This window comes from Salvia splendens, chromosome 5, assembly GCF_004379255.2.
Source record: "Salvia splendens isolate huo1 chromosome 5, SspV2, whole genome shotgun sequence".
Lineage (NCBI taxonomy): Eukaryota > Viridiplantae > Streptophyta > Magnoliopsida > Lamiales > Lamiaceae > Salvia > Salvia splendens.
This window is the reverse complement of record NC_056036.1, coordinates 17,562,542-17,623,489: the sequence shown is the minus strand read 5'-3', so window position 1 is coordinate 17,623,489 and position 60,948 is coordinate 17,562,542. Positions and strand designations below refer to the sequence as shown.

Below are 60,948 nucleotides of genomic sequence, written 5' to 3'. Positions count from 1 at the left end.
CTTTTCAATAACAGATTGATGACTCAGCTCCGTCCTTGCGTCTCATGTATCAGCACGTGTCCTCTTCTAGAACGTCGTCCTTGCTAACAGAATGATGCGCACCATCCAGCTCATTAGCCTCACGTGTCCTTCCTCTGGAAGCCAGTGGTCCCCTCCTTAACTGCTTGATTACTCCCTTGATCAACTCCCCCGATTTTTTTGGCCTTTTTCACCTGTTGTTCTTGCTTGATCAATTTGGTCCAGTTGCCTTGGTCAAGCGGCATTCCTGCACAATTAACATTTGCTTTTGCGCGATAAACCAATCAAATAGTGTATTTTTTACCCCTAAACCGATGCATGAAATAGGTCTTATCAAACTGCTCACACTTAAAACATACTTGTCCCCAAGTATAAAGAAAAAGAAAAGAAAAAGATAAGGCAAATTTCATGCATGGTTTACTCATTTCAAGAAAGTAAAAGAAGACGACAAGAGAAAAATAGACTCAAAATAAGAACACATATTCACATAGATGCATTAGATCGAGGTCTAATGCATTTATGTGAATATGTGAATAATGCATCGGATGACATTAGACTTGCATGGTCAAAATGATGGAGGTCAGATCTTAGAAGTTTCAGATGATTTTTCTGTTTTGCATTCTGAGTTTTTAATATATTCTTGTATATGCAGATGTATTGGAAGGGAATGCTGAGGAGTTCCCAGTGTCATCCGATGAGCCTTATTGTCGTCAAGAGGGTAAGCAGTGATAACTAATGAAGAGTGCGAGCTATTAAGCGCAGCATAATCTCACCGACAAGCTGTAACATTTTAGGGGAGAGTGCTCCACCAGATAGGCAAGTCTCCCCTGAAAAGCTGTACCGTGCAGCTTTATCCAATTACATTATACTAGGAAGCATCACCCTGTCTCTTCATATTTTGATCAGAGAAAGCAGCAGAGGCCAAAGCTGCGGAAGAGGCTAAGGAGAAAGGCCGAAGCAGAAGTTGCAGCTGCACGCCAAGCTCTGCAGCAGGTAGAATAAGAGTTTCCCTTATAATGGCTCGGAACATACGTACTTGAGTCATCCTATTGCCCACTTTAACGCGTTCCTGACAGATGGAGAAGACCATCGATATTAATGAAACTAGCCAGTTCATGGAGGACCTGGAGATGTTTAGAGCCGGTCCAGACGAGCAGTTACAGAGCTTTATAGACGAAGCAAGCCCAGAATCGGAATGTGGACCGGGTTGCATGGTAAGATTTGATGCCTACTTTTTCTGTTGGTCTCCGGTATCGAATGCAAGGCATTTTTTCATTGTATTTTTTTTCTCCTTATTATTGTCATTTCCAGTTTGTAGTTTTAGGGACAATAGCAAGAATGTATGTAAATACTATATTCCAGTTTTCTGTTTGTTTTTTTTTTTTGTCGCATATGTTTTAGCCAGTGTTGTCAAAAACGCGCCCGGGGCGCGCTCGGGGCGCGGGTCGCCATGATCGAGCCCGGCTTCGCCCCAACATGGGTGAGCCGAGCGAGATACGTGGGGCGCCGTCGGGGCGCGCTCTGGGCGGTCGGGGCGGCTGGAGCGAGAGACGGATCGGGGGCTTACCTGTTGCCGTCCGCCCTGGTTCGCGGTTGGCTGCAATTTTTTTGCTTTTACAGAGAAAAAAGAAGAGGGATGTGAGGGGAGGGGAGAGAGAGATAGATAGTGACTACATTGGGAAATGAAATTACTTTGTACTCCATCAATTATTGTTTATTTCTATTGTTACCCCATCAATTATTGTTTATTTCTATTGTTATTATTTATATAAGTAACATATTTTTATTAATTCCTTATATTTATAATTTAATTTTAGGTTTATATAAAGCTAATTTAGTAATCTTTAGAACATTACAATCTCTATTTATGGAGCTTTTCATTTTACCTAATTTTATTTTATGAATTAAATGAAGAGAAATAAAATAATAATTATATGTTTATTTGATAATTTGTTTTATGAATTAAATGAAGAGATTTAAAATAACAATTATGTTTATTTAAATGAAGAGAAATAAAATAATAATTTATTATTTTTTCCAATCTTTCATCTTTTTCCAAAATGACTCTATTATAAAATCCATTAATTAAATATTATAATAAGTAAATTGATTATAATTCCTCCAATAATTCTTTTCTACCCAATGTCAAAATTGAACTTTAAAAATATTTTTTACCTGTTATGTAAATATACTATTTATATTATAGTGAATTATCTTTAATCATTATTATTACTAATATATAAATAATAAATAATTTTGCGCCCCGATTCGTGGGTCCCTCGCCCCATCGCCCCGCGACCCGGGGTCCAGCCTCATCGCCCCGGACCGACCCGCGACCCTAACAACACTGGTTTTAGCTGTAATCATTTGGAAGGGACTACTAATCCTATTTTATGATGTATTTTCTTTTAACAGAGGAATTGGCAACTGCTACAAAGTGCCCAAATGTTTGAACTAATTGATTTTACTATCTAAATATCTACACACAGCTACTAAGCTGTCTGACATTTGTATTAGGTTATTCTATAGTTAACAATAGCTTATGAATGAAGGAGAGAGATATCATAGTTACAAATTTTGTACTAATCATTTACGAAATAAATTGTAAAAGAAATGTATTCATAATCCAAATTCTTGAGATGCTATTTGGGTACAGAAATAATTTATTAAGGTACCCCAGTACACAGCAATAAACCACCCAAACCAATTCTGTTCCGCTCTCTATACATTTGACACAATGTTTCCTCATCACTCTGAAGATTAAGGTACTCATCCATGTCAAATTTGGACACACAAATATTGCCAGTTTTTGTTGGATATACCTCTTCTCTTTTATCCATTGGAGAACTATGAACAAGGCCTGGGCTCCAACTATCATGACTGCTCATGGAATAGCTACTTGCATCGTGCAATTGGCCCGAGTCCTGAATCAAACACCGATTTTCATCAGAATCTACGATGATTTCCAGTTTCCACCAAGGTGCGAGAAGGTGTGATTCCATATAAAGGAGGGATATATGCTCCAAATCAATCAAAGTTTATAGACAGGCATGTCTTAAATTTTCAGGATAATGTATCGTGCAATGCAAATAATCAACTGGCACTGTTAATATCCAATGTCGAAGGGATCGTTTATGTATCTGAGAACATTGCAGTGACAGATTTTATACTGCACACCTTTAATGAGTCGGCTAGTGGAGCAGATTTGTACAATTTTATGTGGATTGAAGTTTAAATGTCAGATGAAAACTGGTTCAAATCTTCTTAGAATACAAGATGCAGAATACCCGTAGAAAATGGAGTATTAGAAATGAGAGTAATAAGCTAACCTTTACGGAGTCCCTCTGTACAGTTCGTGGAGTCATAGGAGTTTGTACCTTGGTCTTCCCACCTGGTGAACCATCATGGCTCGTCTCCCACTGCAACCAGGGCAAAATAACACCATCCATTTCACCAGGGCGAGAAGTAGATCCTGCTGGTGTGCTACAAGTTTCGGCCTCTCCTATCCTAAATTCTCTTCCCTTCACCAGACCTCGTAAAGTTGAGCTTCCGTCGCTTCTTTCCCCATCAAATGATGATAAATCCGTATCTTCAATATTGGAGATGAAGTCCTCAAAGTACCTTTCTGCATCCTTAATCAGTCTTTCTGACATTCCACTTCTATCACTGCTTCTCTTTAGAACACCAAACAAAATGTCAGTGATATGAGATTATACTGTATTATATCGCTTCTAGGTTGACATTAAAACTTTGATTAAAACCTTTCTGGCTTGTGGCAGCTTCTCTGTCACAGCTGAAGCTCTTGAATTAGGAAGTTCTTCATAAGTTTCAGAGACCTCTACACCACATTGCTCCTCAAGCAACATTTCAGTAAGAAGATTCTTTTTTCGCTTTTCCAACTACAATGTACAAAAGACGATTCCATATCACAAGACTGACAGAAAATATCCATGGGGATTCATACTATATTAGAAAGTACATACTCCCCTAACATAGTATACTTCAACACATGTCCACTGGCCCATTGAAACATTATATGCTCATTAAATTGGGTTAAATTAGGAAACTGCTCATTATATAGTTTGTTTTATTATGAAATTTCTAATCACGGTGTAAAATTTATTTTGCATATATGATTGATAGTATGAAACTACATGCCACTGATCAACCAACCAGGCGAACAGTAATGGTGCCCACATTAGACTTCACTATGGAAACAGAATAACTCGCGCCTTGTGGGAAGAACTGGCAATTCATGAATTCATCTTAGTTTGTGCCAACGCAACACAAAATGAAAATATTAAAGAATATAAAAGGTTTGAACTTCTAAAATAACAATAAATAAAAATATGATGTTTTTATATATATTATCATGTCACTATCAGGCTATTATTAGTTAAAGGCGTATTCTGTACCTATTAATCCTTTTCTTGTTTAACTAGTTGACACAAAATTTGACAAGATGATACTTGATCATTTTTTATTGTGTCCGACACAAACACAATAAGCCTTAATAATAACATTTATTTCAATGCCAGGTCAACAATCACCAGGTCTTGCAGGCCGTGCGCAACAAGCAAGTCATAATCTACTACCAATTTGATCTTATGATACCACATATACTAATGCCCCAGTCAACACACTAGATTAAAATTGATGCTAACCAGAGACACAGCTTATGCCTAGTCCCAAGTTTTAATCAATTATCTAACAAAGATAACTAAAGCAGAAGAGTACCTGCTCCAATTTGTGAGCATATTTCTCTCTGATAGTGAAGGAATCCTGACGAGTCTTGGAATTTTCTGATAGCGAGCAGTCATTAGACTCATTACTAACTGCAGCTGTCTGATTTCTTCCCATTGCCTGTGCAGAGACCAAATAGTTCAATAGATAAAACAACACTGGGTACTAAAACTAGAAAGAACAAAGTTTGAGAAAACTAGTTTGTTTCAATCAACTTGATTTAGTTCAGTTCGGATTTCTTGAACAGCATATCTTAGTTCTTTCCGCATTGCTTCATATAATTCACCGTTTGCAACTTCCTCAGACGGATGGTCAGCCTTTGCACAGAAGAATGAATAAGGATAAGGAATTTCTACAGACTGCGACCTCAGTAATACATAATTTATACTACACAAGAGCTGGGATTAGAGAGAGAGAGAGAGAGACTGTGTGAGTGTGTGAAAAAAAAAGTGTAAATTAACCTTCTTCGGAGCATGAACTGCTCGGATTATCTTCTCAAATCCATTTCTCCCAAAATGAGTATCCTTTGATTCATCATCAGTTAAGGCAGAAGACTGGCTCTGAGAAGTTCAGACGTAAAGGCATCACAGAGTATTTTGAATTTATTATATACTTTTTTTGAGAATATAGCCTAATAACTAAACGCACACTCACTGAGGCTTAAACCACCTCTACCTTGTGCAGTTGTGCCTTTAACAAGTACTATTGTGGTGGACATTGGCATTTAAAATTTCTAAAAACATGCAAAATGCCATCAAGATTATTACTTGTATCATACATGAAAAACAACAACAAAATGCTATTACTGGGCAAGAAAGACAGATCTTACAGAGTAACCATCAGGTATCAGGGAGAGATCTATCTGACTTCTAGATCTTCCTAGCCGGTGGTAGCTTGAAGATGTGGTTTTCGATGCCAGCGGTAAACGAGTATTCCCACCATTAGGAGCTATCATAGTAGCACGATTGCTTGAATCACTCTGTAAATCAAATGTATGTAGCAGTTAATAAATAACCGCACATGTCGCTCCTACCCTTAGATCCTATACAATACTAGTATAGAGTAGACTTTAATTCTACATTATTACGTGCACCTTCCCTTGTACAAGCCCCCGCATTCACATAAAAATTGGAAATAGGGCTATAAGGCCTTCCACTATGGAGCTACCTAACTCTCCATCCACATGTGTGCTACATTAACAACTTCCTCACTTTTAAAAACCTCCAAACTTCCCTCACTGTAGTGCTACCCCACTCTTAGTGGAGGACCTAACAGCCAACCTATCAATCAGTTTTTGGCTTGTAAAAGATCAACACATACACAGTCAGAACAACTAAGAAGTCAACTAGGGCCTTAGATGTTTTAGGCCTGAGATCAGCAAATATAGAATCATAAGGAAAACACAGAGAAAAAAACGAACATAGACACTGATACAATAGATAGTTCAACATTGGTGTTAATGAACTCATTACAGAATCAAGATCATAAGGTTTGTTCCATTGCGCTAAAATATCTTTTGCTCAATATGACAATTCAAATATGCTATGAAGCCATGCTATAAACGGTGCAGCACGAATCACATCTTATAATCAAGTAGCACACAAACCGTTAGATAAACGAATAAAACTACATGCAAATAACCCTTTCACCTTTAGCTCATCAAATATATCATTAAAGATAACTACTAGTACTAATTTATTTTACAAAATTAGAAACATTCAATGATCATATTTAACCACATCGCATATTTTTGTGGACGACAACATTTTTTACTTTCACATGCCAAAAAAATCAGTATTTGCATTTAAACGTACTAAAGAAGAAAGCAGCCACACCTCGGAGTCGCTAATCTGATACCTCGCCACCGACAACGACCTGCGCCGCCGCGTCCCCGCATCGGAATCCTTGTCCCCGGTAGGAACAGCCTTCCCAATACCCCTCGCCACCGATAACGACCTCCGCCGCCGCGTTCCCGCATCGTCCTTATCCGTTGCAGGAGCATCATTCCCACGGTTCCTAGCCACCGATACGGACCTCCTCCGCCGCGAACTCGCGTCGGACGCGGCGGAGCTAATCGAAACACCGTCGCCTCGGCTCCTCGACACAGACCTCCCCCTTCTCCTCGACGACGCCGTATCGCTCGCCCACCGCCCAATCTCCCCAAATCGCCCTCCTCCGTCGCTCTCAGTCTTCGACGAGGAAGAGAAGAAGTCGAGCGCGAGATCGTCGAAGCTGATATCGGGGAACGGCGCCGTGGTGGTGCCCCTGGTGGTGTTGACGAATTTCCCCCTGGGCACGTTTTTTATGTAGTCCGGGTCCGGCGCGGTGGGGCGGCGGAGAGAGCGGTGGGCGGAATCCTGGGAAGTGGAGGCGCCGATTGAAGCTCGGTTGGTGGTTGATTTGAAGGCCGAGGTGGCCATGTGTTGTTAGGTAAGTATGTGGATTAAATGAATAGTATTTGAATTAGGTGTGGAGTCGAAGGTTGCTGCATAGCTGAGAAGACTCTGGCAAATTGGTTTTATGATGAGAGAGACAGTTAATGTGAGGAGGAAGAAGGAAGGAAGGATTGGCGGACAGATCCAAAAATGAGGAAATGTTTGAAATTGAAAATCAGGTAACATTAACAATATCCGGTCGGTCAGCCCATTTAATTGACAGATTTAATGATTTCAATTTCATTTTCTAATAATAGATTCATCTATTTTGTTTGAATGATTGACCGAATTTCATTGCACCATGTGTTGCAACGTACAGTTGGTTCATAAAAAATATAAATAAAAAAAATACGTCTGATTAAGTTCACACTCCACAGAGCAACTCACTGAACAAAACGTATCCTAGTAAAATAGTATTAAATATGGAACATATAGTCCACAATATAACAAAACAAAAATAAATAGTAAAAGTTTATAATATCCCACAAATACATGCATGCATGCCACAATGCACACATTTTTAATGAAGATATCAAGGGATAGAACCACTGAACTCCAACACTAAACTCCAAACCTTAGATCTTGGTGCGAACCACAAAGGAACACTAACTAAGCAATCGGCCAGAAACTCTCCAAACAAATTGACTCTTCAACCTATCAAGGTCAGAACCCCCAAGGAGTTTCAACCATTACCAATATGAGCTTAATGGGCAACCTAGGAAGTTATAACTGCTAAGAGCATTGTTGACACTACTCACAGAAAAAAGAGGAAGAAGCAGAACGTCCATAAAAGATGATTGGAGAAGACTCACAAAGAGCGCAAGAGAAGAGAATGATGTGGAAAACCCTGAATAAAGTGGGCCAAATTCCACGAAAGTACGTCATAGGGAGAAGTTATACGCCATTTGTACCCGGAAAAAAAACATTTCCAGTAATAGGAAAGACGCATGACACTCTCGCGTGTATCCATATTTACGCTCATGCGTGTTTTAATTAAACACGCGATTTGCTCATGCGTGTTTGAATTTATACACGCGATAAGCTGATGCGTGTTTGAATGAATGAAATTACGAGGCTTCTGCCCTCTTCCTCACTCCCAGTTTCTGCCCTCTTCCTCACTCCCAGCGCTCCCCCTCTCTGCATGGTGATAAGCTGCGAAATCGTCATCTAGCCGATGAAAATCGAAGTGAATCCGACATATAGTTGCTCCCATTCCTCTTTTAAGTGTTGTTAGGTAAGATTTTACCCTTAATTTCGATTTTAGTTGGTTATTATAGATTTTGGGTTCATGATTTGAAATTTTTGGTTGAATTATTGAATTAGTCAATTATTGAAATTGGTGTCCAATTTTTGTTGAATTATTGAAATTGGTGGCGAATGTTTGTTAAAATATTGAAATTGGTGTCGAATTTTTGTTGAAATATTGAAATTGGTTTCGAATGTTTGGTGTTGCGATGAATTTGTGATGAATTTGGTGTTGAATTGTGATGAAAGACATGTTGGGATGAATTTGGTGTTGAAATTGGGTTGAATTTGGTGTTGAAATTTGTGATGAATTTGTTGTTGAAATTGGTGTTGAATTGTGATGAAAGACATGTTGGGATGAATTTAGTGTTGAAATTGGGATGAATTTGGTGTTGAAATTTGTGATGAATTTGTTGTTGAAATTGGGATGAATTTGTGATGAATTTGGCGTGGGCAGGCGAGGAAACAACTCCTTTCAATATTCGGCGCTTTGATGGCCATTTTTTGGGAAATAGATAATCATCACAGACGCGTGATTGATTATGTCTGCAGATTTGGTTTTGGTGGGTTTTTTATTATGGGCTCTACGTGTAGATGGAGTACCCTTTACAAGAAATGGGTATTGTGAATCTGGGTGGAAGAGTTTATGTGATGAACTGTTGGGCTTCTATCCCCTTCAAAGCGAGATGAAGGAAAACGGTATCTTGGCATCGGCTCTAATACATAGGATGTCGATTGAACCGTTAGAAGATGGTCTGGAAGATGAGGCCTACATTCAACGGGCACGTATGATTGTGCTTGTGCTATTGGGAGGGTTGATATTACCCGACGGATCAGGGTGTAAGATACCTCTGATGTGGTTGACCTAACTTCGAGATGTAGAGGCTGCCTCTATGATTAGTTGGGCGAGTGCTGCACTTGCTACATTATATCATAATCTTTGTGAGGCGTCCATGGGCAAAAGGATAGACATTGGAGGTCCGACCGTACTCCTACAGCTGTGGGTGTGGGAGAGGATGCCCACTTTGAGACCTGATTTTGTGATGGCGCGTATACATACAAACAACACTCCATGTGCATTAATGTAAGTTTGTTGTTTTCTCTCTTTTGTGTATTTAATGACAACATATTAAATTGGAAACTTATCTCATTGTAGGTGGACTGGCTCATATATGATAAACAAGGCCCCCAAACATTCTGTTCGACATTATCGTGAACAGTTATCATTACTCCAAAATAGCCAGGTATAATGAATAATGTTTTGATATATATTTGTGTAATATGATATAAATTTGTGTAATAGTTTAATGTAAACTTGTTATTGTAGTTTATTTGGATGCCATATGTGGACCGTCAATTGCCAGACTCCTGCCTCGAGATAAACAACAGTTGGAGATCTGTGACGTACATGGTTTGTTGGGCTATTGTCGAAGCACATGAGCCTGAGCGCGTTGTGAGACAATTTGGAGGCACTCCGTGCATTCCGGAATTGCGTGATTGGGGTTTCAATGAAACTCATTTCAAAACAAATCGTCGTGGAAAAGCTAAGACGAACTGGGCTATGCAGAACAAGGCTTACATTCAACATTGGGAGAGAAGGTCGGAGTTCGTGTCTAATCATTACATGAAGCCTCTTGAAGACCACGTGCAGGTGACTAGAACTCGATTATACATGGAGTGGTATTTTAAAATAACTATCACATATATCACACTGTCGGGTAGGCTTCCAGAAGTAGGGATGAACACTGTTGCATCATCATCAACACTCCAAGTAAGTATTGTATTTTTATTGTTGTTGTTTCATTATTAAAGTATTTATGTTATTAACTATTCATGTTTTATTTGTTACAGTGTGAGACATTGGCCCGTGTATTTCAATTGTCGCGCGGTTTTGATCCAGAAGACGTTGTAGGATTGTTGCATGAGATTAACAATCTTGTTCTTAACTGCCTTACCGATTGCGGTGAGAGTGAACGCACGGTCATACCTTCCACACAGCGCACTGATGTGGATATGTCCCCGGGGGTTTGTCCGAAGAGCTCGCGGTATTGGTCAAAGAGGTGTCCGAACAGGCGGACACGGTTATTCACGGCAGTTCAGAATGTCCCAAGACATGCCAGGGTCATCACAAGCAGCAAATGGAGAAAATATTAATTCAGATGACAACATAGATTTGGATACATTCATCGACAATTTTGCTGCTGAGCTCGAAATGCAAAATCCACCAGCATCAGATCCCTCTAGTTGGTTTCCTACTAGGTCAGACGCGCCACAGTCTAGTTGGGTGACTCCCTTTGATAGAGTTGGGCTACCATGGCAGCCTACTACACATGATTCATTCTTCTCAGATGTCCATATCGTGCACTCTCCAACAAATGATGATGCTGCTGATGATGATGATGATGATGCTGCTGATGATGATGATGACGACGACGATGCTGATGATGCTCTTGAGAGTTCTGCACAATTGGAGCGTCCCAGAAGTAGTGCCTACATAGAGCGCCCCACGAGGAGAGAACATATTGACCATCCCAGGAGTAGTGTACAACTTGATCGCCCTAGCAGTAGTGCACACACGTCCCGTCCCGACAAGGAACGCTCCAGGCCAAGTTTGTCTCAGACAATTATGGGCATGTTCCCACGTAGAAGGTCTAGCCGTGACAACAGAGGAAAAGGCCGGAGTAAATATACACCATCGTCATTAAAGTAGCCAGTTATCATGAGATGTATTGTCTATTTATTACAGGTGGATTGATCAATAAATAAGGTAAACTCTGTCGAATTTTTTTCGTAACAAGATGATTTTTTACGTAACAATATTACTTAAGAATGTAATTTCAGTCTTAAATATGGTTAGAAAATCTAACATACTGTTCGTAAATATAATATGACTACACAACACGTCCTAAAGTACACTTTCTTCTATTGTGGTCGGTCTCTCCACAAAGGCAGCATCGAGGAGGAGTTCTTGGCGCATCTTCTTCACGCTCATCCATTTGGTTTTGTATCCTGCTTCTATTGTATAGCCCACGTGAACGAGGAAGTAGCCGTGCTGGTGAACATTCCAACGTCCATTCAGGTTCATACCAATAATCTTGGTGTCTCAATGGACGGAACGCAGCTGCATAAAATTACAATCGTAAGACATGATAATAAATGTAAGAATAAGAAGTATCTAAATAACATACCAGCGTACTGGTGAATCCAAACATCTGTATGGTATCGGGAATCAACATGACTAAAGATGTCATCACTACGTTCTCTCAGCACCGCAACAGCGTGAGAGCAAGGCATTCTCCAGGTCTGCCACTTTCCACATGAGCATCTCTTTTCACGATAATCTACAACATGGATATTATGGCCTCTACCCGGACCTCTGTGATAGGTTAGCACCTCATAGGTTCCACATGCTATGCTTGTAGTCCTAACATGATGACGTCTCCCTCGACGGTCATTCTTCTGAAATAACTCCCAAGCCCACGGTGTCAAAGGCGTCTGACATTGTTTGGCTAGAGTCGTTCGGTTAACAAACCAGTTGATGGTCCGCCAGAATGCAATATCAATGATAGCTCTAATTGGGAGTTCCCTCGTAGATAACAACACATTGTTATAACACTCGGTCATGTTAGTAGATGTCTCACCCCATCGACGAAATTCATCATGTGTCATAGTCCACTGCGATCTATCTATGGTGGTTTCGAGGTACCTCAAAGCTTCTGGACTCACCTTTTCTAATTCATGCCTAGCAGTCCAATATCTCCGCTCTTCAATTACTTCACCCATTATCCATACCCATTTCTTCACTCCAGGGCCTTTGTGTCTTTGTAACACATTCGATCTAACGTGAACTAAGCAGTATCGATGATAACCAACTGGTACCTCTTTCCACACATCAGACTGCATGGCATTTATAATGCCTTGATGTCTGTCAGATATTATGCATGCTTCCTGCTCATGCTTTATAATATGCACTTTGACAAGATTCAAAAACCAATTCCAACTCTCATTTATTTCTTCATCAACAATAGCAAAAGCAACAGGCAAACAGTTCTTATTTCTATCATAACCTACTGCAGCAAGTAGTTTACCTTTCAGTCTTCCACGCAGGTGAGTCCCATCAACTGATAAGACCGGCTTTGCTAGTTGGGGAGTTGTCCCAGGATTTTGACTTTGCAACTCAGTCAGGTAGCTGGGGAGTTGTCTGAATGATCCCTCCCACCCACCATATACAAGCTCAATAGCTTTTCTGCGAGCATACCATGCTTTCTTGTAGCTGATTTTCATGTGAAATTTATCTTTGATATATGTACGTACCGCAGAAGGCTTGAATTCAACATCGTTTTCAATTTGACTTCGAATACAGAGAGCAATCATGGATGATGTAAGATTAACATGTTCACTTGGATCGTGATCTCCCATACAACAATGACGATCAACCCATGAGTTGATAGACCAGCTACCATCACGTTTCTTAAACGTTGCTTTAACCTCCCAATTACATGGGTATCGTTGCCCGAGGTCCTTGCCTTTTCTTTTCAGACCAAATGGGTCCCTACAAACTGCATGCCATCTTCTTGATTTACTATCCATAACCTCATACATCCGACCTGTTCCCACATGCCATAATGTCACAGCAGTTTTCAACTGCAATTTGCTATCAAATTTCGTTCTCACATCTATATGTCTCGGATTATCCTCATCCCAATACCACATATCTTCTTCACCCACTCCATGGTCTTCTGACACGTAACATCTGCTGCCTTCACATGGTAATGATCGAAAAAATGGTAACCCTTCAGCCACATAGTCGGGAACAGGTTGCTCCCCACGAACAGATGGTTGTACATAATTCTCAACCATCATTTCAAGTGTCTCGTCGTCTGTAGAATCTTCACATGATTCTGCACTATAATCAAGATCACTTGGTTGAGAACCATCGGAACCATCACAATCAGAACCATCTAAACCAGCACAATTATCAGAACCATCTGAACCATCACAATTATCAGAACCATCTGAACCATCATAACCATCACATGTCACATTTGGTACATCTAGTTGTTCATCAACCTCCCTCCCAAATGTGTTGAATTCAAAGCTATGATATTCATCATCCCTCCTAGATGTCCCAAAATCAAAACTATGATAATCATCTCTCCTAGACGTTCCAACATCATGCTGAGTGATAGGTTGTTCAAATTGCAACGCAGTAGTCACAAGAGTATATTCAATAAAAAGTTCAATTGGACGTGGATTTTCAGCAAACATATACTCCAACAAATTATCATCCACAGGTGTAGCTATATAATTCACCACTCCACTAAAAACCACAGGATGCCTCCATGTTAAATCAATCGTATGTGCATCCAAATCAATTCCAATTTTTACACATATCATTGAAACTAGTTGATAATAAGATATCTTTTCATTCAATATAATAAATGATTTTGCACGAGGGGATCATAAGCAACGCCCAAACCTAGGAGCTGAATAATTTTCCCATCCCAATATAAACTCACAAACACCATCAAACCTGCAAAATAAGTACGACAAAACATCATATACTCTAAATTCAACCAAATTCAACAAAAAAATTTAAAACCATGAACCCTAAATCTTATACCCAACTAAAATATACCAATAATAATCGAAACTAAGGGTAGAAAGTTACCTAACAACACATCAAATTGGAATGAGAGCAGCTAAATGTCGGATTAGAGTTCGATTTTGCTGGTTGGGATGAATGGGGCGACGAAGCAGAATCAGTTTTCGCGTTCTGTGAGAGGCAGAGAAGCAGCCTGGACTGATTTTTGTATCCAAGGGAGACACGTATCAGCCTGATGCGTGTATGTTTAGAGACGCGATAGCAGAATGCGTATTTCTTTTTAGAGACGCGAGAGGAAGATGCGTCTATAAGTAAACATGCGATAAGCTCACGTGTCTTTCCCCTCTCTGGAAACTTTTTTTTTGCGGGAACAAACGACGGATACTACCTCTCAGGAGGTAGTTTCTTGGAATTTGGCCGAATAAAGTGTGAGAAAGTGAATGTCTCGAATGAGGGTGAGAGAGAGATAGTGCGATAAAATAATCACTTTCGCACACATCAAAAGGACCCAAATCCTAATGAGCGGCTAACGGAGCAGCCGAGAAGACGCGGAACATGTATTGGGCCTTTTAAGTGTTGGGCCACCAAATGGGCCAAATATATCACTCGGCTAAAACAATAGTAGTAGTATTAAAAATGGTCCAATAGTAGTAGTAGGAAATCGCAATTTAAAATAATCATAGCTTCATCTAATGTTAGCTGCACAACAAACTCTGCATAGCTAGTGAGGGAAATTAATCAGATCCATGAGTAACAATGACTCTGAAAACGGCATATGTAATATTCTCTTCAACTTGAAACCTGCATTTGTCTCCAGGCTTAATGCTGTTTCGCTTGCAGAATTCAGTCCAGTTAGCAGTCAATGCTCCGCCACCAACATATTCACGGTAGACAACTGGCCATAGCCCTCCAACCGAGCCTCTCAGATATATAATCATCGGAGCTTTCATTCTCTGGGGTTTAATCATTCTCAATCTCCTTGTTTGAGCTAATACAATCTTTACTGGCACCTCCTACATCAAACACAGCAGAGAGTTAATTGAATATGCCAAACATAAATTTAGCTTGAATAGGATGGACTGTGCATGCACCCTTCCACAACAAAAGACTATATTTACTTCACTTGAGTAGGAATGGATATGCAGATTTTTGTTTTTTGTACAAAGCCAAATTTCAATGCTAAAATATGAAGTTTCAGCAATGTGGACTGACTCCCTCATGACAGATACAGGTATGCAATGTGTATGTTAGACTACAACAATACCAAGGGAGTTAAATGCAGTTCACAAAAGAAAACACCACAAGATATAATTATAACTATATATATATATATACCAAACCTGTAATCAGGAAAGAGATCTGCAATCATCACCATCCCAACACATTTCTTATTCGGTATGGGACTATGGGATTTAGGAATTGTTGGTTATGTTTAATTAGAGAGAGAAAAGGTGGTTGCATGCATTAATTGGAGATAGAAAGTTACCAAAGATAGAAATGTATCATCTTATTTGGGGTAAACTAAAAAGAAAAGTGTCATCTTAGTTGGGACGGAGGGAGTACCTTTTAAGAATATGGAGTAATATGCAGGTTGCAAATGAAGAAATATTGATAAGACCAGTATGTGCATCTTTTACTATTTTCTATCAATCATATTTAGCAGTAAGGATAAGAAGCAAGTTGGGGAGAAGCCATGGGGCCAAGTCATCGATGAGTTCATATGAGATACGATTAGCAATCTGCAATCAATCAAAAAAAAAGAAAGGGTAACATAAACAAAGTACCAGGTATGGTTGGCTTTCTATCTAGGCTGAAAATGGACAGATTGAAATCGGATTGGTAGTATCCAATTGGCCTGTTTCATATGGCAGATCAGGTTCAACTTTTACTATCGGTGGAATACTCATCTGGGGTTGGTTCCACATAGCAGATGGTTCCTCTCCTGCATCTCATGAACAAAACATACAGACAGTTAATGGGTTTGACATAGATGTGTTCTTGAAAACTTGCTTCAAAGCACCCACATAGAACATATATGCAAATATATAAACAACACAATTTAGTCCTTAATAGCATGCAGTCCTATATACCATTATTAAACCAACAAATGCAACATCTCTTCTTAAAATAAGACACTTCATTTCTCTAGAGCGAGCCAGAGGACAAACCTAATGGATCTTTGACATTTGAACTGGAGTTGCAAAATATGCTTTTTACCTCCCTTTCGACAATCTTAGTACTCCCCGTGGAAGGATATACTTTAACGGGTTCCAGTTTGTCTACTGCAACAGATATCACTGGTTAATGAAGAACATAATAAGACATTAGTTGCATATTAAGATGTTAAAAAACAGAATGAACTGAGTCACAGAACAAGTTTCCCTACCATCTTGGAAACTACAAACATTATCCGAAACGCACTTCTTCATTTCACTGTTATCAGAAAGATTCTCACAGAACTTGGTTGTTAAACCATCACCAGAATGGATACCTTCCTCATGTGAAAGAGGAGCCACTTGAGTGTCATCCATTTTCTTTCTAATCTCATCTGAAATTTCTCTCTTGGTCACAACCACTTGAGCATCCTCTGCAGTTGTCTTAGTCTTCTCCACCTCGTCACCTCCAGCTGGGTTGGTCAGTTTCAGAACCCGATTACAAGAAATGGATAATTCTGGGCCTGATGCATTATCTAAGTTGGCATAATGCTGTTCAGTTTCAGCAAGAGGGTCTAACATTGTGATTGCACCTCCCTCACACTTGCTTGCATCAGATGTTCTGTTTTCTATCTCAAAGCTCAAGTCATATAAGGAAATCCTACGTTCTTCATGATACCAATCATTTTTGTTAATCATACAGATTGGATCAACAATGTCCTCAGGTATGGGAACAAGTTTTGAGACCCCCAAGGCATCATTTTCAACCTCAATCTTCGGTTTGCAGTTCCGAAATTCATCTCTAGGGGCCAGGATTAATTCATCTTCTGAAGCTATTCCATGGTCTCTCCTATGCTTTTTGCACTGTCTATCAAAGTTTGTTCTCTCACGGCCACTTGTTCCAAAAATTCGAACAGTAAAATGGCTTCCCTCTATGTACTGAAATGTCACTAATTCTCCTACTTTGAGTCCATGGTCTACAAAAAACTTTTCCCAGCCCCTTTCGAATGCAAGAGAACCATTAACGAGAGACATTGTTACAGACCATCGCTGCCCACTTACATCCTCAATTTGAGTTTCCAGATTAGTCAAGTGTTTCATTAATTTTGCAGACCCCGGAGGCAAGCACTGCAAAAGTGTTGGAAATTTTATTGCTCATTTCAACAAAAAGCTAACATTCAAAAGATAATAAAGCCCATATGGGCAGTATAAAAAGGGAAGCTAGTGTAAAACAACAGAATACACCTAAAATTTGCCTTGGGGCAAAAAAAAGTCAAAACATCCAAATTAATTTACACCCAAGAATTTGCCCGGTGCAAATGGCCCTCAAAATTATGTTTTTGGAGTTCTTTATTGGTTTCTGGAATTTAAAATGCCCGCCCATTTTTTTGTGTGATCCTTGCTATTTCTACGGGTTTTGGTGTGACCGTGTGAATAAAGCATAAAAAATGACAAGATCCACAGCTGATTGAATTATTCATAACGTTAATAGTTTACAATCCTATCAAATTCATTATAATTATTTATAGAGGTGATAAAGGAGTCGAGACTGCAATCAAGGGCGGAAAATACACATTGAACTGAAGTGCAGCACAACATATTTATTTAAGCATAATGATTTGACAGAGAGCACAAACCCTAACATTAAAAAATATCACAAAATTGCCAGAAAACAAAAACAGAGTGAGAAGGAGAAGGAAGACAGTGGAGTAGTAAGTGAGAGAGAGGGGTTTTGGTTTTAGTACCAAAAAATGAGAGCAGTTGTTGCCGAACATGATTTTGAAGAAACGATCGACAGGAAAAAATCCTCCGAGCGCGCCGTGAGATCTCTCGCATTTTAAGAGGCAGTCGACACATGCTATGCCTCTTGAAACCATCTTCTTCTGGTCTTTTAAATTGTTAGCTAAGCTAAGCCAAGCCAAGCCAAGCCAAGCCAAGCTACTACTACCACCCAACTAACATCCTACTTTTCGCATAGCTGAATTCTTATACGTAAAACAAAATTCTCACAACTTTCCGGGCTGTCAGCGCTGTGATTGTATTGAATTGAATTGCAGGGAAGAAATAGCGGTGAAATTGAGGAGTAAATGGTGGAGGTAAAAGTTCTTTTTACATTATTTTGGGTGAAAATCAAACCATCTGAAATTGGTAAGATCATTTATTATTTTAGGTTAAAGATCCGAGTTAGAAACTTAAATTTGCTAAGAATATGGTAGTAGGAGTAGGGCTGGGGGAAAATACCGAAATACTTGCCTTATCTTACCGAAAAAATATCGAAAATACCGAACTTTTGGTATACCGTGATTTTCGGTACGGTATAATACCTTACCGAAATATTTCGATAAGGTAACGGTATGAATTTTCATATACCGTTGTATACCGCTTCATACCGAAGTTCGGTATGTACTGTAAATTAAGGTATATACCGTAAAATATAAATTTAATAGTATAAAATATATTTTATATATTTTTAAAATTATAAAATTTATTGTGAAATATAAATATAATTATGAATAAAATATATGTAATATATATATTTTTTAAAATAAAATATAAATAATATTCTGAAAACTCAAATTATCTATTTTCATTGATGTTGAAAGTAAGAGCATCCACAACGGTGGTGGGAGTGAAGGCCGCCGTCTGTGCCAGCGGCGAGGACGAGGATCGCCGCCACGGCGCTGCTCGATGCATCGAGCAGCGCCGTGCCAGCGAGCAGGCGACGTGGCGGCTTATGATTGAGCAACGGCATAGTCGTTGCCTTTGAATTATTTTTTTTATTTTAAAAATAGTTTTTAAATTATATAAAATGATTAGAAAAAAAAATTCCAAATCCCAAAAATATGGCCGTTTTTTTCCCGTTTTTTCTGAATTTCTTTGATTTTTTTTTATTTTTTTTCCCCAAAGTCATCTATAAATACACACATTCATCATCCATTTATCACATCAATTCATCTCCCATTCATCTCTCATTCTTAATTCTCATACAAACTATCAACACATTCATCCCTCATTCAAAACCTCAAATGGATTTCACCAATATTATGGCGGAAGCGGAACGCGAAGAACAAGAATACTTCGAACAACATCATGCCGCTTATGAAGCATATGTTGCGGCGAATACCCCCGCTCCTCCTCCTCAACGAACCAGATCAAATCGGCGCTACATTCATCGTGACAGGGAGGGAGCCCACGAAAGGCTCGTTGCCGACTACTTTGCCGACCAGCCGCGGTTTCCGGCAGATTACTTCAGGCGCCGTTTTCGCATGTCAAAGCGCTTGTTCATGCGAATTGTCAACACATTGTCCGCACGTGTTGAATTATTCCAAACAGGTCCAGATGCAGCCGGCCGGCAAAGTATCACACCGTTGCAGAAGTGTACGTGTGCCATCCGACAACTCGCTACTGGGCAAACGGCCGACATCTTCGACGAGTATTTGCATATCGGTGAGTCCACTGGAATCCTTTATGTAATTTTTAGTATTTTAATTATGTAATTTTTAATTTTTTAGGATTTTAATTATGTCGTTTTTATTTTATTTGTCATTTGTAATATTATTTAGGTTTTTTTAATGAATTTTAGTATTATTGAAATGTTATTGTTTAATTGAATTTTAAATTAATTGTGCTCGTCCTTGCGGAAGAGCACAGCTGTGGGTATTGTGCTCTTGCCAGAGAGCAGGCAGAAAAAGTGGGGCCGGACCCACAACCGTGCCGCTGGCAAGAGCACGGTTGTGGATGCTCTAAAGTATACCGCAAAAGTACGGTATACCGAACTTTGGTACGGTATACCAAAAATGAGGTACTGCATCGGTATGGAAATTGGTCATACCGAAAATAAGGTATACCGGAGTTCGGTATACCGAAAATTTTGATAAGGTAAAGGTATGATTTGTTCGCATATCGAATTTACGGTAATGTATACGGTATAGTGGTTTCGGTAAGGTATATCATACCTACCCACCCCTAAGTAGGAGGTATAATTTTTGAAAATATATTTTGAAATACTAATATTTGATCCCAAGTTCTAAACAATACTACAAGGAAATATGGTTTGTAAAAACACTTGGAAAACAACCAAATTCTGTTATGCACATAGAAAATAGAAGCAAAACAAGAGATTGTTGATGGAGTACGTACTAAACAAGCCCAACAGCAGTAAAGCCCATCAGCCTAAAGCCCAAGAAAGAGTATCAGTTCGGCATGACTAAAGAGTATCAGTCCGGCATGACTAAAGAGTTCAGTTCGGCACAACCAAAGAGTTCGGCCCCAGCCTACAGCTCGGTAAAAGCCAACCAATCAAACTCTGCTCTCAGGTCGGCATCAAGCTCTACTCTCAGATCGGCAAAAGCTGCTCGGCAATAATTCAGCAGTTCGGTCTCAGTATTCGACCGAACTAGGAGATAGTGGACTCATGCAGGATTTCCACCTCCACTACACCCACGATCTATTTAGTGGTGTCAAGCAGTCATTAACTCATGCAGGATAGTGGACCCATGCAAGATCGCCACGATCTCCACGACATCCACTGCCTAGTAAATGGTGCTGCATGCCACGATCTTGGTTCAATGTATAAATAGAACTTAGATCAGATAGAAAAAGGTTAAGTTCTGTTAAGCTCTCTAGAGATCAAAGATCAAATAGCAAGTCTGTATTGTAAGCTGTAGAAAACAGATCAAGCAATACAACTCTGCCCTCTTTTCTTCCCGTGGACGTAGATTTACCTCAGTAAATCGAACCACGTAAATCTCTGTGTCGTGATCTGCATTTTCCTGCATTCATCACCATCAAAAATTCGCCAAACCATCACTGGCGCCGTCTGTGGGAAACAGAGAACCAAATTTGTGATAAAGCGAATTTTTGACCCTTTTTCCACCCCAAAAAAATGCATACCAGATCACATAACACCCATAATACCGTTCGTGATAACCGTGAGGAAGCTAGTCCAGCTCGCAGGTCTGAAAAACGGCCTCGGGAGACATCTACCTCCGGTTCTCACGAAGAAGGAACAAGCCACTCCAGGAGAGATCGCACCGAGTCTTCCCAGCAGCCCGATTTAAATGAAGCTGTCAAGCTGTTCTTGGCCGAGAAGCAGGAGGAGTTCTTAACCTTCCTGCAGAAGAGCCAACAGCCGGAGAAGACAACGGCGGATTCTCCCTCCTCATCCAGACATGAAAGTCACTACCGCAGTAGTGACGTGTCTTCCAGGAGAAAGAATCCTCAACCCCGACATGTTCCTGTTCCTCCTCGGTACCGGAACCACAGGAGAACTCCATCTCCTCCGTACCGAAGAGATATCGGGTTCGCCATGTACGGAGCATTAAAGACTCCGTTCTCGGACGATATCACCCGAACTCCTTTGCCGCGGAACTACCGGACACCGTCAATGACTTATGACGGGCTAGTGGATCCTCATGACTTCTTGGGACGCTATCAGTATAATATGGCGAACCAGGGTCTCAATGAGGTCCATATGTGCAAGCTGTTCCCCGAGCTTCTTATCGGGAACGCGAGAAGGTGGTTCGATAGCCTCCCCCAAGGCAGCATTAGATCTTACCGAGATCTAATGGATGCTTTCCACAGGAGGTTCTTTCAGAAAGCGGAAGCCCGGATCACTTCGGCTCAGCTGCTTTCTATACGTCAAGGTCGCGACGAAAAGATCAGCGACTTCATGACGAGATTCCACAAGGAATGCCTACAAGTAGATGATCTCAACGATCTACTTGTCATTTCGGCATTCCAAAATGGAATCCTGCCCGGAGCTCTCTACAGAAAGCTCGTGGAGTGCGGTCCACAAACAGCTCAAGAAATGTGGGACATTGCGGACCAGTTTTCCCGTGCGGATGAGGCAGACCGTCGAAAACGGTCTTTAGACAGCTCATCCCGAGAAGAGAAAAAGAAGCCCGATCAAAGCGGCCAGGTGCTTCCTCGCCGAACTCCTTTTGAAAGAATTCAAAGGGCACCGGTACAAGGCAGATTGGGGCCACGTCTCAATCCTGAGAAGCCGCCCGCTCAGTTCGTACCATTAAACAAGTCAAGAGCGGAAATTTTCGAACTACATTCCGATATGTTCGAAAAACCAAAGCGGATGACGAAATCAGCCGCGCGGCGACCTCAGGATCAATATTGCTCCTTCCATCAAGCCCACGGTCACGATACCGAGGAGTGCCGAAATTTGGCTGCAGGTATTGATGTTCTTGTGAAAACAGGAACGTTAAAAGAATACCAAAGCAAGCAGCCGAAAAAGAACAAAAGGCAGAGAGGTGCGAACTGCAATCCTCAGGATCCGAAAAGGCATGAGGATCCCGAAGACGACGACGAGCCGCAATATGATGGAGTAATCCAGACTATTGATGCTCTCCCTGCCGGGAAGACTAAGTCGTCCCTAAAAGCAGAACGCAGAGGTTCCAATCAAGAGGAGCCAACACATAAAAGGCTGAAGAAAGACGAAGTGATTACATTTTCAGATGCCGATCCCGTCCCAGCCATCTCTCCTCACCAAGATGCTATTGTCATTCAAGCCGGAGTGGCAAACAAACTGATCCACAGAGTATTTGTGGATACAGGAGCGTCAGTCAGCATTCTTTTTAAAGAATGTTTCGATAAAATGGAAGTGGATCCAGCTCGGCTCAGTCCGGCTCCACTTCCTCTGAAAAGTTTCGCCCAGGAGGACACCCGCCCTGAAGGTATTATCAGCCTTCCGATCACGGTGGGAAAAGCGCCTACAAGCTCCAATACGATGATCGAGTTCTTTGTGGTGAAAGCTCGGTCCCCGTACAACATCATCCTGGGGAGAGACTGGCTCAACACAGTTCGGGCCGTTTGCTCTACTTATCACCTCACCATCAAGATCCCCACTAAAGGTGGGATAGCGGTCATCCGAGGTGATCAAAAGAGAGCAAAAGAATGTCTGCAGATTGCGCTTAAAAGTGCCGAACAATCAGTTCGGCACCATCAAGCATAGCAATCACAGCAACCGAAGTCAGAGGCAAGCGAGATGACCGAAGTCACTTCAGAGCCGAACTCAATGACCGTTCAGTTATACGAAGATGATCCATCCAGAACGGTCAAGATCGGCTTCGCAGGAACGCCTCTACTCCGGGAAAAGACCATTCAGCTCCTCAAGGAGTACAAAGATGTCTTTGCATGGTCTCCGTTGGACATGACCGGAGTGCCCCCCGAGGTAATCACTCATCGGTTAAATATTGATCCTTCAATCCGGCCAGTAAAACAGAAGCAAAGACTCTTTGCGGCAGAAAGAAGCCAAGTCATCCATGACGAAGTCCGCCAATTACTAAAAGCGGATGTACTATTCGAGGTGAAATATCCTTCTTGGGTGGCCAATCCTGTGATGATCAAGAAAAAAGAAGGAGGATGGCGGATGTGCATAGATTTTACCGATCTAAACAAGCACTGTCCTAAAGATTGCTATCCCCTTCCGAATATAGATAAAAAAGTAGAAGCTTTGATCGGCTTCGAAATTTTCTGCTTTCTTGATTTATACAAAGGATATCACCAAGTGTTGATGGATGAGAGTGACGCTCCGAAAACAGCTTTCATTACCGATTTCGGCATTTTCGCTTATAAAAAGATGCCATTCAGTTTAAAGAATGCCGGAGCCACTTATCAAAGGATGGTAGACAAGCTTTTTCGGCACCTAATCGGAAAACAGGTTGAAGTGTATGTCGACGACATAGTTGTCAAAAGCAAAAGCACTTCGGAGTACGAAGACAACCTCAAATCCACTCTCGACGTGCTCCGAAAAGCCAACCTCAAACTCAACCCCCAAAAATGTACCTTTTTGGTAGATTCGGGAAAATTTCTGGGTTGTTGGGTTTCAAAGGACGGACTCAAAGCAAATCCCTCAAAAGTTCAAGTTATTCAGAACATGGCGATGCCGAAGTCCATACACGATGTGCAAAGACTAACTGGATGTCTAGCCGCATTAAATAGATTCCTTTCCCAAGCAGCCGAAAAGCAACTGCCGTTCTTCAAAGTGTTAAAAAAGGCACCAAAGTTTGAGTGGGGAGCCGAGCAGAAAAAGGCTTTTGACGAGCTCAAAAGTTATTTAGCCGAGCTTCCAATTCTCTCTGCTCCAACAGATGCCGAAGTGATTTTCTTATACTTAGCGGCATCCGATCAAACCATTAGCGCGGTGCTTGTACGAGAAGAAGGCCTAAAGCAGTTTCCCATCTACTTTACAAGCCGAGCATTAAGAGGTCCAGAAACAAGGTATCAACCTCTGGAAAAAATTGCTCTGGCGTTAGTAAATGCAGCAAGGAGACTGCGGCCATACTTCTATGCTCACAAGGTATGCGTCTTAACCGATCTGCCTCTTTGGCAAGTTTTGACCAAGCCAGAAGCATCAGGCAGAATCGCCAAATGGGCCATAGAGCTGGGAGAACACTCAATCGAGTACCTACCTCGAAAAGCCATCAAGGGACAAGCCTTGGCAGATTTTCTTGCAGAGGCCAAGTTCGATCAAGCAATCCCTGTCATTGCCGAACAGAAAAATTCTGCCAATGCCGAACTAGCACAGCCCTTGGAATCCGAAGAAGAGCCGCCGGACTGCTGGAGCGGATTCGTAGATGGAGCTTCGAATAAAACGGGAAGTGGAGCTGGTATTCTGCTTATCGCTCCCGATGGACACGAGGTAACCTATTCACTTCGGTTCTCATTCCCAACCACTAATAACGAAGCCGAATACGAAGCCCTCCTTGCCGGACTCCAGCTAGCGCAAAGTCTATGTATCAAGTCTCTCAAAATCCATTGTGATTCACAAGTCATAGTGAATCACATGTTGGGTACAAGTGAAGCCCGTGATGAGAGGATGAGGAAATATTTAGACAAAGCGCAAAGCATTAGCCGAAGTTTCTCTTATTTTCGGATAATCCGCATTCCCAGAGCAGAAAACAGCCGAGCAGATACTTTAAGTAAGTTAGCCGCATGTCCAAGCTCAAAGGTGGAGGAATTGATGCATCGAAGCATTGATGAAGCTGAGGTACATTCAGTAACCAGCTCGCCGAACTGGATGACGCCGATCTTACAGTATCTAGATCAAGGACAACTGCCCGAGGATAAGAGAGAAGCTCGGAAAATCACATACCGAGCACTTCGGTACGAACTTCATGGAGGAGTCTTATACAGAAAGTCCTACCTTCAGCCGTTATTACGATGTATAGGGCCAGAAGAGACGGACTACATCCTCAGAGAAGTTCATGAAGGATCGTGCGGCAGCCACATCGGAGCTAGAGCTTTAGCTAAAAAAGTTCTAAGATGGGGATATTATTGGCCAACCTTGGTACAAGAAGCAGTGCAGCTCGTCAAGACATGCCCGAAGTGCCAAATCCATGCAAATATCCCAAGGATGCCGCAGACCGATCTATCCACTATGCAAAGCCCTTGGCCTTTTATGCAATGGGGTATAGACATAGTAGGACCACTACCACAAGCTCCTCGGCAAATAAAATTCCTAATCGTTGCCGTGGACTACTTTACGAAGTGGGTGGAAGCTGAACCATTAGCTACGATAACGAGCTCGAAGACATTGGATTTCGTCTGGAAGAACATAGTGTGCCGATTTGGCATACCCCACATCCTCATCTCGGATAACGGGACTCAGTTCACCGACAAGACGTTCAAGAATTGGTGCCAAGAGCTGAATATTCAACAGCGGTTCACTTCGGTCTCTCATCCACAAGCAAACGGACAAACGGAGGTAACAAATCGTATCCTGGTGAAAGGGTTAAAAGCTCGGTTAGAACAAGCCAAAGGACAATGGGTAGAAAATCTCCCTCAAGTCTTATGGTCCTACCGAACTACACCCACAACCTCCAACGGTGAAACTCCGTACAGTCTTGTGTACGGCACTGAAGCCGTGATTCCGGTGGAGATCGGCATACCCAGTCCCCGAACTCTAAATTTCTCAGCAGAAATGAATGACGACGGACTGAGAGCTGAGCTAGATCTTGCCGAAGAAAGAAGAGAATTGGCATGCATAAAAGCAGCCAAGTACAAGGAGCAAGTAGCCCGGTATTACAACCAAAGGGTGAAGAAGCTGCAATTTCAAGTGGGAGATCTCGTCTTGAGAAACAACGAAGTAAGCCGAGCAGAAAAGCTGGGCAAGCTCGAACCCACATGGGAAGGTCCGTATCGGGTGTCAGAAGTCCTCGGCAAAGGGTCTTACAAATTGGCTCACATGTCAGGAGAACAGGTACCCCGAACATGGCACATTTCCAACCTCAAGAAGTTCCATTTGTAAGAGACAGTCCGGTCAGTCAGTCTTGAGTCCTGTTCGGTCAATGTGCTTTCTTTGGTTTGCTTGGTCTTTGTGCTTTCTTTGGTTTGCTTGGTCTTTGTTTATCTCTGTGCGTTTTGTCTGTGTGTTTTGTCTGTCTCTGTGCGTGTCGTCTCTTACAAATGTTACTGAGGTATCTTGTTCTTCGAAGGCTGATCCCCTTCTTAGAACATATACAAGCCAACGATTGTGAGTCAAAGCTTCTAAAGAGGATACAAGACCACAATTCAGCTTAAACAAGCAGTTCGTCTAAAACGAGCTGCAATAAGCCAACGATTGTGAGTCAAAGCTTCTAAAGAGGATACAAGACCACAATTCCGCTTAAGAAACAAGCACTTCGTCTGAAACGAACTGCAATAAGCCAACGATTGTGAAGTCCAAGCTTCTAAAGAGGATACAAGACCACAATTCGGCTTAAAAATCAAGCACTTCGTCTGAAACGAACTGCAACAAAAGTCCGATTCACGCGATAAAACTTGCCTGAATTAGGACAAGGGAAAGTCCGATCCACGCGATAAAACTCGCCGAATTAGGACAAGGGAAAGTCCGATCCCCAAATTAGGACAACGGAAAGTCCGATCCGAGCGATAAAACTCGCCAAATTAGGACACAAACCAAGTCCGGTCAAAGAAGAGTTCACTTCATCAGACCGAGGACAAACATCAACTTACCCCGTACCTTTATCCAGAATGCCGAAGTGATTCACTTCGCTTTTCGGGGGGGGTAGTGATGGAGTACGTACTAAACAAGCCCAACAGCAGTAAAGCCCATCAGCCTAAAGCCCAAGAAAGAGTATCAGTTCGGCATGACTAAAGAGTATCAGTCCGGCATGACTAAAGAGTTCAGTTCGGCACAACCAAAGAGTTCGGCCCCAGCCTACAGCTCGGTAAAAGCCAACCAATCAAACTCTGCTCTCAGGTCGGCATCAAGCTCTACTCTCAGATCGGCAAAAGCTGCTCGGCAATAATTCAGCAGTTCGGTCTCAGTATTCGACCGAACTAGGAGATAGTGGACTCATGCAGGATTTCCACCTCCACTACACCCACGATCTATTTAGTGGTGTCAAGCAGTCATTAACTCATGCAGGATAGTGGACCCATGCAAGATCGCCACGATCTCCACGACATCCACTGCCTAGTAAATGGTGCTGCATGCCACGATCTTGGTTCAATGTATAAATAGAACTTAGATCAGATAGAAAAAGGTTAAGTTCTGTTAAGCTCTCTAGAGATCAAAGATCAAATAGCAAGTCTGTATTGTAAGCTGTAGAAAACAGATCAAGCAATACAACTCTGCCCTCTTTTCTTCCCGTGGACGTAGATTTACCTCAGTAAATCGAACCACGTAAATCTCTGTGTCGTGATCTGCATTTTCCTGCATTCATCACCATCAAAAATTCGCCAAACCATCAATTGTCAAAAACTCAAAATAGATACTCTAAATCTCATAAATAAAAGTTACTGAACCCCAACGCAGTGATTGTGGCTCTGTTCCGGAAATTAGGAAAAATAATTATTAATACTCCTATTAATAGTTTCATCAAGAAGATATCAATCGCCTATAATTCAGACAATGTTACGAATATACCTATATTTTTACGTATGTACGTGCGAATTTAATCCCTAATATTCCTAAATCTTACGCAATGATAGCAATTTCCATATTTATATACTAGTATTATGCAATTTTACATAAAAGTAGTACGTATCTCTTAAAAATAATTCTATTAGTGTGCATGTATAGTTGGATGTGAGCCTGTTTGCACTTCCATTTGTCAAAGATTTATTGATTGGACAATCTCGTAGTCCAACTTTGATATGAATTGCCTACTGATATTTTTTCTTATAAAATTAGAGTCATCCAAAAAGTTAGGGTATTTCTAATTGATTTAGTAGTTATTTACTTACCTAATATAATAACATAAGTGTTCCTTTTACATTTTACCATTTATTAATTTTTATTATTATATTTCTTTAGGTATTCGGGTTTACTTTTCCTATAAATAGGGTATGTTGAGATTATTGTGAATTTACTTTGAAATATGTATTCTCCCCTAAATTCGAAATTATCAATCAAAATAATGAATTACAGTACTAGTTCCTTTTGCTGTGCAAGTAATGAACCACTAATACTCTGAAATAAACTTTAATAAAGTTAAAATATAAAATTGCTGGAATAAAAATGGTGGAATTAATAGGAAAAAAATTGCCATAATTGGACCAGATCTTCAAAGCTCTTGATAAATAGGGATCACATATCAAAGCCAAAAATGCAGAAAAAAACTGATTAAAATTGATCAAGTAAGTTGAACCGGATTGAACTTTTTTGGTGATCAAATTAATAGTGAAAGGGAGGGTTGCAATAGGTTCCATTGAGAAAAGAATCAGCCATGAGCTTGTACACAGCCTCGGTGAAGTGAGCTCCATCCCAGTTGATGTACTTTTCAGGTTGATCGCACGAGGCGGCGGCAGAGGAGGAGCCGCAGGTGTTGAAGACGTCGAAGTTGTAGGCGCCGCCTCCATAGCCGCAGCAGGCCTTGTACCGCTCTTCGAACCCGTGTTTTGCTGCATTCTTCAGTAGCGCGAGGTGTGCGTTGTAGTAGTCTGCCTAGAGGATGACTGACTGAGGGTTCAGTCGGCCTTGGAGGACCGCGTTGTGCGTGGAAGCGTGGCGGTTCGAGCTGGCGACGCAGCCCGTGTCGTCTCTGTCGTCGGCAGAGGAGAGTGAGAAGGAATATGTTATGCAACCGATTGGTGGAAGTCCTTGCACTACTATCTACTTTTCTCCCTTCTTCATTACTGCCTGACAAAATGTAAACAATTTTACTAATCTGAATTTATGATTATAGTACTCCCTTCGTTCCAAAAAAATAAGGACATTTGGGATTGCATGGGAATTAATGTATAATTGATGTAGTGAGAGATAGGGAAAATGGTAGTTAAAATAGTGTTAGTGGATAGTGAGATCCATATTATTGTTAGTGTTTAATGGTGGTTCCTAGTGATATAAGTTGTAATAAAATTAATATATATGTGTAATGAGTTTGGGAGAACTTTCCATAAATGGAAATGAGATATTTTATTGACGGACGGGAAAGGAAGTGTCCTTATTTTTATGGGACGAAAGAGTAGTATATTGGCAAAACACATCCATAGGTCCTTGTACTTTGATTGTTTATTTCAATAGGTCCTTATACAATATTTCCGTTTTAATTGGTCCTTGTACTTCTAGATTTTATATCAATAGATCATTTTTAACGGTTTACATTCAATCCGTTAACTTAACCGTTAAATATATTCCACTTCATCAATTATTATTAAAATATAATCCACATCATATCTTATTTATTCCACTTCATAAATTATTATTAAAATAAACTCCATGTCATATCTTAATTAATGAAATCCGCTAATTAAACATGCTACACTCTACCCTACGTGAACCTCCTTTAAATAAATTTTTTTAATAGCCGTCATAAATATTTCTCCTATGAAAGTTCTTGTTCCCAATATTCAATAAGCTTTGAAATTGCTAATATCATTGTGGGCGCAGAGATTTCCAGGTATGTCAACTGAGAAGTTCTTGATTTTTGATTTTTTATTCTTCAGCACTAACATACAATGAAATTTGGTCGAGAATATGTAAATTAAAGAAACACAAATATTCTTCTGTGTGCGTGTTGTGAATGTTTGGTAGTATAAAATTATAGTTCCAATATTGATTTGTGGAGTATGCACTTCATAAAGATTATACCATAGTTTAATTTGACCAGGTTTATCTATAATTTGACAACTGCTTTAGGCTTAAGATTTATTTTGCATAAACACTATTCATACTTGTTGTCTTAGAAGGTGTTATACACAACAAAATTAGATACATTAATTCCAGACGTTTTGAGTACATAAGTTTAAAATTTGAAACCAGCAAATATCCACATTTATAGTCATAAATATTATGGTCTACCATTGTTGTGCTTCTGCAGAATGTCTGAAAAAACATTTATATTGTCAATACATCATGGGGGTAGATTTGTTGATGATAGTAGTGCTGGGGTTTGGAGCCCCTTGCACAGCGGAAGTCATGCATTCACAAATAAATCAGATCTACGGATCTATTTGACCGATTATGGGATTAATTAACTACATGTTAAACACAGAATTGCATCCAAGAACACACATAATTCATGTAAAAGGAATTAAAACCTAAAACATGAATTCCTACGGTTTAGAATTACCGATCTGATTCTCCAAAGAATCGACGATTGCTTGCGCCTTCTCCACGTGATGTTCTTCGTACTCAACCACGAATCTTCTAATCTGTATCCCGAACTCAGAATCTGACCTTTGGGTGGGCAAAGCTTATCAGAATCGAAAAGGGCTTGATTAGAAAGAAGACAGAATATCAGTTTTCTCAAAAACCGATTTTTCGTCCACTCCCACAGGGGAGCACGAAAATTAATGATTAATTAACGCTAAAAATCACTTCTAATCTCCTTTCTAATCTCCTTTTATATTGAGTTATAATGGGCCAGATTAGGGATCCATGGAGGTTGGACTTGGGCCAAACCTGTTGGACTTTTACTAATTAAATTGAGCCACAATTTAATACAAGTCCGACAGAATATTATTATCAGTAACTAAAGTAAAATAATATTGACTACCCGTCCAATCCCAAATTACGAGTAATCCGGGCTTTACCTCTTTAATTTATTATTTCTCGTGTTTAAGATATAAATATCCATTAATTAATTTAAGTCTGCTATTTGACTATAATTAATTAATATCTTTTTTCCAAGAGTTGTCTATTTCAAAATCTTTATTTATTATTCTGGAATAAATTCCAACCGGCCGGGTTTCTGAATAATAAAACCTTTTTCGAACACCTCTTGAGGATATTATCAAACTGGACTCACCCTGCACACGATTCATTGCAATAACAATACTAGCACCTCTAGACATTAATCACCACTACCCAAGATATCAGGATTCTTGGATTGCGAAAAATCCGCACCATTTGATAAATCAAAGTAGTGCATAATCAATATCGTATGCTCAATGTTATATCAACAATGATTAAGAAATAACAATCACCGAGACCTCGTCTTTCAGTAAATAGCAAGAAAGACTTATCTCAAATGTTAGATCCTTCAGTGCTATACCACACCAGTGTCGTTTATTTCCTAAGGTAAGGAAACATGCGGACTGACACTGCAATCTTTCACGATAGGTAGCCAAAACCTATCTAGGTTGTGAAATTCTATTTCTCTTCTACAAAGGACCGACTGCGTCACCTTCTGTGAACGTCGTTCACGACCAGTCTACTATGCAGAAGAATTAGGCTTATTTGTTTTTTATACATTTAAATGTTTGAGATACATCTTATAAATGCACAAGCAAACATCAATGCGATGAAATTAATTCTTCTCGCCTTGGGTTAAAAGTGGATTGTAGAGTTTATTGTATACAAGCAATTCTATCCGTGCAACATGCTCGAAATATGCTTTTCAGTATACCAATCCTAACAATCTCCCACTTATACTCAAAATCATGCTTTCGAGTATACCCACTGCCAAAACTCTCCCACTTATACTCTAAGCAGGTCTCGGGCCATGATACATCGAACTACTGTACTTTTCACCTCATGTATAAAACATGTTTCCATGTAGGCATTTTGTGAAAAGTTCTGCCAGGTTGTTCTCTGATGATATCTTGGAAACCATAACGTCTTGCTGCGCACTTAATCCTTAATTAATTTGATACTTCATCTCTATGTGATTGCTTAGCTTTAACAGATCGTGTTTCCCTTGAGTTAGACATATGACTAGAGTAATTATAATAAAATATAATACTCATACACATACTCGGAATCACGGTCAAAGCTATTAGGAAGTTACTGAGATTAACAACTACTTAGTAGTTTCTGATGAAACCACACTTGTAATTTTTATGATAGAGTCTATGATGTAAACACACTCGTTCATGACTCAGTTTTCAACTCCTAACGTTAACACATAGTCAGAGGATAACTCGATCATCAATCAATTATAAAATCGAGTCGATGTAACCTAAATGACATAACATGGATGTCTGGTAAACTAGAGCATACCGTTTAGTCTTCTTCAAGTACTATAGTATATTCTTTACACAATCCAATGTCCTTGGCCATGGTTAAAATGATATCATGCTTCTATACCAACAAAGGCAAAGCTAATATCTAACTTAATACACATCATAGCATATATGAGACTTCCAATTATGGAAATTGTCTCATTCTTCTTGATCTCATTCAATGTCAAAAAATACTTGACTAGAGACAAAATAATTCCGTCTAGAAAAAAAAACTTTTTCTTGGAATTTTCAATGCTAAAGTGTCTAAGTATTGTGTAGATGTAGGATTCTTTAAGAAAACATACATTCTTTTCTAGCAATCTAATGACACAGATGCTTAGAATGTAACTAGATTATCTTAAATCCATCATCCTTAAACTGGGTAGACGACCAGTTTCCTACGCTAGATAACCCTCTTAGTTGTTTATCAACTTTTATATATGTTATCATCGTAGAGTACCAAGAATACCAAATATAGTGCACTTTCAACTTTCTTGCCTTGTATTACATAACCTTTAAGATATTCCATGCAAATGATCTCCTCAAGACTTCTACTTAAAGAAAACTGTCTTGACAATCATGGTACATACATCCTAATTTATGTAGGATACAATAGACAATGTACAGATCGACTTAGGAAAAAAAATGGCAGGCGAGATTATAATTCCCTCTGGGTATAACCCTTGGCCATTATTCTAGCCTTTTGAGATCCATGCTTACACTTGCAGGTCCACTAGCTCCCACTGACTGAAATAGTCTATAGGTAGTATCGCAAGTCTTGCAAACATTCTTGTCTATTTAAGATTGTTATTCAGAATCTATCATCTTATCAAGAATGATTATCTGAATAAGTCATTGCGTCCTTGTAGTTACAGGGATTATGTTCAAGTTGATCTAAGACTGAGTCTTAAGACTTTTTTAGACCCATGAACTTATTATGTTCGCAAAGAACGCTCCCACTACGACACGACTCTTACAATCTTAGGTACAAACGTTGATTTTCTTAGTGCATAAGTTTCTAATAGTATGACTTCTTGGTTAAGATGGAAAATAGATATTCTCATTATCTTGAGAATTATCATCTTTGTTAAGCTTGTAGTTCTCCTCATAATCTTCATCAAAGAATCTAGTATTCGTGTAAACAAACACATATCTTGCCGTGAAGATTATAGAACCTGTATCTTTTCTATCATTTGGGACAACCTTAAAACATACCTCAGTACACAACTCTAATTACTTGGATACCTTTTCCAAAACATGTCTTGGAATAACTCCACACCTTGAGATGTGCTGGACTAAACTTACCTCTAGTCCACAACTCGTGTGTTGTAGAAGGTACTGATGTTATGGTAGTTTCTTTAAGGTATAACTCATTGTTTCCAACGTATATCCCATCAATGATAAGGTGTTATTGAGTAAAACTGTTCACTTATCGAACTTGTATTCGAGAGACTTCGATATCTTCTTATATGACTATCCCATTCTTTAGAAGAATGCTTGGAGTAGTCAACTAGGATTTAACTCCCACTACTGATCTTAACTCATTTGCTCGTCTCCTATGGTGTAAACCATTGAGATTTACTAGTCTTTCTATGTTGCATCTCTATAAGTATTCTGAATCCCTTGAACCACCAAAAGATTCTAACTTATTGTGCATCAACCAGACTTACCTGACTTTCAAGCTATTTAACAAGTAAGCTGTTAAAATCTCGATAGTCACTTGAGTTAGACAAAATCAGTTTGAACAATTACTAAGTACTTTCTTGGCCTTATGATTAAGTACCATAAATACTTTATCATTCATTGTTTAAGAAGTTGAACTGTGGTGTTAAACTCAATCTTTTTGCAATTACATTGTTTAGATACTATGATGTATAATTTGTTTTTCTATGGTACTATGATAGATATGCGATCCACATTTCTCAATAATGCAAGCATTATAAAATGAAATTGAACATCGTAGAATCATAAATTAGTTTAGAAACTGAATATAAATTCATTCTAAACAAGACTGTACCAATAAAACAAAATCTCTAACATCAAAACAAAACAATAAAGTGAGCATAAATAAATAGCTCCCACTGCAACAACTGCCCAACTGGATTAAGATCCCTCATTTAGAAGTTGCGTTGTTATCTAAGTCATTGTCCTTCTTTAGAAGAGGTCAATCTGACTTACAATACATCTTCTCTTTGCCTTTTCACCAAATTTTTCTTGTCTTTCTTGCTTTTAGCAGACATTGACGACAATTCAGCTCTTCCCTCTTTCCATTGCTAGTCTTCTGTTCGATTGAACTAAGACATAGGAAATATGCAGCGCAGCCTTAATGAATTCGTCAACTATCATGTTATCTTCCTCCAAAAGAAATAAAGTGAATACAATGCTGAAGGCTTCCAACTTTTCAGTAACAACCTTCTTGTACTCACTTCTTATTACATTTGATGATGAACTGAGTGTAGAAAATATTTGAGTAACTGAATCAGAAGATTCCTCAAAACATTCTATCTCTTGTGGATATTCCAATAGAATCTGGACAACGTCCTTATTGGATATCTCTTTGTCATCATTAAAAACCAAGACTTGTCTCACTACTTAAAAGAAAGTAGTTTGATCTTCTTCCTTAAAGAACTTGTCAAGTACATGCATAAAATGCATTCTCAAACTTTCAATTGGTGAGTACAAACTTTAAGTTTTCAGCAATGAGAATCTTATCCATTTACATTTCCAGTCTACATAATTTTGGCCTTCGAGTTTGATTTCATTAAGGTTCGCAGACATTATTAAGAATTTGGCTGAGAAGAAATAAAACTGTTTATCACATACTATGCTTGATACATAATCGCAAACAACCACAAAACAATTTATGTATCTCACAACTGTGAAAACCAAAATAAGTACGCCTCTAGGGAGGTCATACAAATTCGGATTCCAACAATTTCCTGGTCACAATACCGACGAATAGTCCAGAGACCACTAAGGTGGCATGACCGCCAAATATTGCCTAAGCATTTACCATAAATATTTGCATCTAGGAATTTCATTTCTGTTTTGATACTCCTTCTAGGGAAGGTCGTACGCCACTAACAAAATTCCATAGCTATCTTATAAATATGCTTAAACATACGAACTTGCAATTTCGTAGGATTATGGCTACCACTAGGGTGGGTCGCGATAATATTAGAAACATGCTTCCAGTTTAAACAATTTACCATTAAGAATTCTAATCTTATTAACTTGCTATTTCGTAGGATTATTGCTCCCACTAAGGTGGGTCGCGATAATATTAGAAGCTGCTTCATATATAGACCAATTTATGGAGACCATATACAACACACTGTTGTAATTATCGCTTAGTCATTTTAAATATGGCTTTTGCGTAATTATCACATAAGTAGATAAGACAGATAATCCACTTAAAACAGATTAACACCAAATAAATAGATAAATCCATTTAATTCATGGTGATTAATCACACTGGATAATTATTGAAATTATTTAATAAATCTAGGGAGATTTAAATAAATAATTAATTCTTTATCTTATCCAAAATATGGATTTCGGATTTGATAAATTTATCTTGGATAATGACTATCCAAATTAATTTAGGATTTATCTAGATAGAGTGGAATCTATCTAAATCCTCTTAGGATTATTCTAGATTTTACATGGATAAAATCAAATCCTAAAATTCAAGATAAAACTGACCTTGGATTATCATTATCTAAATCTTACCAGAATATTTCAGGATAAAAACAAATTTCTCCAAATCCATAAGACGAAGATAAAATCCAATCATTCTAAGATTTAAACAATCTTAGATTATTTAGAATAAGAAACTAGAATATATCATATCTATTAGGATTTATTCTAGATAAAATTAACTTTATCAAAATCCAATTAGATTAGGATTATCTTGTATTATCTTTATCCAAATTTATCTAGGATATTTTCTAAATAGAAATAAATCTATTTATATCCATAAAATTAGGATAAACTAGAATTAATATTAATTAATTCAACTAGGATTTAACTAGATAGAACTAAATCTATCTTAAATCCAAAAGATAATTACAATAGTGGATTAACAATTATCTAAATCTTCTAAGATATATTCTAGATAGATATAAATCTATCAATATCTATAAGATAGAGATACATTTAATTATCTAAATCTACTAGGATATTTTCTAAATAGAATTAATTCTATAAATATCCACAAGATAAAGATAAACATGGATTTTAATTATCCAAATCTACTAAGATATATTCTAGATAGATATAAATCTATCAATATCTACAAGATATGGTTAAACATAATTAAAATTTATCTTAATCTATCTAGGATTCACCAAGATAGAATAAACACTATCTTAATCCACATGACGTAAATAAATTTAATTTCTATCATCCAAATTCATCTAGGATTTCTCTAGATATAATTAAATATATCTAAATCCATAAAATGAGGATAAAATCCAAATATAATTAATTATTTATCTAGTCTATCTAGGATTTATTCACATAGAATTAAATCTATATAAATCCATAAGACAAAATAAAATTAATTATTATCCTAATTTATCTAGGATTTATTTAGATAGAATTTAATCTATCTAAATCCATAAAATAAGGATAAAAATCACATTAATCCATAATTTAATTAAAAAAAATATTTATAGATAATCCAATTAAATTGATATATTCAAAACTTATTCTAAATTATATCTTGAAATATATTCAAAACTAATTCCTAGGATTATGAAATCCTAACTAATTTTGAATATTTCTCCGAAGTTAGTTCCTATGGTTTAGGAAACCCTAACTAATTTCATAAAGTTGCACCGCCCACACGAGCCCTGGGAGACGCCACCAACGAGCTCCCACTCGGACCGCCACTGCTGCTGGAGTGCTGATCGGACCCACTGCTTCGCAGCTGCTGTGAAAACAGCCTCATCCGAGCCCCGGAACTGCCCACGAAAAGCTCCCACTCGAACCGCAACCGCTGCTGTAACTTCTCCACAGCCGCCGCTGGGTTCGATGAGCCTGACGCCTCCGTCGACGTCGCTCGTCGTGCCTCGCCGGACTCCAGCCTGCGTGACGACGACGCTGCCGTTGCTGCAGCGTCGTGCTCGTCACTGCTGCAATGCCTCCGGATTCTCGACCATGAACAGCCATCAAAAACAGCCGCCGCCATCGTGAATGAATCGCCGTTAATCCCGAACAGACGCGATCAATTCAATTGGACAGATCCATAAAGCGAATTCACGTTACCAAATCACAATTGAATTAAGTGATTGAAACAATCGATCCATGTAATCATTACAATAAAAAGACAAATCAGTTTAGATTACATATATGGGAATTAATTTCCCAAATAACCGAACGCGTACACACGGCAAATTGCAACTCTTCGTCATTCATTGTTCATTCAATCAAAATAAAAAAAACAACGAACACGCCACGAAGAAAATCAGGCATTCAAGCAATTCATAACATGAAATTAATCCACATAATCAGAGCCAAAAATTGGCTCTGATACCTATTGCTGGGGTTTGGAGCCCCTTGCACAGCGGAAGTCATGCATTCACAAATAAATCAGATCTACGGATCTATTTGACCGATTATGGGATTAATTAACTACATGTTAAACACAGAATTGCATCCAAGAACACACATAATTCATGTAAAAGGAATTAAAACCTAAAACATGAATTCCTACGGTTTAGAATTACCGATCTGATTCTCCAAAGAATCGACGATTGCTTGCGCCTTCTCCACGTGATGTTCTTCGTACTCAACCACGAATCTTCTAATCTGTATCCCGAACTCAGAATCTGACCTTTGGGTGGGCAAAGCTTATCAGAATCGAAAAGGGCTTGATTAGAAAGAAGACAGAATATCAGTTTTCTCAAAAACCGATTTTTCGTCCACTCCCACAGGGGAGCACGAAAATTCATGATTAATTAACGCTAAAAATCACTTCTAATCTCCTGTCTAATCTCCTTTTATATTGAGTTATAATGGGCCAGATTAGGGATCCATGGAGGTTGGACTTGGGCCAAACCTGTTGGACTTTTACTAATTAAATTGAGCCACAATTTAATACAAGTCCGACAGAATATTATTATCAGCCACTAAAGTAAAATAATATTGACTACCCGTCCAATCCCAAATTACGAGTAATCCAGGCTTTACCTCTTTAATTTATTATTTCCCGTGTTTAAGATATAAATATCCATTAATTAATTTAAGTCTGCTATTTGACTATAATTAATTAATATCTTTTTTCCAAGAGTTGTCTAGTTCAAAATCTTTATTTATTATTCTGGAATAAATTCCAACCGGTCGGGTTTCTGAATAATAAAACCTTTTTCGAACACCTCTTGAGGATATTATCAAACTGGACTCACCCAGCACACGATTCATTGCAATAACAATACTAGCACCTCTAGACATTAATCACCACTACACAAGATATCAGGATTCTTGGATTGCGAAAAATCCGCACCATTTGATAAATCAAAGTAGTGCATAATCAATATCGTATGCTCAATGTTATATCAACAATGATTAAGAAATAACAATCACCGAGACCTCGTCTTTCAGTAAATAGCAAGAAAGACTTATCTCAACTGTTAGATCCTTCAGTGCTATACCACACCAGTGTCGTTTATTTCCTAAGGTAAGGAAACATGCGGACTGACACTGCAACCTTTCACGATAGGTAGCCAAAACCTATCTAGGTTGTGAAATTATATTTCTCTTCTACAAAGGACCGACTGCGTCACCTTCTGTGAACGTCGTTCACGACCAGTCTACTATGCAGAAGAATTAGGCTTATTTGCTTTTTATACATTTAAATGTTTGAGATACATCTTATAAATGCACAAGCAAACATCAATGCGATGAAATTAATTCTTCTCGCCTTGGGTTAAAAGTGGATTGTAGAGTTTATTGTATACAAGCAATTCTATCCGTGCAACATGCTCGAAATATGCTTTTCAGTATACCAATCCTAACAAGTAGATGTCGCTATGTTGGTGGAAAAGTTACTCAAGTGTGTGATGCCTTGGACATTGATAAGATCTCATATCCAGAGATTATATCTTATGTTAAAGAAGACCTGCAATATGAATTGGAGGCAATTGATGGGTTATATTATCACAAACAAGGAAATTTTGTACTAGTAAAAGATGATCATGCCATTTTGAGCATTGTCAGTGAGTTATACAAGAAGACAAAGTTAGAATTTTATGTCAAACATAAGAATCTAGCTAAAGAAGTCACTCTTTCTAAGCAAACAGAAGTAATTGATAGAGGAGTCAATCAAGGTGTTGATTTGTCAGATGATAATGGCTCGGAAGATGAACTTCTACAACAAACTTTTGATAATCTCAACAAGGATATAGTATTCTTGACTGATGATGATGATGAAGAAGTACAAATGTCAAGGAAAAATATAAGATCTTTCAAGGAGAAGAACACATTTAATAGTGAAGATAATACTCGGTCTGATGATGAGTTGGATGCATATGTAGATGACATTATATGTGATTCCCAAGAAGATGATGCTCAAGAAGAGGAGGATGATGAATTAGAAGAGGGTAACGATTCTGACGGGAGTTTTTATTATGACAATGATGATTGTTGTAGCTATTATAGTGAGTCAGATGAAGAGTGTGGAGACCATGCACTTAGAAAAACAAGTGAAATGGTACGCTTTGATCCAATGGCAACCATACCAGTATTTTGTTGTGGCATGATATTCCAAAATGTTCAAGAGTGTCGAGATGCACTTGCAAAGTATGCTATAATGAAGGGTTTACAAATTCATTATATTAAAAACGATCAAGTCAGAGTTAGGGCTGAATGCATGGAAAAATGCCATTGGAAATTTTTGGCATATAAAAACAGTCACAATAATGACTTTGTAGTGAAAACTTATGTGCCTAACCATAAGTGTTACAGGAAAAACACCAATCCCATGGCTACTAGAAAGTCTTTGTCCAAAATCTTGAAGGATAGATTATTGGCTACACCTTTTATTAAGTATAGAGACTTAAAGAATCTATGCAAAACTGAGTTGAAGCTTAAAATTAGCTTGACTCAAGCTCGGAATATCAGAAAAAAGGTGATTGCTGATTTATTAGGATCTTATACCGAGGAATATAAGAGATTGCATGATTATGTTCAAGAAATAAATTCTAGTAAGCCTGGTACAACTTGTGTGGTCAAGGCTTCAAAAGTTGAAGGTGGAGATATCAACCATTTTAGATGTTTTTATGTATGTTTTGCTGCATGCAAGAAAGGTTGGACAGAAGGATGTAGGAATATAATAGGTTTAGATGGTTGTTTTTTGAAGGGTGTATGTAAAGGACAACTTTTATGTGCTGTTGGACGAGATGGAAACAATCAAATGTTTCCAATTGCTTGGGCAGTCGTATCTGTTGAAAATAAAGAGAATTGGGGTTGGTTCTTGAATTTATTGAAGTATGATTTGACTATTGGAGATGGAGCAGAACTAACCATCATATCTGACATGCAAAAAGTAAGTGTAATATATTGGTATAAAATAAATCAGTGTTCTCATATTGGACTTTTTTTACATGTTGTATATTAATTTTCATTCTATATTTTTCTACTGTAGGGCTTGGATAGTGCAATTAATGAGCACTTGCCAGAAGTTGAACATAGAATGTGTGCTAGACACGTCTACGCAGCTTGGGCAAAAAAATGGAAAGGTGAAGAGAGAAAGATAGCATTTTGGAAGTGTGCTAGGAGTACTTTTGAAAATGATTTAAAGTCACAGTTAAGAGAAATGAATCTATTGGGAAATGGGATTTTGGAAGATTTTATGCAATACAATGTTGAATCCTGTTCAAAAGCATACTTTAGGACAACTCCAAAGTGTGATTATGTGGATAATAATATGGCTGAAACATTCAATGGTTGGATACTAGATGCAAGGTGTAAGCCAATTATTTCTATGTTGGAAGATATAAGAGTTCAGGTAATGAGAAGATTATATGCTAAAAGGAAGTTTTGTACAACTTGGATATGTGTTGTTGGACCAAGACCTATGCAAAAATTAGAAAGAAACAAAGAGCTCTCATTTAAGTGGCAAATGGTTTGGAATGGGGATGAAGGATATGAGGTTTCTAATGTATATGACCAAGATAACAGACATATCGTTAATTTGAAGTCGTCAAGTTGTACATGTAGAGAGTGGGAACTTACCGGTATCCCATGCCAACATGCAGTTTGTGTCCTGCACAGTGAAGGGTTGGAGCCAGAAAATTTCGTTGCTCATTGGTATATAGAATCTACATATTTGAAGGCCTATCAGTTCATGATACAACCCGTGAGAGGAAAGATCTTGTGGGCCGAAACTGGTAAAGAAGAAATTGCACCACCGGCTCACAGGAAGTTACCAGGGAGGCCTAAAGTTAGAAGAAAGAAAGATAAAAATGAGATTCAGAAGGCAGGCAAACTATCCAGAAAAGGAAGAATCATAACTTGCAAAATATGTAAGCAGCCTGGACATAATATAAGAAGATGTCCTCAAAAGATGAATATGGTACTATTACTCAGCCCCTTTTACAATAAAGTGCTCTCATAAAATTGTGGTTTCTTAACAATGCTTTTCTTGTTAATTTTAATGTAGCCCGGAGAAGATAATGTTAGAAGTCTAGAGCAATATGCAACAAATAATCACTCTCTCAAAGCAGAAATGAAATGAGGGATGAGAAATCATCAAAAAGGCATAATGGCTCAATCCAACTAGGTAAAAGAAGCAGAACCACAAAATCAAGGATGACGAAAGGTTCGACAAATCATCCAACTGGTTATGGACTATATATCAATGAGAATACTGGTCAAGCAATTCTTAATGTAAGCATTATATTACTCTTTTATATATAATTTAAGTAACCTCATGCTCAATATTTCAGAATAATTACATTGTTGGTTTGCTTTGATCAGCCAGGAATAAGGTTGAATAAATATGTGAAGACACATCAAGAAACAATGTTTTCACGACCATCTGAAGATGCAAATAAAGATGTCCCAGACAGCAAGAACCAGACAACTTCAGGTTTAAAATGGAAAGGAAAAACATCGATGACAACAAGACAACTGCAAGTTGAGGCACAACGCAAAATAACTACATTCACAACTCAAGCAAAGGAGAGGAAATGATGTGGATCTTGAATTAAGTTTATGAATAATAGATAAGACAATTGTTCGCATTGTTACACGCAATTTATTGCTTTTGCACTTCGTAAGTTTGATTTATTCTTAAAGAATTATATGAATCTCTTTTTTTTTCTATTCCTACTAAAGTATAAATGAATTTTCATATAGTTTAAAGTGTTCTGATGATAGCAGATTATATGTGGAATTTTCACTTCCTGGGAATTAATTGCATGATCATCATCTATTTTTAGAGTAAGATTTTGGATGTAACAAGTGTATATCCAATTAGTTTCTTATGAGACGAAAATCAACTGGGATCATTGTTTATAGGTTGATTGATGAGATTATTGAATTATTGCAGTATATCTTGTCAATTAAATTGTTCAAGATGCAAGTGTGGAGAAGAAAAGAAGGTTTAGCCTACAGATTTCTTATATCATTTCTAATACTTGTCAAGGAATTAAACATTCTAGTAGTTGAATCAAACCTATTGGAATCAATGAACTTGTCAATGAACTAAACATCTAGTAGTTGAATCAAACATATTGGAATACTTATTAATAACTACATTAAGAGAAAAGTTTAAGGGATCAAACCTATTGAATGCTTTCATATATTGAACTTTTAGTAGTTGAATCTGGAATGACGCCCCCAATCTCATTTGGAAGTATGAACAGCGGTTTTGAAGCAGGAACAGTATCCCAAATCTCATTTAGAAGTTTCATCGAACACATTGAGTGCATTCTAATTGGTTGCATTTTGGTTGCAATCTGCAATCTACTTTTCGTCACAATTCTGCAATTACAAGGCTCCTTCCTCATCTTCCTTTTTTTCAGAAACAAAAAATGGCACAACAAAATGAAAGAAATATTGAGCTTCTAGCAAGTCTCCTCATTATTTTGTGTGTATATTTTTTGGAGCATTGTTCCTGCTTGTCTTCAATATGCAGAGAGAAGAAGAAATTGTTTGTTTGATTATATTGGCTGAAATTCATTGAAGAAGATTGATATAAGCGTAGGTTAGTTGAAGGTTGAGTAGTTTGGTTTTACTGATATAAATCTGAAAATGCGATTTGGATTCTTATAAAGTTTCCTTTTTTATCTTTATATTTTTTTCCAAGTAGGATATTACGTGGAATATATTTAAATAATTGATATATGATGTATCATTTTATAACGGAATAGTTAACGGTTCCGTTAAATAAGGATCAGAATATATCAAATATAAAAGTACAGGGACTTGGTAAAACGGAAATATTGTATAAGGACCTATTAAAATAAACAATTAAAGTACAAGGACCTATGGATGCGTTTTGCCTAGTATATTTATAGTTCATGTTTCCGGTCAATTTCACACTACAAAAAAAATTTGGATTACTGATGGATAGCAATGCATCGGTAATTACAAACACATTACCTATGGAAACGGTGTTACCGACAGAATGCCCATAGTCCAAAGCTAAAAAAAATTAGGGACATGTAAATTACCGACGCAAATTTTATGTCGGTAACACTGTTTATCAAAGGAAAAATAGGAATTGCAGATAGAAATTACAAGAAGAAGCCGTGCCTGATCGCGGTGGCGCCACCCACGGCAAAGTTGACGCCATGAGACCGGTCGGCCTTAGGGTTGCGATAGGGGGGCAGGGAATGGGCTTGGGCAACAAAGTCAAGGACGATGCGGAGTATCTATTGGTGGGGTGGTGGAAGAAGGGGACTCCGTAAGGAGGGTGGGTTTGAGACGTGGTTGAAGGTGGTGGGGCCGGTGGAGGTCTTGGTGTTGCCGGTGTCAGTGTAGGAGTCGCTTTGAAAGGGGAGGGGGTTGCTTGGGAATAGGATGAAAATATGGGTGATGAGATGATGAGGCTCATTTGACATACGGACTCACTCCGCTACTAAATTATGAGTGCTAATTGATTGGTAACCCACTAAATCCGCTACTAAATATTGACAGAAGAATCCCATAAAAAAATCGATTGAAATTTAGTAACGGATGTATCTTCTTAATATCATATTTATGTAAGAAATCAAACAAACATACTTTATAGTCGATGCACTTTTTTTGCACTGAGTTTAAGAAATTAAAGAAAAGTGAATAAAATAGAGAGAATAAAGGTGAGTTACCATGTATGAAAATGACTCAACGATAAAGAAACTTGTCAAAATTGAAAAATAACTCAACTATGAAGGAACTGAGGAGCATTGAGTGAGTCATCATCATAGACCTCACAAGAAAGTGTCGACGATAACTATGACCAAATTAATTTTCTTTGGATTCTGTGAATAAGTAGAATATGTAGGAGTATAATATATATCAAGGATATTATACAAGAAAAGAATAATTAGAATATGTACTACTAGTATAAACTGACATTTTTATTCATAGAATTTCATACTTATATAAGTTATGTATTCTATCAAATACGGTGTAAAGTATTCCGCTTAATTGAATATATATGTTGTGCAGATAGTTTAGAAATCCAGTTTCTTTATTATTTTTGAAATTGTGCATCAATATAAATAGTGTAATGAGACGTTGGACAAATTGAATTAGAATTGAACTGTCCCAACTATACAATTGCATAAGTAGATAAGTGCACTGTGGCAGTGGGACTAATATTTATTAGTCAGTAAAACCACTTCAACGGTCACCCCTCTATCTGTCTCTCGAATTTTATTATACTCCCTCCGTCCCATGCTACTCGCACTTTTCATTTTAGGCCGTAAATTTGGGATTGATTTTTTTATGTAATTAAAAAAGAATTTTAGGTGTAATGAGACATCACTTAATAAAAGAGCTCTTAACTTAAACTAACATGTTAATTAAATGCATTAATTCTAACTTAAATTATAAATAGTGTAAGGACTTTGTGACGAGCCGAAAAGCAAACGTGCGAGTAGCACGGGACGGAGGGAGTATGATCTTTCTTCTCTTATCTGTTTTGGACATATAATTATTACTAATGTGTACCTACAATGCTATATTTTATTTATTTTACAAGCTCGTATTCCTAAAATAGTAACTATGGTAAGATTACACTTTCGTCTATAGCTAGTATTTAAGGGTTGATCTCAAAGGGAGCGAAATGATTACTTAATTGAATTTAAACTAAAACGATAAATTGGGATTTTGATGGGACAAATGAGCTGCAAAGACTAAAGTGCGAAATAAAATAAATTCAAAATGTAAAGAACATTATCTTAACGTCATTCGGATGAATCATGATTGTATCAATCAATAATCAAACTCCATATGCTATTGGGGACGGGGTATATATATTTGAACTAATCAATTATAGTAGTATTATTATTTGTATAAATTGATTGTTACTTTTTATTAAAAAAATAAAATGATGTATTAAAGAACTATTTTTAGATTATTATTATGATACGATTAGTAGTGGGCTATATTATATGACTGAGGAGTTATATCGTTATTATTAAGCCTTTGCAATCCTATTCATTCAATTCAATGGATATTAATCAAACAAAATTCGCTAAAAATGATAGAAATGAACAAATGTCTTGAGATATTCCAAAATTCTATTCAATTATAATAATCGAAAGATTAACATACTATTTTCATTTATCTCAATCAATTCTGAAAAATAATTCCATCTAAGTTGCTGTGGAAGAATCGACATTGAAGTTCCCCCTTTTCAGTTCGTATTATATCGCACGGATGGGGATCCTCTATTGTGCAACTTTGCATAGCAACCTCGCTGTTTTTAATACAGCGATATAATAATACAGAGTATGTATTTATTGTTTTCATTTATTTATATTTTTTTAATCTTATGTGATGATGTAGAAAATTGCACAGCAGATGATCCCCGCCCCAAATTTAAATCATTCCAACATACCTGGGCTATAAAGTAATCTTAATTTCACGTTTCAGCAACTTTTTTTTCTGATTTTGAATTTAGGCCAAACCATCTTTAATTAAATATGAAGTGTTGGTGGTCACAACAAAACTGCAGTATATTTAGGTACTAACAGAGTCAAGCACAAGTTGCATGTCCAATGTTTAAACTCTGCTTAACTTAAAGCGGGTAATTAAATAAGACCTGACAAAAAACACTTGAATAGTTTTCTAAGTTAGGCTCAGCTCAAGCTTATAAATCAGCTTTCATTTCCTCTCCCCAGCATTACACCCGGCTGATCAAAGGGGGTCGGTCGGCAAGATGGCATAGTTTGATGGGTGATCGTATTTACAACCTGGTCCGTACTTGCATATGCCATAGCGGTGATAGTGCGTGCAGATGGGCTGATCCTGCATTGTCAAAAATTACAATCATAACCCGAGTATTCATCCATTTGGAGATTATTAGAAAGATTCCACTCAGCAAAGAACGTTTACGGACACTGTAAAGGCAACATATCGATGAGTGTGTGCACATGCGTTGAAAAATAAAATAAACAATCTTACAGGTCTAAGTGGCAAGCCTTTGTCGCTGAGCGTGTATGTGTTTGGTTTTCCCTTGAACCCACGATTTTTTGGATGATTAAATTTGCAATTTGACCTGAATTTGCAGTCGCCTGTTTTTAGGAAGAAACTGCATTCGGGTTCACCAGGACGTTCTGGATATTCCTCGATTAGAATATCAGGCTGACGATGCATGGGGAAGTTTATCTCAGCTGGTAGATTGTTCATGGCAAAGGCTGGGGGTGTTGGTAGGCCCTCAGATGCGGAGTAGGTTGCAGCCTCAAACAAGTCAAAAAGGAAAAGGAAGCAGATAAGACAGCAGAGCTAAAGAGGGTATATTAAAGATATGCCATTAAACTTCAAAATTAAACCACCACAACACAAGACAATCACAACATATGATAATATCAGTCGGTCAATGGTCCTTATTTGCCTTTAAAGCGAGACTAGGAGAGACAACATATAGTATAACCATCTAATAGTAATATATGATCTTACATGCATGGCAATTAATAAAATCACTGGTTTAACATTTTATCTAACAAACGGCCATCTGTTTTACACTGACAAATACTACTCCTACTTTAATATTTTACCTAATTGTGAAGTGAGCTATTCACTTATGATCATTTTCACATCTAACTGAATAGAAATTTTCACTCATATCCTGGTGACAAAAAAATAAAGAAAGAAAGCTGGCATGGTGCTTATGTTACAAACTCATACAACCTTTGGAATGGGCATGAGCTCAGCAACTACGGAGGACGTAAAAAACAACTAGGCTCTAAAGAATTCACCAATAAGAACTTCAGAGAGTTCTAATCCTGTATCTCCACCAAATTGTATATAATAAGAGCAGTTTGGTAGGGTAGATAACTCATCTATATTGGAGTTATATGACCAAAACTGACCTAATATGTGCTCTTATCATGTTTTCTTTATTATCTTTATTCTTTCCTACCAAACTGCGGCTAAACATATAACTCCTTTGTGTTTCCCTATTTTGCTCCTATATTCCATAGACTCTAGGAAGAGTCACTAGTGAGCTAATTTCGCAGTGTATATTGACTATAATCTACTAACCTAACTGTGTGCTTAACATTGTTGTTTTACTTCAAGAAATATTGCATACAGTTATAGATCAACGGATAAACCAAAATCACAAAACCTATGGACATCGATTCTGGACTTCTGGTTATTTGTGAACCAAGTCTACTTTCCAGTAGACTTTCAGGTTATTTAATAATTTCACTTTGAGCACATTATGTTACTTTTGTACACTTACTTCTTAAAACATACATACTACATTGACACAAATTACGAAAGGAACTAAGCAAACCAGATCAAGTCAAACTGAAATTCTCGTTTCCATGTTTAGCAATATAATTTCAAGATTCCACAAATAACATAGATTGGACATTTTTCTTGACAATCTCTACTTTGATCAATACAGCAACTAGGCCCTTTAAGGAGTCAAGTGAAACTACTCTTTTGCTAGGGCGTTAAGTCTAAGTCACGAAAAAAGTACAAATGTAGATCAACTGTAGTATGCAATTATGCATAATAGACGAGGAAAGCAACATAATAAATTCATAACTTTTACACAAATTATAGCTTACAAAAGGACATCAGAAAAGTTTGGACATTTGGATAAATACATAACTCCTTACTGTATCCCCTTACTGTTCTATAAATTTGATTGGACGAACAGGAAGAATACCCTATTTACTAGAACTAGGTAGCATCGGGGAAAATCAAATTGAGGTGGTGGAATCTATCCCAACTCTCACCTACCTCAAATGTTTCCAGCAATTTAACCAAAGATCAAAGTATCAAACAATACTATTTCATACGTGACTTCGATTATCCAAGCAAAAAGGCTTTTTTAGAAATCAATGAGGTCAGTTAAGAACCATGTAACACTTGTTTAATGAAAATAAGGATCAATTACTGAGTTTAAAGAATACATCCCTGACACACAGAAACAGAGAGTTTTACACTTCATAACCTTGGTAAGAAAGGCAATTTTGACTAACATCTGAATATCATACCAAAGAATTCAAACAAAAGTAATAGGTGGACATCATCATATCAGAAAATAGTATCTGCACAATGTTAAAGATAATAGAAGCATATACCAGAATACCAAAGTCCAAACCATACAGTAACATGATAAGCAAAAATTACCTGATAACCGTTCCAATCTTGGTTTGAAGTAGGAGCACCTTGGGATGGAGGAAACATGGCGGGTACGAATGGAGAAGTCTCATTAAATGATCTCGGTGAAGACCATGAAGTCGGAGATGATGAGTAAACAAACTGTGATGGAAAAGAACCCCCATTTACATATCCAGAAGTCGAATCACCACCAACAGTGACTGGTTCAGGATGATGAAATCTGCAATTCAATCCGTACTTGCAAGAACCGGTGCGCATGTAGTAGGGACACTCTTTTTCTCCCTGTGATGAAGATTATTATTACAATCAGACAGAGTTGAGCCAAAAGAAACTAGTCGAACTTTGTTTTTTATATTCTTTAAAAGTTCTCCATAGCATCACAACCAGATGTGACGGTCAATTTCCAAGTTTATCTAATTGGAATTGGTAGCCAGCTGCATTGCAATTCCAAATTTTAAAGTTCCTAATGTTTTGAAACTCAATATTCACAACTTTAAATAGCTGCATTCCCTATTGATTCTGAACATATGATTTGAGCCGATCAAATGCTATAATTCCTTTAATTCGGGAGTAACAAATTTACAACATAAATCAAACCAAAGCCTAGATCAAGGGAACAAATCAAAATATACATGAAGAAAACTAAAAATTCTGCAGAAGTGCATACAATTCGAATTGGCAACCCTAAGAAGTTGAACTCTGGCATTGGGCCTGCAGAGCTTCTGTCTGAACCATGAGAGTATTTACAGTCCTTTCCATATTTGCACCCCGCTGATGTCAGATAATACTGCATTACATACAAGTTATATAACAAAATGAAAGGAAAAACTCAACCTGTATGTATAGTAGAAGAAAAAAGTTTATGTATCAGAAGAATATTACACCTCGTGCATCAAGAATGAATATAGGTAGAGATAGAGCATGGCTAAGAGAAAATATAGTGTTCGATTATAAGTAAACCAAACCTGATGCAGAATATTATTCGAATAAGAGCTTTGTCTTGGTAGCGAGATGAAACGATTTAACTATTAAGACTATCAAACTAATTCTAGTTTCCAATTAGCAAGAAGCTATCAGTAGCCATATTAGTGAAATTAAATTTACATGGCCGCTATCAAGAATTGAGATCACATCCCCTGGTTAAGAAAATACCATATCGACGTTTCTCACAAAAGTAATGAAGAAAAGAAAAATATTAGCAACCTTGCATTCAGTCTGCCCTCCCCTCTCTGAGTTCTCTTCCCTGTAATTTGCTCTTTCCTTAACATTCTGCAAAAAGCAAACATTATATGCGATTCAAACTAGTGTAAACATTATTGGCATATTTCAATCTACCCGGATAGACCTGATTCTTTCTCCTAGGAGGGTGATTAAACTTGCAATTCAATCCAAATTTACACGAGCCAAATTTCATGTAATAGGAGCAATCCTCTGCATCAGGTCTCATGGGATAGTTAACCCTCCTTCTGCTATTGTTCTGATTATATCTCCCCAATTTCGATGCTCCATCACTATAATTAATAGCTTCATTAACCTCCTTATCTTCATCCCCTTCATCAATCTCATTTTCATCTTCAAGGCTCTCCGAATCCTTTTGAGTTCCCACGTCATCCGAATTCTCCTCATCAATGCTCTCGATGTGGGCCTGCTGGATAGTAAGCTCGCACAAGTCTCTCTCAATAGCGTTTCGAAATTCCGTCTCTTCATCGAGGGAGACTACCGACGTCGGCGTATCACTCCCTTCATAAGGGGCAATTTCGGGCTGGTGGATCGCGGGTTTGATCGGAGGCGTGTCTTGGAGCAAAAACCCTAACCCTACCTTCTCGATTGGGGGTTTTTCAGAGGTTGATGAAGATGATGATTCAGCCATGGTGGCCCCTCAGCAGCATGTCAAGCCCAAATTAAACCCTAGATCAAATGGGCGTCGCACCACTTTTACTGCTGGATTGCTCGAAAAAGTTAAAAACAGAGTGGATTGTGTGATCTTCCCTGGGTATTTACTGTCTGGGGAGCTGAATGGAAGAGACAAAATGCCACTTTTTTCTCTCTCTACACACATAGGCTATGCCTTTAGTGTGCTTTAACCGGTACATAATATTTGTACTTTCTGGGTTTATGGATGTAATAAAAATACACTAAGAGCACCCACAACCGTCCTCTTGCCAGCGAGCACGGTTATGGGCCCGACCTCACTTTTTCTGTCTGCTCTTAGGCAGGAGCACAACACCCACAGCTGTGCTTTTCCGCAGGGACGAGCACAAGGGTCCCACCATTCCATTATTCAATTTAAATAAAAACATTTCCACAAAATTAAAATACATTACACATCCCCGGAATAATATTACAAAATACATTAAAAATTAAAAATTACATAATTAAAATCTTAAAAAATAAAAATTACATAATTAAAATCCTAAAAATTAAAAATTTCATAATTAAACTCCTAAAAATTAAAAATTACATAATTAAATTTATAAAATTAAAAAACACACTACTCGTGGCCGAATTTCGCCCACATGTGTTTGATTAGGTCTTCTTGTAGCTCAACGTGGGTTCGGGTATCGCGCATTGTGTGCCTTGTTTCGATCTTCTCACCCACCGTCGTATGCACAACTCGGCGTGGGGGAGACCTCGCGCTTGAGCTTCCGGCTTCATCCTCGTCGTAGAAGCTAGCTGCCCTCGGTCCTTCGTCGGTTATAATCATGTTGTGTAAGATAATACACGTGTACATAATGTCGGCGATATTTTTCATGTACCACAGCCGAGCCGGGGCCTTCACAATGTTGAATCGGGCTTGAAGGACCCTAAAGGCTCTTTCGACGTCTTTCCGTGCGGACTCTTGACGCTGCGCAAAAAGAACCCGTCTCGGGTCTTGCGGGTTGCTGAGCGTCTTCACGAAAGTCGACCACATTGGGTAGATACCATCGGCGAGATAGTAACCCATGTGGTATACATTTCCCTTGACGGTGAAGTCGATCGTCGGTGCTACACCATTCAACACATCATTGAAGAGGGGTGAAGAATAGAGCACGTTCAAGTCGTTGTTGGATCCGGCAACACCGAAATATGCATGCCAAATCCATAGGCGGTAGTCGGCGACCGCTTCAAGGATAAGTGTTAGGCCGCCGCCTTTGTGGCCGCTTAAGTGTTTCCCCCTCCAAGCAGTCGGGCGATTCTTCCACCTCCAATGCATGCAGTTTATGCTGCCAAGCATTCCGGGAAAGCCATGGACTGATTCGTGAAGACGAAGCAACCGTTGGCAATTATCGGTGGTGGGTGCCCGAAGGAATTCATCACCGAAAGTTGTACGAACGCCCTCGCAAAAATTTGTAAGACAAAGGATTCCAGTGGACTCACCGGCATGCAAATACTCGTCGAAGAGGTCGGCCGTTTGCCCAGTAGCGAGTTGTCGGATGGCACACGTACACTTCTGCAACGCCGAGAGACTTTGTCGACCGGCTGCATCAGGACCTGTTTGGAAGAATTCAACACGGGCGGACAATGTGTTGACAATACGCATAAACAAGCGCTTTGACATGCGAAAACGGCGCCTAAAGTAATCTTTCGGAAACGGCGGCGGGTCGGCAACGAGCCTTTCGTGGGCTCCCTCCCGGTCACGATGGATGTAGCAGCGAGTTGATCTAGTTGGTTGAGGAGGAGGGGCGGGGGTATTCGCTGCGACATATGCTTCATAAGCGGCACGATGTTGTTCGTAGTATTATTGTTCTTCGCACTCCGCTTCCGCAATGAGATGGGTGAAATCCATTTGAGGTTTTGAGTGAGAGATGAAGGTGTAGATAAGTTGTATGAAAAATATGAATGAGAGATGATTTGATGTGAAAAATGGATGATGAGTGTGTGTATTTATAGATGATTTTGGGGAAAAAATCAAAGAAATACAGAAAAACGGGCATAAAAACGGCCATTTTTTTTAGATTGGAATTTTTTTTGGGTATTATTTTCGATTTTTAAAAAAAATAAAAAAAATGATTTTCCAACGGATATGTCGTTGGTCAATTTATCAGAGTCAATTTATTAAACTTGTGTGAACTTTACTATTAATAATTGAACTCGAAAATTACACCCTATCTGCAAGAATACAGAGTCGACTGTAGTAATTCGAGTGTCGAACCACAGGGAGGCGTAGGTTATTTAATTTGAGATAGACAAAATAAAGTTGGATAAAGAAAGGATAAAACAAACAAAGATAAATAAAATACAAAACTAGAAAATAGGATAAGAAGAAATCATTGCTCCTATATGTCTTGGGCATACGAATTGGGATACTTTGATGGATTACTACGATCAAGACTATGCTTAAGAGGATTAAGTTTGTTTTACGCTCCCTATCCGCTGAACACTTCAAGGGAATTGTATACCTAGGATAAGCTGAACACGTCTCCAAGGTTCTACTCACTAACCTATCACCCCTGCTAGGTCGCGCAGTAAGCTTTAGATTAGCTTCTATAATTGTCAAACACGATAATTAGCTCATTTTAACTTAATGCCCACGCGGAAGCGCAGCAGACACTAAACCAAATTTATAGATGAAAACTATCGATCCTCTCGAGATTATCTCCCTGAACAAGTATCAAATCTCGAGTTCCCTGCATATGAGTACGACCAAAATCTATGCTAAAGAGGCAATAGAATAATGGTTACAAAATTCTACCTATCTAGACGTCTCAAGATTAGTAGAATAATTAAACAATTCATAAACAAGAATCACACATAAATTAAACCATAATAATCATCAAAGTATCCAACAATTCACCCTACAACATATTTGGTGCAACGAAGGAAATCTAACCAAACATACTAGAATTAATTACACCAAAAGAACCGTGAACCGTGAACTCCGTGGTGTTCTCCAACTCTAGATGATGGACAATCTCCCGAGTGAAGATATGGATCAGTCCTCTTCTCTCCTCCTTCTTACTTCTCCTCCTTTCTGTCCCCCCCGGTCGTTCCTCTGGAAAAACGTCCTTTTTCCTTGTCTAAAACTCCCTTTTTCTCAAGCCTCCAACCGTCAACTTCTATCTAAAACCAACTCCAAAACTGCTGTCCCAACTTCTCTCTCTCTTCTTTTCTAACTAAACACGTCACTTCCACTCCAATTCTCACCAATTTGTTTTCTCCCAAACTTAATCTCAATTTAAATGAATGCAATTCCGCTCCAGATCCGTCCCCTTTCTCTTAATTTTCTGCTCAAATAACGTCTGCCCCCTTAGTAATTCATTCCCCTCTCTTTTCTTCTTCAAACAAAACTGCTCCAGTAACTGCCAATTTGCAATTAGATTTCACAAACGCCCGACCGGGCGTTTTGCAGCTAAGAATTGCCCGACCGGGCGATAAATCTGATCTCTGCATGTTTGCTAATTTTCACCCGGCCGGGTGGAATTTTAACTCCACAAAGTCACCCGGCCGGGTGCCTCATTCTGTGAGCTTCCTGACGCAATTCTGGACTCTTCATGCTTTACACATTTCACCCGGCTTTCACCACCTAAACTCCGATGAACACACATTAATGAGTTATATTTTACATAAAAAGGTGTAGTCTAAAGGGGAAAATATAGAAAATATGCTTCGCATCAGTTAAAATAATGACAAGTGTATTATATTTTAAATTTAAATAATTAGTAAATAAATTTAAATGGTATTAATGCCAATTCTCTCTTATTAAAATCATCTCAAAATTTTAAATTTACGTAACTCTCTCGATTTAAATTAGTTTTTCGCAAAAAATATATCAAATTAAAGATAATTTTATAAGGATTCCAACGAGATCTCAATTGCGACGATGTTTGGGTGATGAAATTTGATAATTTATATTTCAATTTTCGTACATGTTGATAAACAGATTTTATTATTAAATGCAAAAAGAAATCTCAAGTAAAATCTCAATATAGTGTATGTAAAATATCAATAAAACTATGTTGATATTTTCTTGTATTTATGTTGATATCCTCATGTCATATTGTTGATATTTGTAATGCACTATGTTGATATTAAAAACCCACGAAAATTATCATATGATAGCATAATGAAGATATTACCTTTTTGTTGATATTTTGTCTACTATTTATTGAAATTTGTGAGCTTCAATCTCATCCACTCATTTTAAAATCTAAGGGTATAAATTTAGTCTTAGTTTGGGATTATGGTGTTATAAGCATTAGAAGAGGACCCTTATTATGATTAATTTATTTATTCCTCTAGGCATGTGTGGTGTGGCTATTTTTAGAAATATATCATTCCTCCTTTAATAAGAGTCTTATTTGATTTCAGCACATCTTTTAATAAATATAATGAAACGTAGGTTAAATAAATTAGTAAAATATGAGTTTCACTTATATATTCCTCATTTTCTTAAAAATAAACCATATTTGTTATTTTAGATGTCCCTTAAAAATAAACTAATTCTATTTAAGAATTTTTTGTCTTTCTATTAAAGTGGGTCTCATTCTCGGCTAACAATATTCCAATCATTTTTTCTTTCTATTTCTCTTACTTTATCAATTGTGTATTGAAACTCATATCGTTTTAAATATTGTCTATTTTTTAGGAACAGTGGGATTATATATTAGTTTTATAATAAAATGTAAATAAAATAAGTTGATAAAATGTGAGACCTGCTTACCATTTATGGTAAAAAAATGAAATATGAACCTTATTAGGGATAAATGAAAATGATAAAACGAAACTCTTAATGGGGAACTGGAATACTTTGAAAAATAGGTTTCTTCAAATTTTGTTAAGACACCTGTAAAAAAATCTTGAGAAAAATCCTTAATTGCGCTCTTTCTATTATTCAGAAAGGTTGTGTGTTATTTAATTCAATGTTGAAAAAGTAGTCAGATTTATTACTCTATATATTTTCGTCCGTTCTCCACCGTCCACGATTTGCGTCAGGAATAAATTTGTGTTTGCATACAAATTACTCCACAATATATAGCCTACGTTGAAGATGAGTGAACTATACAGTATTTGAAAAGTTACACCACAATATATTTGAAAAATATACAAGTCGAAACATCTAAATGTTGAAAAATATTAGAGAATGAGGACTACATGGCCTCGTATAGAATGTTGAAATTTAGCATGGTCAACGCAGTTTAATCGGCTTGTACAAGTGCAAGATTATTTCTTGTGAAATTAAACACAATATTCCCGAACCGGAACCGGCGCAATTCGGTTCGCGGTCCGGTTCAGGTTCAAGATATTTCGAACCGGAACCGTCACCGAACCGGCGGTTCGGGACGGTTCGGAACCGGCGGTTAACCGTGGAACCGCCGGTTCCGGCGCTTAAATCGAGGCAGGGGGATGGGGGCCGGTGGTGATCTTCAAAAACGGTCGAAACCGCCGGTTTTTCGGCGGTTAACCGGCGGTTAACCGGAAAAACCGGCGGTTAACCGCCGGTTTAGTGGCTTTCGAGGCGGCGCGGAGCACGAGGCGACAATGGAGCAGCTTTTGCAGACGGTTCGTTGACCGAACCGGCGGTTTTATTTCGGAAACCGGCGGTTTTGGCCCGGAAACCGGCGGTTCCGCCGGTTCCGGCGGTTTTCCGCCAAAACCGCCGGTTTTGTGAAAATTCAAATTTTTTTTTTTTTTTTAAATTTCAAATTCGAATTCTTCCATTTTCCCCCTCATTTTTTTCTATAAATACCCCCCTCTATCCTCATTTACATTCACCCCACTCTTGTGTTAATAAGAGTTTCTCTCTTCAATCTCTCAATTCTCTCTCTTTGTCTCCAATTTCTCATTTGTGCTATTGTGCTTCCATTTAATTACGCAATTGCTACTCTTATTACGCATTGTTATACACTTATAGAGTTATACTTGTTCCCGTAGTTCTATAAGTTGTCTTTCTTTCTCAATTACTAAAACAAAAAAAAATATATTATTCCATATTTCTACATTTCTACATACCATTCCAATATGTCTTCATCCCGAGAAGGTCGTGTTGATAAGGGAAAGGGAAAGGCCAAGAGGCCATCTCGGAGATCCGTTATTGATGAAATTTCTCAAATGAACATGGATGAGTGGCAGGTTAATATTTATTATCTACTAATTTCATTAATTTTGAATTACATTTCATTATTGTTCATAATTTTATTTTGTATTTACAATACAAATATTATTTTGTAGGCTCGAGAAGAGCAAGATGTGGCACATGCTATTGCTCTCTCTCGCTCTCAATACCAAGGCGATGCTTATGTTGGTACCGGTAGTGGTGCTCCCGGTCGCGGTGCCTATTCCCAACAAAGTCCAACCCCCGTGAATGTTGATGAAGACGATGATGATGATGATGATGACGACGAGGAGGAGGGGGAGGAGGTAGAAGAGGTTCAAGAAATGCCACCCCCACCACCACCAAGGAGTCGGCGTGGTCGTGGTCGTGGACGTGGACAACCTCCTCAACCTCCTAGACCAGCTGAAAGGTCTTTAACCTCAAACATCTTCGTGAAACATTTCAAGAGGGTACAAGATAGTAACGATCCAAACACTTATAATGTGTATTGCAACTATTGCGAAAACGTATACACATTCCGAAAGGGTGGAGGGTACGGTACATTTACCCGTCACCTGGAGAAAGCGCATCCGGTCGAGTTTGGTATCGCTCCAACCCAAACTCAACTCAACTTTCAACATGGAGTCGGAAGTGGGACGACGGGTTCATCCCAAACATCAGGTATGTGTAGCAATACTCTTTTGAAATATGATCACAAAAATGCTCTTAATGTGATGTCTAGATTTGCCGTTATGAAACATTTTCCATTCAATGCTTTTGATAACGATGCTTTTGAGTCGAGTATGCGGCAAGTATATAATGCCGCTGCAAGAAAATTGAGTCGAACTTCAATGACGCGAGCCGTTGTTCGACAATGCATGGAAAAGAAGGCGCAATTAGGTACGTTTATTATTAACTTAGGGCATAAAGTTTCTATTTGTTCTGATGTGTGGACTGATTGTTTTTGTAAAAATTCGTATATGGGCATCACGGTGCATTTCGTTGATCACAGTTGGACTTTAAACAAACGTTTGATTGCATTTCGGGAATTTCCCGCACCACACACTGCACAAGCAATTGCTCAATTGATCATTCAAGTTTTGAATGAATTTCAATTGATCAATAAAATTTTTTCTATTGGTTTTGACAATGCTAGCGCTAACACTGCTAGCATAGATGATTTAATCAGTGCATGTTCTCCTGTTATTGATGGTAAATATTTCCATGTGCGATGTATTGCCCATATTTTGAATTTGTGTGTTAAAGATGCCATCGATTTGTGGCAAAAGTATGTTGATCCTATTAGAACTGCTGTGAAGTTGATTCATAACAAAGCTCCTATTGGTAGAGCTTGGAAGAGATATTGTCATGGTAAGCAATGCAGGTACACCAACTTTCGTTTGGATGTTTCAACTCGGTGGAACTCGACATATGATATGTTGGAGTCGACTTTGAACCACATTGAGTATTTATGTGATTTTTTTAGAAGTTGTCCTCATGTTCCTTCTGATTTGATTTTGATACCCGCTTGTTGGGACCACAGCATGGATTTATTTCGATTATTCCGCGCTTTCAAAAATGCCACTGTTGAGTTATCCGGTGTTTATTATCCTACTTCTGTGCGCGTTTTGGAGCATTGCATGTATGTGGCAATTGGTTTTAAAACTTGTGTGAAAAATACTCAATTCGTTGAGTTGAAGGCTATTTTGTTTTACATGGTTGAAAAATGGTTAAAATATTTTTCACGTATTCCAAATGTGTTTTTGATTGCAAAATGCTTGGATCCAAAGTGGAAGTTGCATGGTGTTTATAAAATTTTAGACATGTACTATGGTTGTTTGCACGCTTTGGATTTTTCTCAACTCCGCGAAATGGGCTTGACAAGAGGAGAATGCTTCGAACTAAGTATTCCGGATGTTGATGAAATCAAACATAGGTTAGATAGTGCACTTCGTTCTCTCTACGCGGAATATGAAATGCGGTATAACACCGCTCACCAGGTACGTGCTCCTCCTAGTCCTTCTACATTTGATTTTGGTGGAGGGGATTTTTCCAATGTCATGATCGATCCCGACGTAGTATCACAATTGCAAGATCTATACGGTACTACAACCAATAGGACTAGAGCGACTAGTGAATTAGATATATATTTGGAATCGCGCTCTATTTTTCAAGATGCAAGTCCTCCTACTCAACAAATTGACGTCCTTAATTGGTGGGGAACACATGACAAAGAGTTTCCGATACTCTCCATCATGGCTAAGGAGATATTCGCCGTTCCCGCTTCCACCGTCGCCGTTGAACAAGCTTTTAGTGTCGGCGGTTGTGTCCTAGACGACAAAAGGAGCAATCTCTCCGCCAAGAACATGGAAGCCACTATGTTACTTGACGATTGGGCAAAGGCGGACATGAGAGCACAAGAGCCGGATTTCGACTTCCGTGTAGAGAGTGATGGTGAAGAATTTTCTTCCGATGGCGATGACGAGGTCAGAAGCGATAGCACTCAACATTAGCAATGAGTCGACGGGGGCGGTGAACGGCGAGCACTGCCGACCAAAAAGGTAAGCAAGGTAAGAGAACTACGTGGGCTTTGATTCCTCAATAAAATTGTGGATACGTAGGCACCTCAACTTAAATTTGAAAAGTTTAACTTCGAAAGTTTAAGTTGAGCTCAAGCCCTTTTCAATTTTTTTTTTCCCCCCTATTTCATAGATCATTCAGGATGCGGCTATGTTGTACTTGAAGATCATTAAAATATATTCCCCATTTGATAAATATCAAATGCGGAATATATTTTAATGATCTTCAAGTACAACTTAGCCGCATCCTGAATGATCTATGAAATCTTACCTTGGAATCAACCTTTTTTTCTTGCAAAATGTTGCCCATTTTCTAAGCAAACACATATCAGCACGCTATATACACATTGCTGCATTTCTAATAGGGGCAATTTGATCTTCCAAAGCAATCAATGCATCTCGAACACACATAGTCAGAACATTATTCAAGCATCTAGCATGGAAAAAATCAGAACAAACTATCTATTAGTACTAATTTTTTCCATGCTAGATGCTTGAATAATATTCTGACTATGTGTGTTCGAGATGCATTGATTGCTTTGGAAGATCAAATTGCCCCTATTAGAAATGCAGCAATGTGTATATAGCGTGTTGATATGTGTTTGCTTAGAAAATGAGCAACATTTTGCAAGAAAAAAGGGTTGATCCCAAGGTAAGAGAACTACGTGGGCTTTGATTCCTCAATAAAATTGTGGATACGTAGGCAACTCAACTTAAATTTGAAAAGTTTAACTTTGAAAGTTTAAGTTGATCTCAAGCCCTTTTCAATTTTTCCTTTTTCCCCCCCATTTCATTTTTTTTAAATTTACCTTCCGAGTCCGACGAGGCGACGAGCCGACGCCCGACGACACTTGTAAATTATATTACATTGTTGTATGTTGTTGTATTGTATACTTATGTATTGTAAATTGTAATGTATCGTTGTCCGTTACAACTCAAAATCAATAAAATTTATTTC

General features: G+C 38.3%; 4 protein-coding genes and 1 pseudogene across 9 annotated transcripts; 2 read left to right on the top strand and 3 right to left on the bottom strand.

Moving 5' to 3' along the window:
- Positions 1 to 2,583: 2,583 nt before the first annotated feature.
- LOC121802789 lies at positions 2,584 to 7,394 on the bottom strand. Of its 4 annotated transcripts, none has more exons than XM_042202490.1 (8): positions 6,576 to 7,394; positions 5,591 to 5,740; positions 5,223 to 5,321; positions 4,977 to 5,078; positions 4,756 to 4,881; positions 3,780 to 3,917; positions 3,348 to 3,692; positions 2,584 to 2,942 (listed from the first exon to the last, which is right to left on the bottom strand). In XM_042202490.1, exons 1-8 carry the CDS (start codon positions 7,179 to 7,181, stop codon positions 2,685 to 2,687), a joined length of 1,824 nt encoding a protein of 607 aa, XP_042058424.1. In that variant the 5' UTR covers positions 7,182 to 7,394; the 3' UTR covers positions 2,584 to 2,684. The 4 variants fall into 4 exon arrangements, with proteins under 4 accessions (XP_042058424.1, XP_042058425.1, XP_042058426.1 ...); XM_042202491.1 differs by having other exon boundaries at positions 6,597 to 7,394; XM_042202492.1 differs by lacking the exon at positions 4,977 to 5,078.
- A 1,954-nt stretch (positions 7,395 to 9,348) lies between these two features.
- On the top strand, positions 9,349 to 10,798 carry LOC121803515 (serine/threonine-protein phosphatase 7 long form homolog). Its single transcript, XM_042203157.1, has 4 exons — positions 9,349 to 9,525; positions 9,598 to 9,685; positions 9,769 to 10,212; positions 10,293 to 10,798. The coding sequence occupies exons 1-4, from the start codon at positions 9,395 to 9,397 to the stop codon at positions 10,593 to 10,595; spliced, it is 966 nt and encodes a 321-aa protein (XP_042059091.1). The 5' UTR covers positions 9,349 to 9,394; the 3' UTR covers positions 10,596 to 10,798.
- Positions 10,799 to 14,657: 3,859 nt separating this feature from the next.
- Positions 14,658 to 18,441, bottom strand: LOC121805403. 3 transcript variants are annotated; one of them, XM_042205245.1, is made up of 5 exons: positions 17,945 to 18,441; positions 16,433 to 17,327; positions 16,215 to 16,325; positions 15,831 to 15,988; positions 14,658 to 15,059 (listed from the first exon to the last, which is right to left on the bottom strand). In XM_042205245.1, the coding sequence occupies exons 1-4, from the start codon at positions 18,074 to 18,076 to the stop codon at positions 15,852 to 15,854; spliced, it is 1,275 nt and encodes a 424-aa protein (XP_042061179.1). In that variant the 5' UTR covers positions 18,077 to 18,441; the 3' UTR covers positions 14,658 to 15,059; positions 15,831 to 15,851. The 3 variants fall into 3 exon arrangements, with proteins under 3 accessions (XP_042061179.1, XP_042061178.1, XP_042061177.1); XM_042205244.1 differs by having other exon boundaries at positions 16,215 to 16,328; positions 17,945 to 18,439; XM_042205243.1 differs by having other exon boundaries at positions 16,215 to 16,343; positions 17,945 to 18,438.
- A 1,555-nt stretch (positions 18,442 to 19,996) lies between these two features.
- Positions 19,997 to 42,342, top strand: LOC121803922. The gene is made up of 4 exons (XM_042203495.1): positions 19,997 to 20,001; positions 39,609 to 41,151; positions 41,251 to 42,180; positions 42,268 to 42,342. The coding sequence occupies exons 1-4, from the start codon at positions 19,997 to 19,999 to the stop codon at positions 42,340 to 42,342; spliced, it is 2,553 nt and encodes an 850-aa protein (XP_042059429.1).
- Positions 42,343 to 46,756: 4,414 nt separating this feature from the next.
- Positions 46,757 to 51,479, bottom strand: LOC121804917 (annotated as a pseudogene).
- Positions 51,480 to 60,948: the final 9,469 nt, after the last annotated feature.

Bases quoted from the DNA above. Each gene is read 5' to 3' on its own strand.
- LOC121802789 (XM_042202490.1), bottom strand. From the start codon at position 7,181: ATGGCCACCTCGGCCTTCAAATCAACCACCAACCGAGCTTCAATCGGC. The intron at 5,322-5,590 runs GTAAGATCTGTC...TGAACTTCTCAG, and splicing joins TGATACCTGATGGTTACTCT to AGCCAGTCTTCTGCCTTAAC. The intron at 2,943-3,347 runs GTTAGCTTATTA...TGTTTGATTCAG, and splicing joins TACAGAGGGACTCCGTAAAG to GACTCGGGCCAATTGCACGA.
- LOC121803515 (XM_042203157.1), top strand. From the start codon at position 9,395: ATGGGCAAAAGGATAGACATTGGAGGTCCGACCGTACTCCTACAGCTG. The intron at 9,686-9,768 runs GTATAATGAATA...TTGTTATTGTAG, and splicing joins CATTACTCCAAAATAGCCAG to TTTATTTGGATGCCATATGT. The intron at 10,213-10,292 runs GTAAGTATTGTA...TATTTGTTACAG, and splicing joins CATCATCATCAACACTCCAA to TGTGAGACATTGGCCCGTGT.
- LOC121805403 (XM_042205243.1), bottom strand. From the start codon at position 18,076: ATGGTTTCAAGAGGCATAGCATGTGTCGACTGCCTCTTAAAATGCGAG. The intron at 17,328-17,944 runs GTACTAAAACCA...ACACTTTTGCAG, and splicing joins ACAACTGCTCTCATTTTTTG to TGCTTGCCTCCGGGGTCTGC. The intron at 15,989-16,214 runs GTTTGTCCTCTG...CATGAGATGCAG, and splicing joins AAATGTCAAAGATCCATTAG to GAGAGGAACCATCTGCTATG.
- LOC121803922 (XM_042203495.1), top strand. The intron at 41,152-41,250 runs GTAAGTGTAATA...TTTCTACTGTAG, and splicing joins TCATATCTGACATGCAAAAA to GGCTTGGATAGTGCAATTAA. The intron at 42,181-42,267 runs GTACTATTACTC...ATTTTAATGTAG, and splicing joins GTCCTCAAAAGATGAATATG to CCCGGAGAAGATAATGTTAG.